The sequence below is a fragment of the Petaurus breviceps genome, unplaced genomic scaffold (genome assembly GCF_028583685.1).
Source record: "Petaurus breviceps papuanus isolate PSGF00001 unplaced genomic scaffold, PetGlider_PUasm1.0 90625, whole genome shotgun sequence".
Taxonomy (NCBI): domain Eukaryota; kingdom Metazoa; phylum Chordata; class Mammalia; order Diprotodontia; family Petauridae; genus Petaurus; species Petaurus breviceps.
In genome coordinates this window covers 6,836,869-6,908,957 of record NW_027187289.1, presented here as the reverse complement: position 1 = coordinate 6,908,957, position 72,089 = coordinate 6,836,869, and positions in this window count along the sequence as shown.

The window sequence follows — 72,089 nt, the reverse complement described above, 5'->3', positions numbered from 1 at the left end:
ATTTGATCATGAATTCTAACAATTCTCTCTCTGCCCACAATGCCCTGTTTTCCTGCCTCTTCTGCTCTCGTATGTCTGCTGATTTTGTTCTCTATCTTCATCATGACTTCTAGTACATTGTCTTATTTTGGCTTTTCTTACTTCACAATCTAGAATGTACCGCATGGTCAGCTTTTACAGTGACATTGTCACTACCTTAGAATTCCTTAACTTCTTGACCTTCTGCCATTCCTACATTGTCCCACTTCCAACAACCCCTACCTCCTGCTTCTCTGTTCTTTTGCTATCAGATTATTGAATCATTTGTTGTAGGGAAAGTCACAAAACTGTGCTGAGTTCATTCATTATACATTTATAATTTATAACTGCAGATGACCATTCACTGAGAACTTTTGTAATCCTTTGATTAATTCCTTATTTACTTCCTACTGCATTCCATGTTCCAAATTTTCTCCTGTCTCCTCAAGCTTATTTTTGCCTCCTACACTCTCCTTATATGACTTTGTTTTATAATTTATTGAAAACATTAAGCTATAGAATGTGGGTCTTATTAGTCTTCTGCTTTTTTACCTCAAAACTTTTATATATCTTCATCTGCTTCCCTCATATCTCTCTCACAGGCAAAGCTGCCTCTATTCTTTTTTCCTTATTGTATTTATTTTTAATATTTTAAGTTAAAATGCATTTTATTCATCTATCCTTTCCACTTGCTCCTTCTGTAAATTAATCTCTCTCACACACACATACCTTTTAATACATAGCTGTATAGAAAAGAAAACAAATTAAATTAAAACAAACAGCCATTTCAAAAAATGTAAATTACTGCAATTTAAGTTTACCATCTCTCTGTAAAGTGGGAAGTTTCATCTTCATTACTCATGGCTTATTTCACTGATCAGATTTCTAAAATTTTTCAAATTCGTTTTTATCTACAATTTTGTTATCATTGTATACATGTTCTCCTAGTTTTACTTACTTGACTCTATCTCAGTTCATTAAAGTCTAATAAGTTCCCTCTGAAATTATCCCATAATAATATTCATATACTAATTTTTAGCCATTCCCCATAGGAGAAAAACTCCTTAGTTCCTAATTTTTGACTACCACAGAAAGAGTTCCTATAATATTAAAAATATATATTGAGATCCTTTTATTCTCTTTTTGATTTCTTTTGGGGGCATGAGCCTTGTAATGATATAGCTGGATCAAAGAGTATGAGTTTGGTAACTTTCTGGGCATAGTTCCAAACTGCTTTCCAGAATGGCTGACTGGACTACCAATACTGTTCTAGTGTACCTGTTTTCCCCATTCCAATATTTGTCATTTTCCACTTTTGCCATCTTTTCAATCTGATGTGAGATGAAAGCTCAAAGGTGCATTAATTTCATTTCCCTATTTTTAGTGTTTTAAAGTAGTTTTTCATATGATTGTTAATAGCATAGATTTCTTCCTTTGAAAACTGCCTCATCCTTTAATTATTTAGTATTGAAAGTTCCTGCAGGAAGGTAGGTGAATCACAAATTTATTGCTGGTGTTTTTGTAGGTTAGTCTATAATATTGTAGTTTCTTAATTTGTTTCCTTTGACCATGTAGATCCACATGGAGGAGTGTGACTATAGGGGTCATTTTTTGTTGTGGGGAAATGACTCTTTATCATTATTGGGGAAGTGTGGGGAAAGGATATGCTGATATTTAGACTTTCCCAAGAACTCATGGAATATCCAAATAGAGCTAGTGATTTGTGATCTTGAAGTGAAGAATTATCTGGATTTTTAAATGAAGGCAAAGGTTATAGAATCATAGAATTTAGAGCTAGATACAGACTCTATCTGAGGCTCAGAAAGATTAAGGTGATTGCTCAAGGTCATAGGGCAAAAAAAGGAGATTCAGATCCTGACTCCCAATCTTGAAGAGTTCAACATCCTCATTTTATAGATGAGAAAATTGAGTTCTTGATAGGTCAAGTAACTTGCCCAGATTGCTCAGCTAAGTTGCAGAGCCTTAATTTGAACATAGAACTTACAAGTGCAAATTAAGAGTGCATTCTACTGTATGACACCATTTCTATTAGCCCTCATGTGTGCCTGTAAGCTACCTCAGATAATACTGAAGATCTACAGAGTCTACCTGAGAACTTAGGTTAAGGGTAGGGAACCAGCCATGAAGTAAAGGACATTAGAATCAGGAAAGTCTCATCTGGATAGGCAATATGAGTTGTGGCAGAGGCAGCTGGTACTAAAGTTGTGGCTTATAGAATCTTACAGGCAGCAATCTACCAGGGACCAGCCAGTCTAGAGAAACAAGTTAGGAAAGAAGGTGAGATGCTTCAAATTGAGTCAGATTAAAAAAGATAGCCTTCAGGACAGAATGAAAGTCCTAAGCTCATACATCTAGAGTTCATTTAGAGACTATTGTCTCTTAAAGACAAGTTTTCTGTGGCCTGTGCTACTGTGGCATTACTGACCATGTAGTCAAACAATACCGGTGGTCCCAGGATTTTAATAATAGACAGGAAACCTTAGGAAGGCAAGTGAGCCATAGACTGGTCTAGACATGGAGAACACAGTCTCCCAGAGTGCTGTCCTTTTAAGTGTCCATGCTTTTGGTGAGGTTACTTTGGTCACTTAAGCAACAGATAACAGGCCACAACTTACTAAGGAGAAGAGGTCTGCTAAAAGTAGGGGAAAAGGTTGTATCTTAGAGAAGAGCTTGAGGATATATTTGCCTGGGACCAGGATATACTGGTTAGACACAAGCCCTGAAGATTCTGGATCTTCAGATAATTACACCATTCAATTAAGTGATGAGATATGTACTATCCTATAGATAGATTTGAACAAGTTGTCAAAGCAGAAGACATCTCTAGGTTGGCAGTTAGTGTGGCAGGAATTCATTCCACTGAAACTGTAGGCCAGTGGTTACTCAGAGTAACTGATTTTGGGGGTGGTCAACAAAATCTTAATACAGGTTGTGTTTGGAATGCAACATCTCAGGAAGTATAATCCTTGCCTTTGAGTCCATAGACATATGGTTTCCCAGAGAAATGTTGAAATGCTAAGTCCTCAGTCCACTCCTGTTGGCAAGATCCTGAAGATATAAAAGGAGTAAAAATAGTCATGTGAGTGGCTTTTAGCATAAGCACAGCCCTTTGATAGGAGGACTAGAAGGAAAGTTTTCTGAAGTGCTGTAGCGAGGAAGCCCAAGAAATACCATATAGTGCTCTGAATAGCCAACTTTGAAGAAAGTGGCCAGCCAAATCTAGTTTATTATAGTTCATTGGAATGGGTCTTTGCAGGGACTCACATTTGAGCAACATGTAGCACTTTGAAGATCACTGAGAGATCATATAAGACCTTGAAGATTGGGATTAATTATTGCAGGTCTTTGTGGAATGGCTAGATTTGAACACCTCCTTCCCAAACTCCATCTCCAATGTGATGAAGAAGCATCTTAGAAAAAGATAATGTTACCATAATAAGAAAGCCATGTCAGTTGAACTGTGGAGATGGCCAGTCACAAGCTATGAAAAAGTCAGGTTTTTTTCATCCTGGGGCTAACTATCATCAGCAAATGGAAGTTAGTTTCTTTTCTGGTGTCTATAGGCTGGTCAATCATATTATTTTAGAAACTTTTGATTTGGGAAAATATAGGTCAGGTGGGACTCATTGTGGCAGAGAAGAGTTACTCTAGTATATTCTCTTGGTAGATTTGTCCTTATGTTGTATGTATGTCTGGGGAAGTCTTGAGTACTTGACCATGCTATGAAGCTGCCAGACTTCTTGGACACAAAGAACAGTGAAAGGTTTGGTGGGGATGACAGTCCTCTATCCTTTGGGGTATGTTAATGACAGAGGTGATCTGTCACAGGATCAGTAGAGAAAGGGACCTTAAAAGTCATATAGTTCAATCTCTTTATTTTACATATATAAATAGATCCTTACCTGCTTCATATTGGGATGGCCTATAATTAGTAAGAGTCAATTTCTTTCCATTTTGTTCTATTTCTTCCTTCACAAAATGACTAATATGGAAATATGTTTAACATGATTGCACATGTATAACATATACCAGATTGTTTGCTGTCTTGGGGAGGGGGAAGGGGAGAGAGAAAAATTTGGAACTAAACTCTTGTAAAAATGAATGTTGGACACTCTCTTTACATTTAATTGGAAAAGATAAAATACTATTTACCAAAAAACCCCCAAAAAACAAACAACCAAAAAAAGCAAACCCTGCAACTGAAAAAAAGCATCAATTCCTTTGCTGGTATTTTATAATCTGGTAAACCACATTGTTTTAGATTCTTGTTTCTGGAGAAGGAAAATCTTTACAGTGAGGTGAGACCTAATTGTAGCAGAGTAGTGTAGTCTTGGTGATCTGATATTCAGAGCTATAATTCAAATTCTAGTCCTCTCAGTACAAGACTCTTTTTCCATTGCATCATGTTACATCCTTCTTTGGAGGTGGAAAAGCAGCACCTGCAGACAATGTCCCTGAAGAGCCAGCTGAGTCTTTGGAGGTCAAAAGTCATAACATCCTGATGTCATGTTTCCCCTTCTCCTAAAAGTGACTTCTCTTGCTCCTAGTATTCCTATGAGCCACAATCTCATCTCTTTGTTCTCTTTCACTTTCAAACTTTTTTCTAGATCAGAGGTGTTAAATGGGGGTTATTGTTATTTATCCTTCATTCTTGGAGAGGACTATGACTCCAGGGAGAGGATGCCATGACATGCAAATTAACTGGATTTAAGTGAGGGAGGGATGGGCAAAGTCACCAGCCTCACTTTCTCCTCTGGAACCATCTGGGTCCAGTGGCAAGATATAGATCAGGATGACCGGATATGACCCTTGGGGGTTATTAAACCACATATAAAAGATCCCTACAGACTTAGAGAACCCCATATTAATGTCATTTATGGTTTTTTTTGTATTTTTATTTATTTTGGTGAATATTTTGGTGAATATTTCCCAATTACAATTTTAACCTGATTTTGGCCATACTCAGGAGTACTGTGGAACTCAAAATATTTGGCATCTTTGGTCAGTCTAGACTTCCTTAACACACCCACTCATTCCTTAGTATCTTGAAACCTGGTTTCTATTTTAACCACTCTACAGAACTGCTCTCTCAAAGGTCATTGGTGATCTCCTAAGTGACAAATGAATTTCTTTTCTTCTCCTTTTTGTAGTAGTGAAGCTGTTGATCATTTCTTCATTTTTGAAACTCTCTTTTCCTTTTACTTCTGTATGATACTCCACTCTCCCTCTCTGACTGCCTTTACTCTCTCTATACTTACTAGTTCTTTTTTCCATCACCTAAAATTTAGTATTATCCAAATGTCTGTTCTTATATCTCCTTCTCCTATCTTTCCTTCCTCAGAAATCTTATTCACTTCCATATTTTTCATTATCATCTTTCTATATTCTATTCCCAAATATAAGCTGTTCCTCTTTCCAATGCCATAGATTTACTTAATTGCTTAATTTGTTAGATGGACATGTCTCAAACTAAACTAATTATTTTCCCCCTCAAAACTGCCCTCTTAACTTTCTTATTTCCACTGATGGAACTGCCAATTGTTCCAATTAGTTTAGGGGGTCATTGCCTAAAAGGTAATAATTCAATCCATGGGAGTAACTTATCAGCAATAGAAAAAAAAGTTTGTAGAGAGAAAATGACCATGTATATAGATTTACTATCTGTGTGACCTTGGGGAAATCATTTAACTTCCAGGTTCCTCAATGATAAAATGAGGTGACTGGATTAGATGACCTCTGAGCTCCCCACAAATCTAGAGCTGTAATCCTATGATCCTATTATGCCCACGTTTGGAAGGTGAGAAGCACAACAGCATTTGATGAAGACAGAAGAATTGGTTAGTGAAGCAAAAGGACATTTTTAAGAACTTAGGGTTTCCAGACCCAAGGAAAGAAGGTATGTAGAGAAAGGATATAATAAATGCAACAGAGAAGTAAATAAATACTTATAAAAGTACTTTTAAAAATTAGAAACATTAAATTTGATAGCACGTCAAGTTATTTAGTAATTTCTAAAATTTCCAGTTTAATAGTGGGAATATAAGCTAGATTGCAAGGAGATGAAGTTTTTCAATGGTGGACATAAGTATAAATTATTTTTTAAAAGTAGTTTAGCAATAGAGATTAAGCAATTTGAAGGAAATTTTTGTTTGCTTTATAAAAGGAGAAGTATATTTGTTGGAAGAAGGAAGGATTTAGTAAAGAGGAAAAGATTTAAAATGAGAGAGAAGGCTGAAGGAGCATGATACTTGAGGTGATGGGAGAGGATAAGATTAAAATCAAAGGTAAGCTTTGGTATGTATGACCACCCCATCTTCTGATAAATGAGAGGAGAAAATGCTAGATGAAGTCATAGAATGATAGGAAAAAGAAGGGAATAGAAGTTCTTAGTTGTGATGAAGATGGAAGGAGAGAAAGGTATTGGACAGTTCTAGTTGTAGAGGTCAGGGGTATAAAGGGGACTAGGTAACAAATAGCCTGAAGGTCCCAGGTGCTTTTGTTAGTGGCAAGGACAGTTTTGGTAGCTACAGATAAAAGATGGGCTGTGGCCAGTACACCTACTTTGTATTGCATTGCACAAAGTGGTATTTGTATAGGAAATGTGTAAGTAAAGGACTGCCTATTCATTTTATATACCTCAGTCTTTAAAGATCTGCTATTTTGTCACTCAGTCAGTTAATAAGTATTTATTAAGTACTACCAATTACCAGGCACAGTGCTGAGCTCTGAGGATACGAAGAAAGGGAAAACATGTCTTGCCTTTAAGGAGCTCACAATCTAATGTTCTGTCAGATTGAAATCCTTCTAGGACATAGTAAAATGTTATTGAGAGTTGCTGTAGACCCAAAATTCATCACCCCAAAGCCAACCTGCTGATAAGATTTTTATTTTTGTGTGTTTATGTGTGTGTAAAATATGAAATATTTTACAGAATAATGTGATTACAGCCATCGTATTGAAAGTATCTTAGCCTTTGTTTCCTATAATGCTTTTTAAAAAATTATATTTCATTCTAGAAATCAAGCTAAATTGAAAAAAATTTGGTCTTATCTTTTGTCTTTCAAGAATACTAATAGGTTTCCATTGGAATAGAAGACAAACACAAATGCAAATGTCAAAATCTTCTAAAATATTTCAGTGAGGCAGAGAGAGGCTTCTGTATGAAAATTTGAAATATTCTTTTGTCCTTCACTGGCATTGTTTTACTATTTTTACAAGTTCTCCCCTAAAACTACTGCTTTTCCTATAAGAACTACTAAATTTTCACTACTCAGTATTCATGGTAATTATACATATCTGAAATTAAATCAAGTCAATTCAAGATCATTGTTAATATCCAGATAACTCGAGTCAAACTATTTTTAGCTACTTCCACTCATTCCTGAAATCTATGATACTTGCTTAGATTCTTCATTAATTGGTCTTTCCCTGGCATTGCGCTTTAGACCTCAAAGTGTTTATTATACAATATTTATTTTAATTTTAATAGTCCAATTTGTTGAATGCTTCATCTCCTTTGACCAATTAAAAATTAAAATAGCCAATTAAAATTACAGCTGCAACTACATTGTGATTTAAATTTCACCAAGAGCTTTATAGAAGTTATCTCATTTGATCCTCACAAGAGCCCTGCGAGGTAGATGCTATTTTATTTACAAAGAAACTGTGGTTGAGGGCGGCCAGGTAGCACAGCGAGTAAGAGTACCGGCTCCAGTGTCAGAACGACCTGGAGATCGAATCCCGGGCTCGGACACTCAGCACCACACCCAGAAATAACTGGCCATGTAACCTTGAGCAAGTTACTTAACACTGATTGCTTAATAAAAAAAAAAATAAGAAAGAAACTGTGGTTGAGAAAAGTTATATGACTTGCCCAAGGTCACACAACTAATAAGTGTGTGAAGTGTTTCTGACTCCAGGTGTAATATTTGATCATTAATATGCCCATACCTAATTAAATTTTAGTCCTCTATACCTAAGTAAATGTCATTGATCGTATTTGAAAGTCAGTACTGTTACATGTCCCTTTGTCTGAAATATCCTTTATTCTACATGTCTGCTTGTTGAAATTGAGTGGTGTAAAAATAGCTTGAATGGATAGTATATCTTAAATAGACATTTCTATACATATCTTTGTCTATATGTCAAAGCTGTACAAGTATATGTGTCTTTGCAAAAAAAAAAGTTCACTTTTTATTTCTAGGAAGTGATGAAGATTATGTAATCAACATCTTGGTGATCCAACAGAGCACTCTGTAATTCACTTTAATTTGGCTAATTTTCAATAGGCACTTGGAAGAGCCAACCTAGATTTTTAAACTGTGAATTCTTGGGGAATGTTGAGTAAGCTGTTGGACAGCTGATAGAAGGGATAGATTTTCCTATTGCCTGCTGTTTTCTGATAGACACATTCAACCCAATTCTCCACTTCAAGCTCAGGAGGACCAAGTATCTGTCTAGATGAAGAGGAGAAAGCTCTTATCACTGCAGGGGCATAAAGTCAAACTGGGGAACTGATAAGAGAGGGGAAGTATTGGCCTATTCTTCATAAATATATGTACTATATATATAGTATATTCACACATGATATATATACTTATAAATATACATCATTATATACATATATACAATAAATATACATGCCCATATACATACACTCATACATATATGCATATTTACATGTGCACATTTTATTTCATTAGAATAGAGGTTCTTAACAAGAGGTCTGAGAATTTAAATAAACTATTTTGATAACTGTACTTTAATCCAGTTGGTTTCCTTTGTAATCTTACATATTTTGTTTTATGCCTTTACAAACCATACTTTATTATATAGACTATATATAAACTTTGCTATATAGAATAGTACCAGACTGCCAAAAGGGTACATGATTCAAAAAAATTATTTAACAACCTCTGCATTAGAGGACAGGGACTATGTTTTTGTCTTTCTTTGTTCTTTCAGTGCTCAGCACAGTACACGGAACAGTGAGATCTTCATAAATACTTTTTGACCAAAAGATGCTTTGGCCAATGGCTTTGAGGCAGCAGAATTACTACAGAGGCATGGTTGATATCTTTGTTGGGTTAAATAGTAAATACATTGGATGACAGAACTGACAGCCATAAAGATATTAGGATTTTAAAACTGAAAGGTAAAGAAGATATCTTTTAGAGCAGAGGTTCTTAGTTTTTGTGTGTCATGGTTGTTGGTGTTCAGTAGTGACCAAACATTTGTCACCCCATTTGGAGTTTTCTTCACAAAGATACTGGAGTAGTTTGCCATTTCCTTCTCCAGCTCATTTACCAAGTGAGGAAACTGAGGTAAGCAAGGTTAAGTGACTTACCCAGGGTCACACAGCTAGTCTGAGACCAGATTTGAAATAAAAAAAGCTCTTCTAAAAAGGATGGAGTCAGAGAATGCTAAGAATTATACCAGTTTTAGACCATTTATAAGTATTAAATTAACTCTTCCTGATAAATGCAAAATTCTTATCCAATGACCAGTGAGTAGACATGATTTTGGCAGAACCAAATTATACCAGTCTTGAAAAGTTTCCTCATAAATAAAAGTAGAAGACAAAAAAAATAATCCAGCTAAATGAAAGAAGTACTCACAGATTCTCCTTGCAGAAGCAAATGCAGGAGTGATTGACCTTGGTTTTACTGGGCTTTCAAAGACAACAGGAAACATAATTTCATGGGAATATAGGGACAACTCATAGTGTACTACTAAAGAGAAGTATTTGCAACAAGATCACTAGGAAAATAAATGCAACTTCTATGACAAATCTGTTACACGGAATCAAAGGCAGAGAAATTCTTCGAAGAATTTAAAAAGAGTCTCCAAATTAAATCAACATCTACTTAATGCTTGGTGACTTCTTTGAAAGTGATGATGAAAAATATGTTGGATAATATGCTTCTGGAATAATTTATTAGAGAGATCAATAACTTTTAGACTGTATAGAAGCCTCATTCATGTAAGTCATGAACACTTTTTTCAAGGAAAAAATTGGAAGGCACTAGACATCATGAACACTGCATAATATTTAAAAAGATACCTCAATTATATTTTAACAATAAGAAAATTACCCTTTACTGATGTTGACATCATTCCTGAAACAACTTTTTGTATATAGTTAGACATTTGACTTATTATAGCATAGACAAAAAAACTAATACTAAGCTAGAATTTAAAAAAAATGAAAAACACGAGATGTATCACTACAACAATTCAACGTAACATAATAAAACAAATCATTGATGTTAGAAATGGAAAAGTGATAGAGAAAAAAGATATTAACCCTACTTAAAATAATTCCATAGAGAAGTTAAGCTGATATAAATTAATTGCCACAGTAAGATAAAAGGAGTCTTTAATCAGCAAAAATTTGACTTATTTACTAAGAAGGCAGAAGTGTTAACCATTAGCAATGCCAATAGAATATAAACTTATTTTTAAAATCTGAAGTAATTTTGACTATTATAAATACCCAAATTAACTACAAAGGACATATGAAGTAAGATGCTAGTATGTATAGAATGATATATGTGTATATATGTATATATATATGTGTGTGTGTGTGTGTGTGTGTATACACATATTTGTGTCTAACATTAGCCATCTCTGGAGTAGGGGGGAAGGGGGGAAAGGAAGAAAAAAGAAATTTAGGTGATAACTTTATTATATATTTAAAAGGAATAGCAAGTTCTACATATTAGATTTGCAGTTTCATATGTAATCATCTTTTTTAAAAATTATACTTTGTTGGGGCGGCCAGGTAGCACAGCGAGTAAGAGCACTGGCTCCAGTGTCAGGAAGACCTGGAGATGGAATCCTGGGCTCAGACACTTAGCATCCACCCAGAAACACCTGGCCATGTAACCTTGAGCAAGTTACTCAACCCCGATTGCTTAAAAAAAATTATACTTTGTTAAAGAAAAATCTTTAAAAAATATCTTATGGAGAAGGATTCAATGATACCTCATAAAAGAGTAGGAAGAAAAATAAGGAAAAAGCAGTTTTAAGAAAATATACTGGGGCAGAGCCAAAGTAGCAGCATAGAAGTAGGAAAATGCCATGAGTCCCCCCCCCCCATAACCACCTCAAATACCTATAAAATGTGACTCTAAACAAATTTTAGAGCTACAAAACCCACAAAGTGTCAGAGAGAAACAAATCTCCCACTGAAGGAAGCCTAGCAGGCCAGCAGAAATGGTCCATCACAGGGTGCTGGGAGCAGAGCTCAGCTCTGCTTGAGCCCATGGTTTTAGCCCCAGGGTGGCCCTGACCAGCAGTGACTGGGGCAGACTTCAGGAGAGTGGATCACCTGTAACTGGAATTTTCCAGAATTATCAACCCATAAATGCCAAAGACAAAGTAAAAGGTCAGTGTAGAACTCTGTTGGAACTGGGAGTGGGGGGGGGGGCAGAGGAGCATGCCATGGAGGAGGTCAAGAAGGATTTTGAAAATCAAGTAAGAGAAATGGAGGAAAAATTGGGAAGAGAAATGAGAATGATGCAAGAAAATAATGAAAAGCGAGTCAACAACCTGACTGAAGAAAATAACACCTTAAAAAATAGATGAACTCAAATGGCAAAAGAGGCCCAAAAAGCCAATGAGGAGAAGAATGCCTTAAAAAGCTGAATTTGCCAGATGGAAAAAGAATTTCAAAAGCTCTCTGAAGAGAATAATTCCTTCAGAATTAGATTGGAACAAAAGGAAGCTAATGGCTTAATGAGAAATCAATATACTATTAAACAGATCCAAACAAATGAAAAAATAGAAGGCAATGTGAAATATATCTTTGAAAAAACCACTAAGCTGGAAAATAGATACAGGAGAGATAATTTAAAAATTATTGGACTATCTGAAAGCCAAGACCAAAGTAAGAACCTAGAAATCATCCTCCAGGAAGTTCTCAAAGAAAACTGCCCTGTTGTTTTAGTATCAGAGGGCAAATAAGAAGTTGAAAGAATCCACTGATCACCTCCTGAAAAAGATCCCAAAAAGAAAACTCCTAGGAACATTATAGCCAGGTTCTGGAGTTCCCAGATCAAGAAGAAAATATTACAAGCAGCCAAGAAGAAATAATTTTAATATTGTGGAAACACAATCAGAACAAAACAAGATCTAACAGCTTCTACATTAAGGGATTGAAGGGCTTGGAATATAATATTCTGGAGGCCAAAGCAGATAAGATTAAAACCAAAAATCACATGCCCAGCAAAACTGAGTATAATGTTTCGGGGGAAAATATGGTTATTCATTGAAATAGAGGACTTTCAAGAATTCTTGATGAAAAAACTAGAGTTAAACAGAAAATTTGACATTCAAATACAAGAAGCATGAGCAATAGAAGCATGAGAAGGTAAACAGGGAAAAGAAATCATAAGGAGCTTATCAAAGTTGAGCTATTTACATTCCTACATGGAAAAATGATAATTGTAACTTATGAAACTTTTCTCAGTATGAGGATAGTTGAAGGCAATAGAAATGTGTGTATATATATGTGTGTGTGTATACATACATATATGTGTATATAGGAGGGTATATGTGCATATGAATACATATGTGAGTGTGTGTATATATGTGTACAGGTATACATAGACAGAGGGCAGAGGATCAATTGAATAGGAAGGGATGATATTTAAAAGGTGAAATTGAGAGGTGAGAGAGGAATATAATGAGAGGAGATGGGGAGAGACAGAATGGGATAAATTTTCTCATATAGAAGAGGCAAGGGAAAACTGTTACAATGGAGGGGAAGAACAGAAAGGCAGAAGGGAATGGGTCAACCTTACTCTCATTGAATTTGGCTTAGAGAGGGAATGGCATACACACTAAATTGGGTATCTTGCCCTGCAGGAGTAGGAGGGAAGGGGATGAGAGGGGGGATAATGGAGGGGAAGGCAGCTTGGGGAGAGGGTAGTTAGAAGCACACACTTTTGAAAAGGGACAGGGTCAAAGTAGAGAATAGAACAAGTGGGGGGCAGGATAGGATGGAGGGAAAATAATCAGTCTTTCATAATATATCCACTATGGAAATGTTTTGCTTAGCTACATATATACAACCTATATTAAATTGCTTATCTTCCCCGTAATGGTGGCTGACAAGGGAGAAAGGGAAAGAATCTGGAATTCAAAGTTTTAAAATCAAATGTTTAAAAATATTATTATTATTATTTTACATGCAACTGGGAAATAAGATACACAGGCACTGGGGTATCGAGATTGATCTTGCCCTACTGGAAAGTCAAAGGGGGAATGGGGGAGGATATAGGAGAGAGCAGATTGAGGGAGGGGGTATATAGTGGGATCACTCTTTTGGGGTAGGGGAAAGATGGGGGGAAAATTTGTAACTCAAAATCTTTTAAAAATGAATGATGTAAACTAAAAATAAACATAAAATTATATTTACAAAAAAAGAAAATTTACTGAGAGATTCAGCTAGGCAAAATCCCACCTGTGGAATTTATGTTTAAATGAGTAGAAGGATATAAATAGAAAAAGAATGGAAAAGATCTAGAAAGATTTTTATAGCAACCTCTTTTTACAAAAAAGGAGAATAAAACCACCACATCTGACAACTTAACATTGAAGTCCCAGATTTGCTTATAGAGGAAGTGAAAATGGTATGGATGAAGACAAAGATGGGAAAAATAGCCAAACTGATCCAAGTATTAAAACAGAAGGCCTGTGGTGGATGTGACAAAATTTTGAGGGCATCAAGGGATGGTTGCTCAAGGTATCTGAAGGAACAGAAGATACCAAAGGTATGGAAAAATATTGAATCTTATTATTACCCCCAAAGTGACCCAGAGAACTTTAATAATTATAAATTTACATGTCATTTTCCCATGTCTCTGAGTCTGAGCTACACATGAATCAAAGATTTTCTCAAGTAGGGAAGTAGAAGGGAAAAGGAAACCTTTTACAAGTGCTAATCCACAGTAGACAATATCTTTGCCATTGTACAATTGACTTAAAGACAGAGAAAAAAAAGATCCCATTGCATTTTGACTAAAAGAAAACACTGGCTTGGTAGAGTAAAATACCTCTCACAGGCTATTAAAAACTGTCTTTTCATAAGACAGTTTCCCATGCATATATGTTAAAAACTATACAAGATCCCTTGAAACATATAACAACAGAAATAATCTGTTTTGATGGTGCTCTCATCATTAATACAAAAGAAAGAATAAAAAAGAAAAATGTATTCTTAGTAAAGGTGTTTGTCACCTCCATGGAGCTGATACAGTATGGACTCCAAATCAAAATTTAATATCTTGTATATGGTAAAGTTCTCCAGGTATTCTTGTTTATATATGAAACTGAAAGGTGGTATACAAAATAGTTGTTACAAAATAAGATAATTAAATAAATCGATACACAATTAACCTTACAATTTTTCATACCTTTTGCGACTGAAAATTTCAATGCAAGACTAGTTTAAGTAGAAGCTCACATAAATATTCATCAGAATTCCAAGTAATTTACACACTACTTGACTAATTGCACCAAAGTTCTGAAGCTTTGCAAAATATTCTAAATGACATCGATAAATTTTCAAAAGAATTTAGCTAAACTATACTCACAGGAAAACCAAGTGGATGAAGAATAACTACTCTCTTGACAAATATATGCATTGAGTGGACAACTTATAGGCAATCTGTTCATGTCTATAGGTAGTTATTATCTAGAGTTATTTTCTCATTAATTGGTAGTTACCATAGACTTGTTTGGAGTAGCAAAGTTTTAATCCTTTACCTTATGTTGCATTTACTACAAGCCTAGAAGACAGCAAAGCTGTACAGGTTAAGGATCCTCCCCTGATTAACTTTCTTTTTAATTCAACTTCTTCCAAGAATTTTTGCTTTGTTTTAGTTCATTAATTCTCTTCCTAGCTATATTCTTTTTTATTCCTTTTTTACTCTCTCTGAGTTTATTATCATGGAATTAAGGCTTCTGAAGTTCTGGGTTTTATTTCCCTCTTTACAATGTAATGGAAAGATGAGGTTTTACATTGAGATTTGGTGATGTCTCCTTGGCATTCTTTTCAGGATTCAGTTGCTTTTTGCAATTGTGATAAAATTACTCTATAATGAGAAAAGATGATTTAATTATGTTGAAGAAATGTAATGATTTCAACTTTTTTCTTTCCTGCAAAAGATACCAATCACTATGTTTCTTTGTCTATATCCACATAGTCCTCAAAAGCTTCAATCAAAAAAAAATTCCGTCGAGTAAAAAAATCAGTCAAACCAGCTGTGAGGGAGAAGTAGTGATATAGATAAACTAGCCAGATGATAAGCTGAGATTTTCAGCATTCAGTTGGTTCATTCTATTTGTATCAGGGTCATTCAATTGAACAAACTCTTTATTTTGATCTTTGACCACATTGGTGTGTTTGATGGCACTGTCCCAATTGGGTCCAGCTGGAAGACACACCTCTCCCAGTTTCTTAAAAGTTTAAGTACTTCATAACTTTCTGAGACTCCATTAGTATGAAATACCTGCACACAACTTCATTTCATGGTGACAAAGCCCAAGGCTCTGGAAGGCTCAGAAACAGATTTTTTATACTCCTAAGAGGCTGGCCAAATTTCTGATGAATTGGCAGACTAAATGCCAGAGATAAAATCTGCAGGCATACATGGTGTGGATTTGCAAATATTTTTAGATAAATAGAACTATTAATCCTTAAACACATTAGTTACAGACCACTGGCCTTACTCTGCCTTTGGTTGAAAGCCATTCAATACTGATATTCTTATGTTTTAGATGAGAAATGGTCTTCATGTGCAAGAGATGGTATATATTAGCCTGGGCATCAAGCGGCCTGGGTTTTGTTCTCAGCTCCGTTTCTGATTCACTGTGACCAACACCCAGCAAATCGTGGGTGTTTAAGAAATGTTAAAAAAATAATTAGCCAGAGCACTGTTCAGTCAAGTTACCACTGAGGATAGAAGCAATTCTCTTAGGCTGATGCATTTTATTCTGTACATTATGGCTTATCCCAGAAAATTTTGTTTACAAGTTGATAACACCTCTTTACTCAAGTACTTGCCTTTCTGACATCTCAGCTCCCTCTTTTTGACTTGGAGGTTAAAGACCCTTTAAAAAAACTGAACACTTAACTTCTGTCTTCTGCTATTAGAAACCTTTGAAAGAAAATGGTATATTCTCCCTACAGTGTGAGTTTAAGAGAATAACTGAGAAAGGTTCTAGGATAAAGCAACTTTATAGCTTATAAACTTTTTTAGAGACATATATTTGAAGGGCTGTTATTTAGAAAAGGAGATGAGACATTCTATTTTGATTCAGAGAGTAGAACCAGAACAAATCAGTAGAAGTTGCAGGAAAGTAAATTTAAACTGCAATAAATTATATAGCCTATATGAGCTCTGGGGGTCTTTATTTCAATTTCCATTTCCACTGATGAGCCAGATCCTCAGAGGGCTGGCTAGCTGCATCTACCCCTTGCAGTTCTAGAGGGGACAACTGAAGGTTTGAGGATGTCTTTCTAATGTTTTATTTGAGGAACATGAGTTACTTTTAAAATGCTGTATCTTTGAAATAAATACCTACATTGGTTTTATTATAAAATTTTTAGTAAATGTTAATAAATGCACAAAATTAAGCACATATTTTATTTAAAAAAATTTTTTTAAAGCAATTGGGGTTAAGTAACTTGCCCAAGGTTACAAGGCCAGTTTTTTTTTTGTGGGTGTTAAGTATCTGAGGCTGGATCCAGGTCCTCCCAACTCTTACTCACTGTGCCACCTACTCACCCCTAAGTTATATTTTAGCCTACTCTCTCCAGTATCACATGTCAGATGTTGTTATTATCTCCTTTATACCACTGATCTGGTTATTAGCACCCAAAGTCATTTAAAGCAATTATTGTCAACTAATTTTTACCAAGGGATATTTATTGACAAGATATAACAATATAACAAGGTTACAAAGCATTTCCTTCAATACCAGGAGCACATTTTCCCCTCTGCTGCTTCAGCCCTTGAGGAGACCTGGCTCAAAATTGAAGCATTTGCCTCACAAAGTTCACTTCTGAATGTCTCATTGTCGGTGGAGGAGTTGTTCCCTTGCTTCAGCAGGCCATAATGTCTCAGAGTCATCTGCTGCAGAGGTCATGTTGATTGCTCCCTAGGTCAGTCCTGCCACCTCACCTGGGATGCAATTACTACAGATATCACTATTTTACAGGTTAGGGAAATGAGACTCAGAAAGATTAAGTGATTTGTTTGGTGTCATAAATCTAGTAAGTATTGGAGTTTGCATTCAAATCAAAGTCTCTCTATCACAAATAGAGGGCTCATTATAACATTATTTCTTTTATCAATAGCTGCTTCCTTCTTGCCCCACAGAAAAACTCTCTTTTATCCTGATTGTGGTTACAGCAGCAAATGGGACTATTTATTATTCCTAGGACTCATGTTGAGCTTTCCTCTTTTTTCTTTTTCTCACAAATAGTCCTATGCCTGGAATGCAAGCATTTATTTCCCTAAGAATCATGTGCTTTAAAATACTTGTACTATATATCTTTGTAATACAAACCTTCTAGATTTACTATCAGTTCCCCTATTGACTTGTGACCTCAGTATTAGAACAAATTTCCCATTTATAGAACTGGCATTCCATTAGCTCCATATGCAGTTGTAACATTCATTTGGATACAATGATTGGTGAAGACACATTTCCACCAGATATTTGAATAATCTGGGCTCTGAACTAGTTGCCTGGTTTTATAGAGACACAAGACATTCTCAAGTCCCCTACCCAATCAGAGCAAACTTCTTGTCAGACCTAGGTGAAATGTCTTGATTAATTTAGGAGGTTTCCAGACTTTGTTCACACCTAGTTATGATTGATTGGTTCAATTAGAAATGTTCTCACCTAACAAAGGTAATCAGAGCATAGCACCTTATCACATATTTTAAGAGAGCAGGATAACTGTAGACTGATTTAATGACAATTACTCTTACACATTTAATGTCAGAATTTTGTTGTTTGTACACAATGTTAATTCATGGTAATATAAGAATTGGATTGGATTTTTACAAGAGTTCTTATGAAGGCAACATGAACTTTAAGCTCAATACTGTGATCTTCACTCAGGAAAAATATAATAAAATTCAAATTTTGTTGATTTAATATGATTCTATCCCTAACATAAGTAGGACAATCCTGGCAGAAATATATACCAATACAAAGTAAAATAGAGGAAATAATATGTCCTACAGATAGCTTTGAATAGAAAACATACTTGGACTATAGAGTGACTTATTCCACATCTAGAGATTATATAGCTATGGCTAATGTGACATATGTCTGTGCTATGTAATTCAAATCAAAGTGGATATAACTTTTCTCCTCTCAGCAGCTGTGCAGCTCATGTTATTCTTGTACAGTGAATCCTTTTATTAGCAACAATGCTGCCATATTTATAATGAGAGCTATTTTCTAAGAAAATACATTTCCAACTTTGGAGAATATAAATCTATTCTAAAATTGAAAAAGATCTGCAGACAAATTTCTTCTATAAATTTTAATGACACCTCTGTCTCATTAAAAGGAGTAGAAATGAGAGTGTTTAAAGATAGAATAACTTTGACCATGTCACCATAAAATCATTGCAGTGCTTAGGTTATAAACCATTTTCTCTGAGTCCTTATCCACTGGAGCCTATACCATAGAAATGCACCCTCACATTTCCATAGATTCTATCGCATACAAATTTTGTGGAGCATGACCCAGACCTGTCTCTCCTTAAACTATCTAGAGTTGATTCCACTTGGACAAGGTTTACTTGTCATCATCTCAGTAGGGGAAAAGGAGACCCTGAGCAAGCTCTTCTGGGACAGAGCAGAGGTAGGGCAAAGCAAAGAATTAGGGATTGTCCTCAGGAACCCTTATTCTAGAGTGCTCACTATGGTGAGTATAACCCCAGTAGTATTTTTCTAGACAACCTGGTTTTCTTAAGGGCTCAGGGGAATTTACCTATCTGCATCTCTTAGCAGACTCACTTAGTTATGATAATATATAGCCTCATATCAAACTAAGAGAGAACTATTTCTCTGAGAAGTTTTTGACAGCAGAATTATAATGAGAAACCAGAAGGTACAGCAGTTCTACAATACTAAAAAGTGAATTGCTTTTAAGAAGCCCAAACAAATAGTGATATGGTTGAAACAATGCTTAGTCAATCATATACAGGGTAGCATTGACTGGTTCTACTTGCAAGTGGTATGGAGAATTTTCCTTTGAAAATTTGTGACTAATTGGGAAATTAAAATCTTATTTTGAATTCTAAGTTGAAGAAATTATATATATATATATATATATATATATATATATATATATATATTTAAAGATCCTCTTGGTTATACCTATACGTCTATATATTATGCTGTTGAAAAACTGTTAGGAAAGATTTGTTACTTTGCAAACCTATTGATAATAATGCCATAGAGAACATTCTTAATATAATTGTATATGCAATAAATTGTATAAAGGAAAAAAAAGATATTCTATGGGAGAATTACATCAAAATCTACCCTGATCAGCTTATTCCATGTCAGAATGAAACAAAGGTCTTAAAATATTGTAAATTTCACAGAAAACCACTTGTATTGAGAACAATGAGTAAGGAAATACAATTTGTCAAGACAGATCAATGAAAGGAAGATTCTTTGAAAAAAATATGTAAGGATACAGGACAAAACACAGAGCACTTCTATATTACTGTGAAACATTCTGACTTTCTCATTCCAAATTACTTTTTTAGAGTGTTTGAGCCAAAAGAAGAAATTGAGATTTTTCTTAGTGACAAGAAAAATGGAATAAATTGTTTTTACACCAAAAATTTCCTTCTGAAATATGTATTGGTGAATATTTTTTGAAAAACTTAGTACTCCAAATGAATTGATGCAAGGTCCTCAAATTTATGCTCTGATCCAGAAAGATAAAGTAACTACATTTATACAAAAATAGAGCTACCGATTACAAAATAATATTTTGACATATTTCTCAATTTTAAAAATGTCTTGCAAATGGAAAAGAACATGTAGACCTACTTTTTATTTGACTGCTATAATTTTTTTTCTTTTAAAAATTTAGATATTTCTAAAGTTGAATAGTCAAGAAACCTCTTTACAATTATCAAACATGATAAAATTTGTTTAAACTCTCTTTATTTTAACATGGATGGTTAATAGACTTGTCCTGTGATAGTATGTTGAAGTAAGTGTGAAGATTTGAAAATCTTATGTTTTAGCAACAGATGAATAAAGAATTCTCTGCTTCATCAAAGTAATTTAAATTTGACTACCAGTTTATACTCCTGGTAATGAAAGCATATTGTGACAGTGTCCTGGAGTCAGGAAGACCTAAATTCAAATCTAGTCTCAGATACTTATTAGTTTATATAGTGGGATCTTTTTTTTTTAAACCTGTGTTTAATTCAGTTTCCTCAACTGTAAAATGGAAATAATCATAGCATCTAATTCTCAGAGATGTTGTGAGGATCAAATGGGACATAGTAGGTGCTTAATACTATTTGTTTCCTTATTTCCTCCATTATAATATCTTATTAAGCAGTAAGGGTTTTCTGCTGTAGCACAACAGGTCCTAGCCCAAGCCTCACTTGGTCCTTCTTTGGGTTTTGATGGCTCAGAGTGAGTGTAAATATTTCCGTTTTGGCCAGAAACCCTGCGGGTCTTCCCCTTCCAGTTTTATTTATTTATTTTTTAAATAGGCAGACTAAGCCATCTTTTGCCTCATTTCTTAGCTAGCCTTAAATCATTGAATGGGTGTTGCCTCAGACAAACTGAGAACTAGGAAAGACCTTAGCTTAAAAAAGTCAAGGTCTCCCATTGTCTCTGGGGTCATCTCCAATCATCCTGATCTATATCTTGCCACTGGACATAGATGATCCTAGAGGGGGGGAGACTTTGCATAGCTGTCTTGCTTATATCCAATTCACTTGGAAGTCAATACCTCACCCTCCTGATGTCATTGGTTCTCTTTGAGAATGAAGGATAAACAACAAAAATAATTCTTTCATTTTACAGATGAGGAAACTGAGGAGAAAGTGTTTAAATGATTTGCCCAAGGCCACATATGACTCCAACATTCCATGACTGCAACACTGTTTTCAAAGTTATTGAGACTGGTAAAGGCAGATTCAGATTCACGACTTGGGTAGCAGTTGGACTACTTGACCTCTTGTGCCTCTTCCAACTCCAAGCCATTTGCCAGAGGAACACCACCACCAAGCTCTAGTGAAGTGATTTATAATATTTAAGTAGTGATGCTCTCACTTTTAAAAATAAAAATCATCATGTCATCCAACTTCTTATAAGATCATCTACACAAATTGTTGTTGTCGTTTGTCCTTTGTTCCCAAAAAGGACCAATGACATCAGGAACATGATGTCTTGACTTACAAGTGAATTGGATTTAAGTGAGGCAGAGCTGTGCAAAGTCATCAGCCTCCAGAGTCATCTGAGTTCAGTGGCAAGGTAGAGACCAGGATGACTGGGGATGACCCCAGCTGCAGGGGGAGACCTTGGCCTTTTTACACAAATAATTAGCTTACAATTAAGTACAATAAAATTAAGATTTTATTATGGTTTTATAACAATCTCAAATATACAATAAATGGAACAAAATTTACAGATATTTATTTATTGACAACTCTCCAAATACTCGAAGACTCCTACCGTCCACCTCTCTCATCCCTCTCAAGTCTTTTGTTAGTGAGCTTCAATATCCTTGAGCCACTCCTAGTTAGTAACTTCAAATGATCCTTGTAAGGGACCATTTCCAATCCCCTTGCAATTCCATTCACTCTAAAGAAGCCTGTTAACATCCCTTCTAAGACGGTACTCAAAACTGTACACAGTATGTAAGGTGAGCTCTGACAACAGCACATTACACCAAAACTATCACTACTCATGCTTTGGAAACTATACTTCTGTTAAAGCAGCCTAAAGTCACAGTATGTTTTTTGGCTGTCTCATCCCACTGCTGGTATATAATTAGCCATTTGTCTACCAGAAAAGCATTAGTTTTTTTTCCTTCTCAAGAACTGCTTTTGAACTATGTTTCTCTTCCAACCTGTACTTGTCCAGATGATTTCTTAAAATCCCAGGTGAAAGACTTTATATTAGGCCTTAATTTTGTCTGCCTCAATGAAGACTTCCTCCAATGATTCATTGTGGTTTGAAGATGACCTTGGGTAGTCAAAGGTTATTTCAGTGTAGTATAAACTCTAACAAATCCTATTACGTTGACAAAGCTTCAAATATGGCTCTAACAACAGATTATATTTGGTTTCCAAGGATTAGCCTACTCAAGTATGGAGATTATCACAAATAAGTTGATATCTTAGAAATGAATAATTTGGTAATGGAAACTCATGAAACAAAGAAAATATTAAATGAGTCTCATACTTGTATGTCCTCCTTTCCCTTTTGCAGTGACGGGCAAAGTGACAAAACAGGCAAAAGGTACTAAGACATACAATCCTTAGTCTCCAAAAAGTAAGATGATTATAACATTCTAAAAGTGAGATTTTTATACAAAGAACAACAATCTCCAGAGAAACTGAATTGTATCCGTTCATATCAGTATCACAATATTTTTTACTACACATGAAAGAAGACCAAGAGAAACTGTCATGAAAAGAGGCTTATAGGTTTTCCTTGAAGAAGAAAACAAAGGAATTAGTTTGACTATGTGTCCAAGTAATAAGAATATAATTTCTTGGGATATTTGGTTATTTTATATGTCAATGTTCATGGGCAGCTAGGTGGCACAGTGGATAGAGTGCAAAGTCTGGAGGGGGGGTGACTAATCTCCCTGAGTTCAAATCCAGTCTCAGAGAGTAACTATGAGAGCCTGAACAAGTCATTTAACCCTGTTTGCCTCAGTGTCTTCATCTGTAAAACGAGCTGGGGAAAGAAATAGCAAACCTTTTCAGTATCTTTGCTAAGAAAGCCAATGGGGTCATGAAGAGTCAGACAAGACAGAAATGACTGAACAACAACAATGAGCTCAGGATTAGTAATTCTCATAGGAGAACTTTTATAACAGAAGCCAGCCCTATGTAATACCCTATGAAGACAAGCCAACAGACTGTTTATAGCCTTTTTATTATTTTGCCTTCCAGCAGAGCTGGGATTAGGCCAGGTTCCAGGTCTCCCCTTCCCAATTCCACATCACAATGTTCCATTAATAACTACCTAAGGCAAGGTACATGGAAGTTACATGCTCTCAACTTCCTGGCAACTGTGGAGTGGGTTCCACCAGGTGTTTCAACTCCCCCAGAAATGGAAGCCACCCTGGCATTGTAGAATATCTCGAGTTCCTCAAATAAACCTTGGGGGGGGAATGACAGAGACATACATGTTCTTAAACACATGTAGCCAAGGAATGAGAACTCCTAAACCCCTTCATAAGCAAGAATGTTCAGAGTTTCTCCTTGAGGTCTGTGATACAAAATTCTAATTATTAAGTCTAGTAATAACAAATTGAAGAAGCTCAGATCCTACCCTCTCAAAGAAGGAGTTCCTGGGCAGAAGTTAATTCTGTAATCTAGCCTTCCATCTAGTAATGGGAGTTCAAGATCAGAACTAGCCTCTTGGAGAAAGTTGAGAACGATGCACTTGGCCCCTTGAAATGGAAGCGTATCCAGTAACTGAAATGCAGAATATAAGAGAACTAATGACCTGGATTTTGTATTTTTCTATTACTGAGTTATTCTGATAATGTAGGAAAGTGGCAAAGCACCAAGATTATCTTCCATCTGAGGAGAGTCCAATTCATAAAGTGCAATATGAGTCTACAGAATTATATGTGTAGCTGGGTAAAGTTGGACTTGAGAGAGGTCTGCACTGCTAGTAAATACCAAGTTTATTTGCCTCTAGGGGTCATAATGTCATAATGTGGTCAATTGAGAGAGAGAGAGAGAGAGAGAGAGAGAGAGAGAGAGAGAGAGAGAGAGAGAGAGAGAGAGAGAGAATTATATTGTTTATAGTTTGCTAAAATTACTGTTTTTGAATTTTCTGTACCCCAACAAAACCATTGTAACCTTGAGTGCTGGTATTAGAACTGGTGAATCCTTTGCCCAATATAAGTGGGAACTTAAATATAATATCTATTCTGAGATTCTCCCAGAGTAAATTTTGGCATTCATCAAGCCAAAGATAGTGATTGGGGAGTAGGCAGCCTCTGATGTCCAACCTGGTTTGTGCAGCTCAGAGTTTGAAGTGTTGAGCCATGGGGCACGTAAATATTTTCAAAAAGACAAGTATAGTGGCAGACCTAGTACTTCTTTTATGTAGGTAGGGTTGGTATCTCTTTAAGAAAATAAGGAGTTTGCTCTCTAGATAAGTGGTGACAAACTCAAATAGAAATGAGGTCACTAAACTGAACTTATGGATGTTTGTGTCTACATATTGGCTTAGTTTTAAAATGTAATGCCATCAAGGTTTTATCACATTTTTTTTGTTAAGTGTTTCCCAATTACATTTTAATCTGGTTTAGACAACACTCTGGAGTGTGGCTTAGGTGGAGTTTGACACCTCTGCTAGATCATTGCTATGGGAATGGGAATCTGAAGATCTTGCTGTCCCTTGGCCCCTTGATAGGTTTAAGTGAATCTGAGAACTTTCCCTGATTTGAAAATATACTCTGCCCTCTAATAGGCTGACTGTGCTCACCTGGAACCTGTGGCTGGAGGCTTGTTCTTCAGGAATGCCCACACCTTGATACTTTGTGATTGGGCAGTGGGTCAAGAGGGATGTGACATTCTCTGACCCAGGAGAAGGCAATATATACCCTGATGTGAGGTTTTGCTTTGGGGCTCACTTTGAGAAGAGTTGTGTGATTTGACCAGATGAGAGTCTGGGCAGCTATTGAGCCTCCCCGCCCCTCCCGCCCCCCACTTTGAAAATCCAGATGTTGTTGCTTCCCTCTCTGGTAACTAACTAGGTATGGATGTAATGATCAGACAGCTGGAGTCCCTGTCTGCTGAATTGTGTTATTTTCTGTTGTAACTTTGTATTCTCTGAAGTTCAGGGTGCTGACTTTTCCCCCTGAACTAGGTAAATGATATATATTTGATTGATTAAAGTAAGATTGTTAACCTATTTTGAGTTGCTTTCCTTCAGCAAAGCGGATCTAAGAACTTGTGCTAGCAGCCATCTTGGGGATGCTAGGGCTCTTGCTGCTGCAATCATTGTTGGTTTACCTTCCTTGCTGTTTTTGGGAAGTTGGTATTAGAACTTTTAGTCTAATTTCACTGCCCAAAAGGAAAGCTTTAGTAAATGCAGAGGGAGAGAGTATAGTTTTATCTCAATTGTATTCTTTTAAATCTTAAGTAAAATTAATTTTATTCCACTTTTTTTGTGGCCCACAAGTGTCTCACTGAATCCTACTGTTCCCCTTTCCTTTTCAAAGTAAAGACTAGACTGTGTTAGGCCTGGTCTCAACTATTTAGCATTTGTCAACAAGGGTTGACTGATTACATTGACTTAGTATGTAAAGGAATTGCTAAAGTGAGGTAAGGAAAGTATGGAAAAAGACAACTTTGGTGATTTGGGTGATTGAATACAAGACCCTGATATTTTGGGGGCAGTTGTGTTTCTTGTGATATATGGGGAGTTATCTCAGTGGGATGACTGACCTTGTGGGGTTAGGACATTGAGTGTTTAAATAACTTGACAGAGATAGTAGAAGCATAGAAAGATTAAGCATTCCCTGCATCTTATTAAATGGTTTTAGAAAAGCTAGATTGCTAACACATGGAAGACAAAAATAAATTACCTTTATGTATTCAGTGATTAGAGGCAAAGTCGAATGAGCTTTTCATTTTTAAGGAGCATGCCTGGTAGAGAGAAGAGTAGCTTATGGATTTAGTAACTGTGCAGGTAAAAAATGGATAATCTAAATGGGGTAGGGACTGATGGGATAGATGCAAAGCATGATTTATGACCCAGAGGTTTTGTTGGAGAATGAGTTAAATCTTGCTAAAATTAGAGCTATAATGAAAGAGAATAAAGACAGGAGTGAAGATGAAGATTGTGTGGGAAGAAAGTTTTGGTCCTATCTCATTAGTTCTCTGCCTCCTTCCCCACCCCCCCCATTTCTCCTTTTTCCTCCAAAGCTTCCAGGGAATAACTTCTTTCCTAGTAGAGTCAGTGGGTGAGTAGGTTTTCATGACCAAGGACCTGGGAGGTTGAAAAAAATTTAAATGACAAAGTAATGAATAATTAGACAATGGCTAATGAATAGGTGGTCTAAAGAAGATGACGCAAAGTTTTTGTAAATGGTAGAGTTCTATGACTTGGAGAAGTTACAGAGTTCTTGCTTTTGCAAAATTATCTGAATTAACCTGAGGCTCCAGATCCTTTGTCTCTTTTTAGGTGGCTAACATGGGAGATTCTACATATTTGATTCCACAAAAATGAATTTCTTTTGTAACCTAATTCCCCAATAGGGGACAATATGGAAGGGGTGATATCTTAAAAGAACATTTTGATAGTTGAGTTGTGCCTCCCTTTCTCCTCCTTTCTCCTTGTGACAAGCTTCCTTTGATTGTATTGAGATCCTACCTTTTGGGCAGACACTCACCTGACTGACAGGCTTTGGCTGAAATCAAACCAGTTGTGGACCTTTTTGCAAATATCTATCTATCTCTATATGTATTTATATCTCTCTCTATATATATAGATATATTTGCAAAAAGATCCACAACTGTAAGAACATCTGTTTTTTCTAATCCTCTCTTCCAGATTACCAAGCAAACCTGGACATATCACCTAGCGAAGTCTGAGGGGGAGAATGGGACAGCCCTAGCAGCTGTCTGGGCAACAAGTGGAGATCTATGCAATGTGCACTCACTCTGGCGATGATTCCTGCCATCCCTTTAAGGAAGCAGAGGGTGATTATACTGTTCCCTGTGTAGGGAGCTTTGAGTATGGCTTTTGAAACATGAGATTAAAAAAATGTTAATTGATGGTAAACTTATAGTGGTGTTAATAAAACTGTTTTGGGACATCAAGGACTGGAGAAGTAAGAGTTTTGTCCAACTCAAATTGAGGATACCGTATTTCACTGCATAATTGTTGCAGACTTTATGCTACTTTTTTTTTTTTTGGCAAAAAAGCGGGATGCCACCATTAGGTGAAGCTTTTAAAAATTGTGCCGGTATTACTTAAAAATCATTTTTTACTAAATTGTCTTTGGTCTAAGATTAGGATGCACAGAATACTCATGAATATACATTAAAATTGGGAAGTTACAACTCCTACTGTTGTACCCAGAAAACGAGAGCAACACCCAAGTAACAATTTAGAACACGCCACATGGCGGACTGATGAGGTGCCACCCCACCATCCCAGGTCGTACAGCAGAGATCTTAGGTAAAGCGTCAGCTTTTAAAGGGACACCATGCGGCCAATGGTTAGGTATTATGTAAGCAGAAACTTGCAGAGGCCAAACACAGTGATTGGTCAGTACATACCTTGAAATTCCTGCTGGTGCCAAATCTTCCTGACCCAGAAGCCCGCCTACCTCCCTGAAGGTGAGCTGACTGGGTAAGGGTGGAGATCTGTTGGGAGAGGATGGAGCTGACCTGGCAGTCTGCTCATTTCCCTGAGGGAGAGCTGAGGTTGGGGGATGGGAAAGCCAGGTATAACATTACCATATCATGTAACTTACTCATGGCAGCTTCTTCTACCCACCTGCCAGCTCCCCTTGGAGCTTTTCATTGGGTTGAGTGATAGCACTCTAAACAAACCATGCAAGTCAGCTTTCAGAAATATACTGACAATGCCTATGCACTAAGAATTCTAGGCTTTTGGCTAATGATGAACAAGAGATAAATAGGTAGCCATAGGTCATTGCTGAATATTGCTGCTCTGTTTACCTTTTAAGTGGCATGACAAATAGAATTATACCATGCAACTATTACATGATGAAAGATTATAAATCAAAATTTGGACTGGGGATTAAAATAAAACACAGAGGGAAAAAAAAACAGGGTGTGATGATTTTGCAGTGAAACATATCCTGGAAAACTCCTACCTCACTCAGTTGTTCATCTACCTTACCTGGTTGTTCAGAGCCACTCAAGTCTTTGTTTCTATATTTGAGGATCAGGCTGTTTTAATGCAGGTGGTTGTTTATTGTTCAGTTATTTCAGTTGTGTCTGGCTCTTTGTGACACCATTTGGGGTTTTTCTTGGCAAAGATACTGGAGTGGTTTGCCATTTCCTTCGCCAGCTCTTTAAACAGATGAGGAAACTGAGGCAAACAGGGGTAAGTGATTTGCCTAGGGTCACATAGCTAGTAAGTGTCTGAGTTTGGATTTGAACTCAGAAAACTCAAGTTTTCCTGACTCCAGGTTTGGAGCTCTTTCTACTGTGCCATGTAGCTCCCTAGACAAGTCATGGTGGGGGGGGGGGTAATCAAAAGTATAAAAAGCTGAAGAAGAATTAGAAAAGTTGTCTTCAAAGAAATCTATATCTTGGAGGTGGGGAGCTGGGTCCATCATTTAGTAAGAGTGAATGGACATCCCAAGACTCTACTGTGATTCTTTGAATATTATTAAGAACTTGAAGAAGACTATTAGCACACTGAGTGGAAACTCTATAGTAAATTTATGAGAAGATGTTGACAAGAGTCACACAGGAGGGGCAGCCATGCTTGGGCTTTCATCTGTATTGTTAGAAAAGGTAACTACCAAAAAAAAAATCAACCAAAACCAAAGAAAAGGTACTTACAGCGATAGTATCAGAGATCCATTAGATTAAATTTCATCTTGTTAGGTCCAACCCACTATTACAAGAAATTGAATCCTTTTAGGATCCAAATTCTATAATACAATATATTGGCTTTCTATTCCAGCGTTGTGTGATCTACAGATATGATAACCATGCCATCCATGACTTCATTCAAGTCGTTAATAAACATGTTGAACAGAATAAGGTAAAGGAGAGATTCCTAGGGTAGTCCAGTAAAGATCTACTTCTAGATTTATATCCATTCATAAATCACCATTAGGACTATAAAACTAAAGGATTATATATGTAGACCTGGAAGGGATTAGAGACCAGTTAGTCCAATCCCCTCATTTTATAGGTGAGGAAACAGATGCTAAATGCCTTTCCCAGGGTCACGTGAGTACTAACTGGCAGAGACAGGACTTGAACCCAGAACCTCTCACCTCAGTGACAGCACTTCTTCCACTGAAACTATGCACAGTCTGCCAGACCCCTTTCCTTGGATATTTTGGAAATGTCTATTTGGGTATCTCAGAGTCAACATATCTAAAATGAGCCTCATTATCTTGCCCACAAAACCCTCCTCTTTTCCTAATTTTCTGGGATAGCAGCATCCTTCCAGTCATACAGCTTTGCAACCTCAGAGTCATTGTCTCTCACTCTTACTCATCTCTCCTGGATTCAATCCTATGTCAGAATTGGCTGATTTTGCCAACACATCACATCCCTCACTTCTCTCCGCTCCACTCACACACCCACCACACTAGTTCAAGTCTTTATCCCCGTTCACTGGGACTATTTCGATAGCCTTTCAATTGATCTCCCTCCTTCAGTTCTTTCATTCTTCAACCGCTCTGCAGACACATTGACATTCATAAAACTTATGTTCATCCCTGTTCAAGAAGTTCTTTGTCAGGGGGCAGTTGGTGGATAGAGAGCTGGGTCTAGAATCACAAAGATCCAAGTACAACTCTGCCCTGTCACTTAACATCTCTGTGCCTCAGGTTTCTCCTCCTTAAAATGGGCATAATAACAGCATCTCCCTCAGGATCGTTGTGAAGATTGAATGAGATATTTTTAAGAAGTGCTTAGCACAACATCTGTCACATAGTAGGCACTAAATACATACTTATTTCCTTCCCACCCTGTTTGGTGCTTAAAGCCCATCACACACAATCTGACTGCAGCACATTTCTCCAGACTAATGTTAGCACCCTTCTATACCCCTTTTTACCTATTCCCTCACCCTCCCCTCTAAAATTCAGCCATAAAATCATAGAAATGGGAGAACTAATTTCCTCTAGTGTCTTATGTTTTGCCTCATTTAAAAATGAAACACCTATACTTTGGGTATAAATTCTTCCTTTCCCAAACCTGCTGCTTTATTCCAAATGCAATTAATCTTTTAATTACTCTGTACTCCAAAAGCCAGGTAGAAGGCAGAGCTGCCCCTTGAAAGTACAGAAGTATAGTTCATTCTGAAACTCTTTAGGTTGATATTCTTTTAGCTTTCTGGCTCTTTCCCTGCAAAATTGTTTGCTAGTTGTTAATTCATTCTCATTTTACCCCATACCTTCTAACATTTATAATTTTTTTTCCAAAATTTCATTTTAGACTCAAACACCAGAACACAAAGAATAGAAAAAAAGAAACAAAAACATATAATAAACTTAAATATTGGAACTTAAATACAAAGTTAGAAAGAAATAAAAGCATGCCATGTGCATAGCGGAACATAAGAGAGGATTCAAAATAGGTAACAATAAATTTTCATTTCAAGAAAGCCTATAAAATAAATAATACTAATTGTGTTGAGAACTATCCATCTTTTCTCTGCTTCTTTGTGAGTTTTCTTTTGTTCTCTGCTGTGCACTTTTTTACTTTGTTCTTTTATTTCCCTCCTCTCCATCCCTCCACCACAATAAAGTTTTGATGTTTCTACATAGCTGTAGATATACACATATATACATACATATATATATATATAGACATATTCATTCCCAAACCTATTCTACTCCTGATTTTTGTTTTTATGTACATGCATATCTCGTTTCCTGTTCCTCCTGCCTCTTCTACTTTATTTTTACCCACTACCTTGCCCTCCTATGATTTGCCTACCTCCCCTCCAAGGTTTCCTCCCCTATCCTCCCATTCCCATAAATCTAAACACCCTCCTATACCCCTTTTTTCCTATTCCCTCACCCTCCCCTCTAAAGATCCCTCCCTTGTCTTCTCCCCCTCCCATGCCCCTACTATTTTATTTCTTCTGAATTTAGAAGACTTCTATACTTTTTTTTTTGGATGGCAATTGGGGTTAAGTGACTTGCCCAAAGTCACATGGCTAGTAAATGTGTCAAGTGTCTGAGGCCAGATTTGAACTCAGGTCCTCCTGACTCCAGGGCCGGTGTTCTATTCACTGCACCACTTAGCTGCCCCAATATACTCTTTTAAATATATATGTATTGTTCCCTCTTACACCCATTCCTAATGAAAGTAGGTTACCAGAGCTACCAGTCCTCTTACCCCATCCAATTCTTCCTCTTGTACCTCATTTATATGAAATAATTACTCGTTTTAGCTGTTCCTAAATGGGTTTACTTTTAAAATTCATATCATGGCCAGGTTTTTCCCAATCTTTCTTATGAACTACCCAATTATTAATAAGAATCTTAGACATAAATTTTGCATTTTGCATATATGAAAAGTAAAGTTTGTCTTTATAGATCCCTTATAATCAGTCTTTGTTATAAATCTTATATTTATATTGGTTCTTGTATGTCGAATTGTCTATTAAATTTAGGATTTTTTTTAACAAAGTCTTGAAAATCTGAGTTTCTCAAATGTCCATTTTTAAAATTTAAGATAATAGTTAACAGGGGAGGCTAAGTAGTGCAGTGAATAGGGCACCGACCATGGAGTCAGGAATACCTGAGTCAAATCCGGCCTCAGACACTTAACAGAAAAACTAGCCATGTGACCTTGGGCAAGTCACTTGACTCCAATTGCCCTCCAAAAAGCCAAAAAAATAAAAGATAATAGTTAACTTTGCAGAGTATGATATTTTTTACCAGAGTCTCAGTTCTTTTCCTCTTCAATTTACTGTGTTCCAAGAACTGTGATCCTTCAATATTTCTGCTGCTAGGTCTTGTGTAATTCTGATTGAGGTACCATCATATTTAAATTGTTTTAATCTTGATACTTTTAATATTTTTTCCTTGAGCTGGGGATTTTGGAATTTGACTATGATATTCCTATAAGTTTCCTCATAGGATCTCTTTTAAGTGGTGATTGATTAATTTTTTCTATTTCTACTTTCCTGCCTTTTTCTAATGCTTCAGGACAATCTTCTTTAATTATTTCTTGTATTATTGTATAAAATTTTTTTTATCATAACTTTAAGTTAATCCAATTACTTTTATATTTTCTCTTCTTTGTCTATTCTCCAAATCTGTTGTTTTTCTTATATTTCACTTTCTCTCCTATTTTTTCATTATTCATATTTTGCTTAATTATTTCTCGATCTCTTGTAATTTCACTGGCTTCGCGTTGCCCAATTCTAAATTTCAAGGTGTCATTTTGTTCCTTAAGATTATGAATCTCCTTTTCTTTTCTCTTGTTTTTCTTAGATTATTCTTATTTTCTTTTTAATTTTTTCTCTGTCTCTGTCATTTGATTTTTAAGATCTTCAATAAATTCTTTTTGGGCAGGTGACCATTTGGCATTACTCTTTGGGGGTTTCTTTACTTCAATTTCCTCCTCTGAAGATGAACCCTGGTCATCTGTATTACCACAATAGATTTCTAGAGTTGGGTTCTTTCTCTTTTGCTTGTGGTTTGTGTGTGTGTGTGTTTGTGTGTGTGTGTGTGTGGTTATAGCTTAGTTATTTGTAGTCACCACTAGTCCGGGGGTATGGGAAATGATGCCTCTTGCCCCAAATCTACAGTTCTCCCCTCTGAACCCAAAGTCAAACCTACAGCCTCCTCTAAGTCCCACAGCCAGGGGCTTTCTGTCCCACTGCTTCTGCCCTCACTGGGCATGTGTTGGTTCCTTCTTTCCCCCACAGCTTTGCAGCGCACCTGGGTAGGGCATTCCTGGTCAGCAGAAGTTCCCTTGATCTTCCTGGGCTCAAACACACAACTCCCCTCACTATGGGGGGATGGGGTAAAAGTTCTGGTGGCTGGTGCCTAGGCAGCCTCTCCAACGAACTAACACCAGGGTTTGCACTTACTGTTAAAAGGGAACCTACCCCAGAGGCGTTTACTTTTCACAGGGACCAAACCTCATCTTGGGATTTTTCTCCTGATCTTCTCAAATTGTCCAGGAGGACCCAGATTTTGCCCCAGTTCTTACTTATCTCTACCCACACTTTGTTAGCCCTAAGGTGCTATTTTAACTCTTTTGTGGGAGAAGATCTTGAGGGCTTGGAATTTTCTGACCTACTCTGCCATCTTCCCAGAATCCTCTCCCCTTCTAACATTTTCTAATGGGGTACTAGGTAGTGAGTACAAATTCAAGACCTCACTGCTATAATACTAAGAAGATGGTAGGAAACTGGTTTTTCACATTTCTATTATCCAACTGTTATCTATTACAGCGTCCAATGATACTTAATTTTCTTTCAAATAAATCATAGGATCATAGATCTGGGGCTGGAAGAGATCCTCAAAGGACATTTAATCAAATTCCTCATTTTATAGATAAGAAAAGTGAGACCTAGCTTGGCCCTGGGACCTGTCCAACATCACGTATGTTGCACATGGCAGAGCCAGGATTTGAAGACTATCTCCTGATTCAATTAGTATTCTTTGTAGTGCACCATGTTACTGTTTTGTCAAACTTCGATATTTCAATCAGAAATTGAGATAATTTGAGATCAAATATAAAAGAGATAATGTTTTAATTTTGAATTAGTTAGATAGTATAGTGTATTGAACACTGGACTTGGAATCAAGGAGACCCTAGTTCAAATTCTGTCTCAGACACTTATTAGCTTTGAGATATTGGGCACGCCATTTAACATCTCTATGCCTCAGCTTCCTTATCCTTATCCTATCCTATACTAAATTGTACCCACCTCAGGATTATTGTGAGGCTCAAATGACCTGATATATGTAAAGTACTTTCCAAATCTAAAATCTCTATTTAAATGCTAGCCATTATTAATTTTTTGTCATAAGATTGACCTCTCAGAATTATGTATGTTTTTTTTGTGTTTGTTTTTTTAAAGTTAGATTTCTTTTTCTTTTCTGTAGGCAGGGGACAGTTGTTAATTATCAGTTTCATTATCAATTTTTCTGATGCATATGCATTTGTTTCAAGAGGAAGGAAATTAACATAACTTAATAGGGAAGCAGCTTGGTATAACAATATATTAATAAGTATTTGTTAAGTATCTACTATGTATAACATACTGGCTAAGTTTTTAGGATTTAAGAATGGAACAATCCCTACTCACAATGAGCTTTTATTCCAATGGGGGAGGGGAGGAGACAAGTACATATAAAAATATACAGCAAAAATATTATGTTAATAAATACAAAATATATACAAAGTAGTAAATATAGATAGTTTGGGAGGAAGGACATTAACTGTTGAGAGAATCAGGAAAAGTTTCATGGAGAAGATGGTGGTGTAGCTGTATCTCAAAGGAATTCTATGAAGTAGAAGTAAGGAGTGAGGAGGAAGTGAATTCCAGAAATGAAGGATAACTAATGCAAGGGCAGAAAGATGATAGATGAAGTGTCAGGTGTGAGGAACAGAGAGATGGCCTGTTTGGAAGGGTGGAAGAGAATGGCAGGAGGAATAATGCCAAATAATTCTTGAAAGCTAAGTTGGGACCATTGTGTATAGAGCTTTGAAATCTAAGCAGACCACTTTATATTTTAGCCTAGAGATAATGGGAAGCCAGAGTTGATTGAGTAGAATAGTCATTTGGTCAGATCTGTGCTTAAGGAAAATTACTTTGAAAATAGTGTGTAAGATGGAGAAATTTTATGGTGGGAGACCAATGAGGAAGCTGTTGCAATAATTTAGGGAAGAGGTCATTATGAGGGCCTAACTTAAGATTGTCACTGTGTAAGTGGAGAGAAGGGATTAAATGGGAGAAATTTTGTGAAGGTAGAAATGATAAGATTTGGCAACTGGTTGTATATGTGAAGTTAGGGAGAGTGAGGAATAATGCCCAGATCATGAACCTGGGAGACTGGAAGGATGGAGATGTCATGGACAGAAAGGAAAATCTGAAAGAGGGAATGAGAGACAGAAAGACAATGAGTTCAGTTTTCAATGTATTAAGTTTCAGTTGCTTCTGGAAAGTGCAGCTTGAAATGTCCAATTGACACTAAATAATACAGAATTGAAGCTTGGGGGAGAAATGGCCTGGATTTATTGATCTGGGAATCATGTGCATAAAGATGATAGTTAAATCCATGAAATTGGATGAGGTTACTAAGAGAGCATTATATAAAGAAAAGAGAAGTGACAGAATCTTTGGGGAACACTCATAATTTTAAAGCTTGTGATATGATGATGGTAAACCAGTAAAGGCAACTGAGAAGTGATTAAACAGGTAGCAGATGAACCAAGAGAAATTGGTGTTTCTAGAGGGGAGATGGTGGTTAGTGATCAACAGCTTTAAGTGTAGCTGATTGGTCAGGAATGAGTAGGATAGATTTAAAAAAAAATACCCACATCAGCGTGGGCAATTAAGAGATCTTTGGTAAATTTGGAGATTGTTTCAGTTGAGTGAGGTTGGAAGCCAGATTGCAAAAGAGGAGTAGAGGCAGTAAGTATAGACAAAACTTTCAAGGAGTTTGGTTGAGAAAGAGATATGATAGAGAGATTTGAGATCAGAATACTTCTACTTAAGTCCTAGTTTTGCCATCTATTACTTTGAACAAGTCTCAGAAATTTTCTGAGTCTCAGTTTTCTTATCCGTAAAATAGGGTAACAGTACTTGCATTGTCTCTTACACAGGGTCCTTTTGAGAATTAAATGAGACAATGCATGTATAGCACCTGGGAAGTATAAAACTTTATATAGATCTGTGAACTACATTTTAAAATTAGCATAGGAGTTAGTTTCATTGTTGAAAAAAAGTTACTACTTTACCCTTTAGGTGGTTAATTGGAGTTAGAAATGGGTCCTGAAGGAAATTTTGTCCCTAGTTTATTTGGAAGGAATTCAGTATGGGGTAATTAGGTTGCATATTAAGCAAGGAGAAGAATCAAGAAGATGAGAGGGACAGTTTATGATGATTCAACTAATGGGTAGAAATTTAGTTCAATAAGAGCTAAATTAGAATTGTTTAACATATGTCTCTGTATAAAATATTATTTAAGGAAAATATAATGCCGGAGGGAAATGCAATTCTGCTCTGTACTTTTGTCTAGGACAAAATATTTTACTAGACAGATTTTGGCAGGTACCAAAATGGGGCCATTTCTGGAAAACATATACATAAATAAATAGAGAAAGGGTGATATATGTATGTGTATATATGTGTATATACAATATGTACATATATAACATATATAGCCAGACTTAAAAAAAACTCCATTCTGATGTAGTATTTTCTGTAATGAAAAATTAGAGCTCATCACAAAAGACATTTGAAAGATATTTCTTGGATGTTTAGGGAACTAAAAATAACAAGAAAAAATAAAAGTAAAATTTCAACAACATAGAAAGATGAAAGGTTTCCTTTTGCCTTTCTTTAGTGTGTGATTTCTTTGCCATGACTTACTTATTTTCAGTGTTACTATTATTATTTTCTTTTCTTTAAGCCACTTTAAAAAGTATAAAATATCTTTAATGTCTTATTGCAGTGAAGAGCAAGCTAGCAGCAGCTCAGATTTAGGGTTGATGTGACGGCGAAGGAGCAGAGGTTAGAATGTTGGGACTGGGGTTGGCTAGCCGTGTGAGGAGGGGGAGAGAGAGAGGTGCTGGGAAAGAGACCGCAGTGACACTGCCCTCCCCGGGCTGGTTGAAGCATCTCACTGGTGACGGGTCTGAAAGCACGTGGCTACGTCATGGAAAGCCAGTCTTTTCAATGCAAACTTCAACTCCTCCTCCTCCTCCCTCTAATGCCTGTAACTCACATCCAAGGCTGGGAGAGAAATCCAGAGGGGAGATTTTCCTCATGCACACCGTTGCTGGAAGCAGGGAGAGTGAGAAGAAGGAGGAAGGGGGTCTGCCTTTCTCTCCACCTACTACAAGATTGCTAAGGGGAGGGGGACCTAGATTTGCATCTTTTCTACGAGGTGATTGAAAACTGCAGGTTCAGTCAGATTATACAGATCACTGGGAATTTATTGTAAAAAAAATCGACACTTTCAGAGGGAAATCTATATCTTCATCTGTCAGACTTGATTCCGGAGGTGGTATTGGTGTGTGAGTGTGTGTGGTGTTTTTTCTTTTTTTTTTCCTTTTCTTTTTTTTTTTTTTCTTTTTCCTTTTTCCTAGGGGCTACACAATGGCAGTCTTCTTTCAGTAAGATGATTCCTGCTTTGGCTTCTGCAGATCCTCCCATCCTCATAGCGATCAAGTAAAAGGCTATGGTTTTCTCTTTGGGGATCTTTTGTGCATTACTGTTCTCCCTGATTAGTTTTTGGCCTCAGTTGGGATTTCTTTGCCTTTTTGTTTGGCTTCATGCTGAAAAGGATTTTCCCCCCCACCCTTTTGGTAATAATCCAGTGTTGATCTAGGGGGATAAATCATTCATCCTGGACGAAAAAACATTCATTGAGAAGTCTCAAAGAAATATACCACGTGAGGGGAAAAAACTGGGAGAAGATCGGAATATAATCGTTTTTCCTATGGTAAAACTGGTGCCCCTCTTCAGGAGAACTGATCTCAAATTATTATTATGCAACCACAAGGATCTCTTCTTTCTCAGGGTGTCTAAGCTGCTGGATTGCTTTTCGCCCAAATCAATGTGGTTTCTTTGGAACATTTTCAGCAAAGGAACGCATATGCTGCAGTGTCTTTGTGGCAAGAGTCTTAAGAAAAACAAGAACCCAACTGGTAAGCAAAACATGCATAATGTTATGTTTTCCCTCATAATAACCTGTCTGTTGCTCATAGAGATAGCTCTGCAATTCTACTGAGAGGGAAGGAAGGGAAAAGATAAAGAAGCCAGGACCGGTCGTTGCATGTAGAGGTGTTATATGAATAAACAGCTGGATTAGCTTCAGCGAATATGAAAACCATTATCAGCATCTCTTGGCTGTGACACATCTCATCAACCAAGGGGAGAAAACTTTAAGCATTTTTTAAAAAATATAATTCGTGTTTCGATGGAATATTGAAGTGATGTGCCCTAGCGGTTTTCCCTTAGGTAGCTGCAGCTTCGGATCTGGGGGTGAAGGGGGGGTTCTCTTTACTTATCAGACTGCCCTCCCTGTGGGTTCAGTGACATGGGGCTCAGGAGCTAAGATCCTGTACAATACTTTCTGATTAGCTTGCAGAATATTCGTCACACGGATCACCTTTACCAAAGTAAAATCAGGCCCTATCCCTCCCTCTCTCACATCCCACCTCCCACCACCATCAGCCCCCGCCTCCCTCTCCCCCACTAGCTCACAGTGCCGGTGGATTAACTCATTCCCCCGTCTGCCAGTGACACATCATGCCACAAGGATACTTTCCCAGTGCTGATGCCTGGAGGGAAACCAAGTCCAAGTAGACACATTGTGCCCAGCAGCATTTTGTTGCTGCACCCTGGGGGGCTGGGGAGGAGAGGGTTGTTATTGTTTTGTTTTAAACCTTCCTGGATGCTTTGCTGCCTGGATGGGCTGGTATGTGGGTCTGGGCTGTAGCGTGATGGTTGGTGATCATGCGCCTCAGTTCAAATGGGCTCCAACGAGGAAACTTGCAGTACATTACATAAGAAATGCAAATGCAGGTGTTTCGGGGAGTCAGATCCCACGGGTTCACTTTCTCCCTAGATCAGTTTGGGGCGTTCTGGGGCGGCCGCGTAGTTGTGGGCAAGCAACAAGGGGGAGGGAGGGACGGAGGGACGGAGGAGGAGGAGGAGGAAGACGAGGAGGAGAAGGACTGGGTGGCGGCGGTGGCGGCGGCAGCAGCAGGAGCCAGGAGTCTGGGCACTGTACCTCACAGCTGCCTTTCAGGGAAATAGCAACACACACATCCCCAAACAGCTCTGTGCCCCATAGTTCCCACGGCTTGGTTTGCCGCAAGCATCGCTGCGTTGAGAGGAAACCTTGGAGAGTGTGCGTGTGAGTCTGTTTGCGTGTACGGAGGGGAGCGTGGGGCTGTGTGTGTGTGTGTGTGTGTGTGTGTGTGTGTGTGTGTGTGTGTGTATACGAGTGTGAGTGTGGGCTCTCTGTCCTGCAGTGGCAGCTCCGGAGCTGGAGGCTCCTGACGCTGGCACTGCAGTGTAGTAGATCATAGGCTCTCCGCTGCCTTTCTGACACCCCAACATCAACAAGAGGCAGCACCAGCAGCCAGAACCCCCATCTGCTCTGGCAGCAAGTGGCTGCTGTTTCCCAGCCCCCAGAGAATTGGTAATGGAATGAAGCTGGACTGGGCTCCAAGGGGGATGCTACTGCTTTCTGGTAGAAGGGGGAGGGAAGGAGGTGGAGGAGTGGGTGGGCGGGGGGAATAACTCTCCACCTACCCTCTTGTTCCTTTGCGGCCACCACTTCTGCACCAAAAAGCGAGCAGAGTTTTTAGACTACTGGAGAGGGCAGATCATCCCGTGCTCGAGAAGGGAACGCATCATCATGGTCTGGAAAGAAAGGGACTGTGGTTAAGATTAGTGCTGAGGCTTTGGGAAGGAGCTACTGATTACTCTTAATTTCTGTACTGCAGTGAAGAAGTCTTTCTTTCTCCTCCACTCTACACTGTTCCCTCTCCCCTCCTCCCTTTTTTTTCTATTGCTCCCTTTCCTTTCTCTCTACCCATCCTTCCCTTTTCTCAGTTTCCACTTTCCTGTTTCCTGCCCCCTCCCTTTCTTGTTGCCTCCCCTAGAATAGGGAACTTTGAAATTATGCACCATCCTGAGAGATTCAAGGTGGAAAGACAATTGTCAGCTCCCCCAACTGCATTTTTGAATCAGCTATAAGTACACCCCATCCCCAGCAGCAAGTGTAACAGTCAAATTTCATTGGACAAACCAAATACGAATCCACATAAACACCTCCCAAGTTAACTAAAAGATGTGTGTATGTGTGTCTGTCTGATTAAGACAAATCTAAAGTCTGCTGATAAAAAGAAGAATTTTGTTAAGCTAGGACCCTAGCTCCAGATAGAAACGTTTAGTTTTTAGGTAATTTAAGTCCCTGTTAAGAAGCAAGTGTTTTAAAGGTTGTTTTTCGACTGGTTAGTCTGTCTAGGGTCCTTGAAGCCAGGCTGGCTGATGCCAAAAGAGAGTAAACATTCACTTTAAAGTAAAACAGTAAGTTTCTTTGCTGACTTTTATTATTTTCATAAGCAAGTTTATTGGAAACACTTTCCCATAGACACAATTCAAAATCTTTTTTTCCTTCACACTTCTCCCCATCCCACCCAGCTCTATCTCTTGACGAAAGTAGGTAGTTAACCGTTGGCATTTTGGAAGGTATCAAACAAATGATAAATTACTTTTTCAGTAATTTATTTTTCATCTTATCAATATTAAAACAGTTATGTATGAAGTGAAGAACTGATTCAAAGTGTGATCAACATCACCAAGTATTCTAATATGATGAATGAGTAATGACTTGACTACAGTTTAAACTAGGGACTCAAAATGTTTTTTGTGTGGTCATTGCTGTGACATGCTATTTCACCTTCTAAAAGTTTTTTTTTATTCTTCTGAGTCTCAAGTTATATCATTCTTCAATTCTTTTCAATTACCACATTTTAAATTTCATTATCCATTTTCTATTAAGTCTAAAATAAGTTGCAGGTTTCTGACCCCAAGAAAGTACTCCAGCTAACAAGTTAATTGATTAAGTAAAATAAAACAGAGACCTAAATCCCCTTAGCAAGTAAATCCAAAAGAAACTGACTGACCACTATATATCATGCTATTTTATATTTAAAAGGAGGACAATTACATTAAAATTTTAATGAAGCTAAGCAGAATGCTGCCAAATAATATTACTGCATCAGGAAATTTGATATAAAGTTCTTCTTATGACTTTATGATGGAGAGATAACATTAAATAAAATCTTATTTCTCAGCCTTTGGGTTTGCTTATGTACTTATTGTTCAATTAAACTGCCTGATTCTTGACTTTGTTAAAACTTGCAATAAGTTTAGGGTTCTTAAAACCAATGCTAGAATATTATTGCCACACACTTAGAAAAAAAGGAGTTATTATCTGATAATAAAAACACTGAATTTAAGGTGAGAAATTTGTAGTCTTTGGGTTTTTTTTCTGGAATCAGTTTAAATGACAGTTTTAATTTAATATCTTTTTTATTTTCATATATAAATATCTTAGAATTTGAATACATTTCATAATAAATCTTTACCATAAGATTATGAATATTTAAATCTGATTTGCTTTCTGTAGTTGCTTAAAAGAAAACTACAGATGAAGAGATCATTTGGTATCTATATGATAAACATTGAACATATGCATATTAGATTTATTGTAACAAATTAAGTATATATTTTTAAATGTCCCCCTTTATCCTTAAATAATTCTTTATTTAAGGATAAACTTAGCTTTAGGTTTCACAAGATAAGTCATATATAGTCACTTTGTTTTAAGCAAATCCTCTAAAGGACTACTGAGTCTAAACCCCTTTTTGTCCAATGAGTCTAAGTTCCTTTAAAGCTAGTAATCATGTTTGCACTAACATGGTAGATTGATTAAGTTAGTTATGTATGTCACAACTCTGAGTAAAGAACTCTGAGGAAATTAATAAATGGTTGAAAAAAGGGAGATAAGACCAAGAAAGTAAGTATTTAAGTAATATCATTGACATTCATATTGACATTGAATGTAAAAAACCAAAACCAAAGCCCCAAATCAGGGGCCAGTAAGGAGGTCTGATAGGTTTCTGAAACAATAAAACTAGTATTTGAAGTCTCTTTTGAGTGAAAAAGATAAACAAAAACATTATTTTCACAATACTCAGCAAAGATTTCTCTTGGGAGAGAAGTAGGAAGTACTTGTCCTGGTTGGAGCTCAGAAAAATACAGGTGGACCTTCGGTATTTCTCTTGCGCTGTCTGCCTTTTCTCTCAGTCACATTAAATCAAATAGTTAAAGTGGGCATGTGCAAACATCACTTCCTGTTTCCTTGGCTATCAATAAAAAGTAATAATACCCTGACTTCAGCACCGTACCTCACTCTTCAATCCAAACTGCCTTGGGTAAAAGAAACACCTGTTCTTCAGCTCATTTTAAAATTCTTTGTAAAATCTACTGGTGTTTCATCATTTTGAATGAATTTACCAAATATGCAAATAAGAAGGGGGTAGAAGGTAAGGTTTAGGGCTTTTCAGTACGTTATTCCTTTATCATTCCCATAAACCATGGCTTCTTATAGAATTAGATTAAGATAAAAAACCCAAACTTCTCTAACTATAGAGAAATTAGATTGATCATACACAGATTGTCTGTGTGAAAATCTTCATGTTGAAGATTTGACAGCGGGCCCAAAACTGCATCCTGGGGATTGAGTTACAGAAATAATGATTGTCACAGAGGAGTTCCAACTTGGGTCCCAAAGGAACCCTTAAATATATAACTGAGGGTTAAATTATAATCACTCCACTTCCCAGGAGAATGAATTTCTTATACCTAATATTCAAATGAGCAAGTGTGGGATTCAAGGAATGATAATAAAGGTTTAGTTTTAGCAATGAAGATGGTTTTGACCATATCAATATGTTGCCTGATTCATCTTAGAACATATTTATAGCTGAGAAAGTTTGTTCAAATAATGCATTGCTTTCACAACATGCTGAAGCTAACTCTGCCGTGTTTCACGTTTTCGCTGTGAATCATTCTCTTACAAATTTTCAAATAAAGTCTTCCATGTTTTAGCAACTTATTTAAAAAGTCAACATTTTCAGGAAGCTTCTCTGTACATTCAGTAACAAGAACAATGCTGTTTTATGATCCTCTATTGGTACCATACTTCACTTGAACAGAATCATTCACTTTCTACCTATATAGATACCTCAAAACTGGTAAAAAGCAGAACTCTTGCTTTTTAAAGACAACAACAAAGTTCTGATGTTTGTGGCTGTATGATGGTAGCAATTCACAATCATTTCCTATAGTAAAAGGGTACAACATTCTGGTGTTTGAACAGTTATATATGAAAGGCAGTGGGTTATTATGGAAAGAACGCTGGATTTAGAAATTGGAGAGAAAGGTTCAAGTCCCTCGTGACATGTGTTATCTCTGTGGCTAGTGGTAGAGGCCACTCTCTAAGTTTCAACTTCCTCATCTGTAAATGGGTATGATCGTACCTATACTACCTACCTCATAGGATTGTTGTGAGGAATATGTTCTTTCTGTAAACATTAAAGTTTGGCATATGTGTGAATAACAGGAATTCCATTATTAAATCTTCCAAGTTGTTCCATTGTGTTTGCTTCTTTAGCAAACACACCAAACCAAAGTTAACCCCTACATTCAGGACAGAGTAGGGGTTACATTATTCTGACACATCTTCTTACTCACTAAAGAGATTTTGTGATGTTGGCCAAGAGTTCAGTTTTTATTTGAAATCTTGAGTTTGGTTGTACAAAAGGTTGGAGCCAAGACGTGTGTGTCTTGGTAAAGTCCATAGTAAATAATATCTTTCTATGGGATTTCCAGGTTCTTTTATATATGACATTGTAGCAACATGCTCTTGCTTTTTAAAGAGAACAACAAAGTTCTGATGTTTGTGGCTGTATGATGCTAGTAACAGGACAGTGATCCTCTGCTTTGGCAAAGGAAGATCTTTACCCCAGTCTTCTATATCTGGGATGTTGTATTTCTAAGACCCTCCCAGATATAAGAAAATGTTCATCTATTTTGTAATAATAATAGCTACCATTTAGATAGTGCTATAAGGTTTACAAAGAATTAGATAAATATCTCATTTGATCCTCATAACAACCCTGGAAGGTTAAATACTATTATTATTCCCATTTCACAGTTGAGTAAACTGAGGCAGGCAGGTTATGTGACTTGTGGTTAACATAGCTAGTAAGTGTCTGAAGTTGGATTTGAACTCAGGTCTTCCTGACCCTAGGAAGGAAGGACACTCTACAAAACCACCTTGCTGGCAGGTGTATCGAACTGTGTGTTCTTTTGGTATCTACTAATACTATTCGTCCATTTGACAAAAATTTATGCTAAGTGCCCACGTTTTTTCATTAGATAGCTAAAAGTTTTGTGTTTTTCTCAGATCCGTGAATTTTAGGACTATAATTAGTATAACCTTCATGTTTATGTCAGGTCATCATGAAAGTAGCATGTATTTTACTTTTATTAGTTTTTTCAATACTTGGCTATTTGTAGGCACAAGCAGTTTTTAGCTATCCAATAGAACATAGTTTGAAAAATCATTCTGATTACTGAAAGTTCTAATTCTAATATTTTTTTCAACTATAGAACTTATTGTTGATCTTTCATTGTATCTTTCATTTTATATGATTGAATTCAATTCAAGGAATATTTATTAAGGACCTGTTATAAACAACTATCTCTGCTGGGCTCTGGAGACAAAAAGATGAAACAAGACCTTTCTCCTCACCTCTCTCTTCTGGTTTGCCTGGCTTCCTTCAAGATTTAGTTCAAATCTCATCTTTTGCAAAAAGCCTTTCTCAATTGGTCCACACTGACTGTACCTTCCCTGGGAGATTACCTGCTATTTGCTCTGTATATATTTTCTATGTACATAGTTGTTTGCATCTTGCCTCCCTCATTAGACTGTGTTTTTTGGGATAGGGACTGTGTTTTTGCCTTTGTATCTTTGTGTCCTCACGCTTAACCTGGCATATAGAAAGTACTGAATAAATGCTTCCTGGTGATAGTACAGTCTTTGTTCTCAAGTAGTTCAAAATGTACTATGGAGGACAAGACTGAGAAATAACACTAATAACAAAAATGTAACTTAGAATATGGTAAGTGTATAGTATTAAGTATTCATGATGTGCCAGGCACTGGCACTGGATATAAATAAAGGCAAAAGACATCCCCTGCTCTCAGGGAGCTCACAGTCTAAGAGGTGGGAAGGGATGCCATGCAGACACATAGGTACAAATGTGAGCAGGGCAAAGAGAGTAGTATGAGAGATTTTAGAAGGGAGAGACCACATGGAGCTCAGAGATTAGGGAAACCTTCATGGATGAGACGGTATTTGAACTGGGTTTTCAAAGAAGTCAAAGATTTAAACAGGAAAATTGTTAGAGGAGACTGTTTTAGGTATGTAGGATATTATGAACAAAGGAGTAATGATGAGGAAGGACAGGAACAGACTGGGGAAGAGCAAATGGCTTTGTTTGGTCTATAGGGTGGCTGGTAATATGTGAGGAGCAGAAGTGTGTCACAGTGCTGGGTAAGTGGAGGCAGATTGTTGAGAGCCCTGGAGGTCAGACTAAAGAATCATCTGGTAGGTAATAAGAAAACAGTGGCAGCTTTTGAGAAGGCAGAATAGTGTGATCATAGTGGTCTGTTAGAAAAATGACTTAGGGTGCCACCAAAGTGAGGGCTAGTTTGGAGAGGGTTTAGTTTGTACGCAAGAAGCCATTCCATAGTTTAGGTGAGAGGTAATGAGACAGTGGCAATGGGAAAGTAAGGAAGATCCTAAAGAGTCAGAATCAAAAGTATTTGACAATTATTCGCATATGAATATATATTTTTTCCTTTCTATGCCCTAATAGAATAGGTATAGGGACTATATCAGTGACTTCAGTGATATAGGGGTTCACCTGATGAGAAAGTTCCCTCTACCAATACAGGTACAGTACCTTTTCTGCAATTTATAGTCAAACAGTTATACAGATCACTGAGATATTAAAGAAATTGCTTAAGGTCACATAGAAAATATATGTGGAACTTGAACTCAAGTTTTCCTTGGTCTTGAGTCAGCTTTCTATCGACTCCAACATACTCTCTCCTCACTCTTCCTGGCTACATTAAAAGATATAGATCCATAATATATATACACCAGATTATCTTTTTCTCTCTCTTATTTTATTGTATTACAGCACTAAGAGAAACTTATGAACTTTATAAAATAACCAGGTCACCATTTAGTGTACTTGTAGGCACTGGAGAAAATTGAGCCACCTGCTCTATTCTTTAATTTTCTTTCCTTAAGTATTTCTGAGATATTGGAATAACTATCTTCTCTCTTCTTTATAGAATTCCTCTCACTAAGGATTATTTTAAACTTCTATTACTTGTTCTTGAGGGCCCACTGTGACTTGAAATTAACTTTTTTTTGTCTTTGTTTTGTAGGCAGAACTTTAACTTATGTCTTTCTGCACTTTAGTTGACAGTGCTATGTCTTTCTTTCATTTTTCTTTTTGCTTTATCTTTTTCTAGAGCGACTTTAAAGGGAGAGGCAGTCTAATCAGAGAATCTTAAGTCCATTACCAGTTTTCTTGTTAGAATCCAATTCATTTAAGAAACAGTTATTAATATGGATCCTGCTTTCAAGGAGCTTATGATCTAATAGAAAAGGAAAGATATGGAGAGAATTTCTCTCCCCCACATATACAGGAGAGAGTATGGTTAAAAAAAAAATAAAGTGTCAAGAAAAGTATTTGGAGGGGAATCATTGCTCAGGGAAGATTCATAGAAGAACTGGCACTTAAGTTGAACCGTGGAGGGAGGAGGGACTTTCACAAGTTGGTGATGGAAAAGGGACTAGTTTATTACAAGCAATGGGGAAGGTACTCAAAGATACCCATGACTGGAGCACACTCCCTTTTCATATTTGCTGCTTGGAATTCATAGCTTCCTTCTAGGCGAAGATCATGTACCACCTTTTATGTAAAGGCTTGTTAATGTTATGTTCCTGAAACGATGAATTTGCATAGAAGGTTACTTTTATTCCTCAATAGAATGTGAGTTCCTTCAGGCACCGGATTTTTTTCCTTTTGCCTATTTTCATTTTGACAATTATGTGCACTGTGCCCAAAATAGGCATTTGAGGGATTCTTCTTGGACTGGATAAAAAGGTGGTGTGCATGAAGAGGAATAGCATGAAGTAAAAGTTGGAAAAAGCATGTTGGGATCAGATTTTAGAGAGGAGCAGTTTATACTTCACAAGTAAATGGGAGGTGGGGTAGAGGAGGAGGAGAGGAAGAGGAAAGAGAAGAGAGAGGAGAGGAAAGAGAAAAGTGGAAGAGGAGAGGAACGGAGGGAAGAGTGGAAGAGAGGAGGAGGAGGAGAGGAAGAAAAAGGAAAGGAGTGAAAGAGAAGAGGGGAGAAGGCTAGGAATGGGAATAACAGGACCAGTTTAGTTTATTAAGGATATTTCTTGGGCATCACTGGGAAATATTAATGGGATATCCTAGGCAATGTGCTGGAGGCAGGGAGACCGTTCAGGAGGCTCTGACAACATTATAGAAGATTATAATACAGAAGACATAGAAGAAGAATATAGTACAGAAGACAATATAATAAGAAGAGGCGGGAGTCTGAATTAAAGTGGAAAAGGCTGGATTGGGGGGGGGGGAGTGGAGACTTGTTGGCAATGACTGCCTCACTGCCCTAGGTGAGGGAGTGGGGTGTGGATGGGGTAAGGGTGGGAGGTAGGGAAGAAGTTTACTGGTTTTGTCTCCCTGGTCTTTGTGCTAAAGTTTTCTCATTTGCAAAATGAGGACAATACCTCTCCCTCTCAGGGTTGCTGCTAGTACAAAAAAACAAAAACAAAAAAAGCCTTATTTCAAAGCGCTTTGTAAAATTTTAGAGTGCTCTATAAATGCAATTATTATTTATTTTGATCATTGTCCACAATAAGGCTGGTAGAATGGAACGCTTTCCAAAAACAGTGTCGACGGCTGAGGTGTCCGTCTTCGGAGGTGGAGGTGAGGATCGTGTTTTGTAAGTCACAAATCGCTTGGCAATGGGGGCTTAGGGCTGAAACCTCGAGTTCAAGTGAGCCCCTGACCCCCAGCCGCTCATGGAAGTCTCGTGTATCCCGGTACAAAGCATTGGATTTGGGGCTGGAAGAAGACCTGGGTGCAAATCCCACCTCTGTGACGCAAACCACCTGTGTGACCTTGGGCAAGTCACTGCCTCTCTCAGGGCCTTACTGTCCCCATGGGTGAAATGCGTGAGGTTGGGTGACACCCTCTTCCAGCTTGGGTCCCAAGACCCGAGCAGGCGGAGCCTCAACTAACTTCGCTCAGAGTAAAGCCTGGAGGCCCCAGGATAAGGAGCACCTAGCGGAAGGTTAAGTAGTAGACCCCCGCGCCCCTCCCTCTATATCAGAGAGGGGAAGGGGGCGGGGCACGAGTGACCTAAGAGAAACAAAACGCTCGGGACCTTCCATGAGGAAGGGGACTCCGCTACGCAATGCGGCGGAAACGGCCTGTTGGAGCCGCCGTAACACACCAAGTTTTCGTTGCTACAGAGATGACCTTTGACCCTATGGAGGAGCCGACCTGAAGCTGCGCTTCCCTCCCGGGACCCCGCGGGCTGGGGCGCTTCTGTTGCTATGGAAACGACGCCTGACGGAAGCTCCCGAGGAACCTCAGCCTCTTAGGGACCTGGCTCTTCAGCTGAGGATCCAGGCTGACTGGGAGGGCAGAGCTGGCAGCTCCGGCTGCGGGGAGTCGTTGGGGGTTGGGGGGCTCGTCGGGCCTTTGGGGCACCGAGGGGAGGGTAGGCAGAGGCGGCTGAGAACCCGGGACCGCCTCGCCCTTGCCCAGCACGCAAGCCCCTCTCTGCAGTCAGCCCGCCCTATTCTGGGACAGCGCTTAGAGCCGCAAGTTGTGTTTAACGGCCCTTCCACCCCTTGGGGGTCCGGTCCGGCTCCCTTGGGACTAGAAGGACTCATCTAATTTCATTCTCTACAGAACTGGACTTTAAAAGGAGGGGTAGGCGTTCTAGGGGCATGGAGAGGGAGGAGGAGGATTTTTCAGGCAGAGGGCAGAGTCAGAGAAACTGCAGAAGGACCCAGGGCACTAGGACGCCAGTGTGTCTGGGGTGGAAGGTAAGGCTTGGGCAGGGCAGGCCGTCAAGACGGCTTCAGGAACCAGAAACCTTTCTGCGTCCTCCTTGGTGCCGATGCCTCCCCCAGTGATTATCTGCACCTTACCCTGTGTATACATCTCGTCTGTGCGTAGTGGTGAGCACTCGTCCTCACCCTTCAGAGCGTGAGCTCCCTGAGCCTTGGGGATATTTTACTTTTCTTTGCACCCCCAGTACTCAGCCCACGGCCCGGCTCCTTGTAGTAGTTTAATAAGTGCTTGTTGACTTGGCTACCTTGGTTAGGTGCCCCGAAGTTCTGTAGAGCTCAGGAGTAGCTTAAGGGAAACCCATCAGCAACTGCATGTTTCTTTTTGTCATCACTTAAAGTGGCTGTTATAAATATTGGTTGGAATGAATGAAACGAAGGAAAAAAACAAACAAACAAACAAACTTGAGATTCAGTCAGTGCCCTAGTGTTGGGATTTGGGGTAAGGGACCCAGGGAACAAAATATCCCCTGTACTCAGTCATTGTTGTTCTAGAGTTGTAGATAGTTACATATATATAAAATAGAAGACAAAGGTTGGTTCCCATTCTCCTCCCTCTTCTCCTCACTTTCTTTCAGGAAAATCCTCACATAGACCCCTAATTTGATATCAGAACTATATTAAGCTTCATGAGAACCTTTGGGGCAGGGACTGGGCATGTGTTGTTCAGCGTTTTTTTTTCAGTCGTGTCCAACTCTTCCTCACCCCATTTGGAGTTTTCTTCGCAAATATACTGCAATAATTTGGTATTTTCTTCTTCAAGGCATGACGTGCCCACTGAATATTTCCATAACTTCCCACCTGTGACTGAATAAAATGGATTGTATGATGATGCACTGTTATACTCTTTACTTTCTCTGTATTGTATTTAACCAGGTCATTTAAAATTATTGTATAAATCTTCTAACAAAAAAATCAATTTTAAACCCTAGAAAACTGGGTCAATGTGCTGCCAATAGTGTGGTCATTTAGGGGTTGAGGGACTGGATTGCCAAAGCATCATGTTTAAGACTGAATTGTAATTTTTAAGATTACAGATTGTAGGACTCAGGGGTAGAGAGAGCCACTCAATGGATTGTATATTGCATCTTAACAAGAGTCTGTGATCCTAAGGAAGGAGTATGGAGTAGAAAGGCAAAGCATAGCTTTATGTTGGAAAATATGTTTGTGTTGGAGTGGGACAGCCAAAGAAGGAAAGCAGATGCTGAAAAAAAAATGCTGTCTGTTTATACTCATTCAGTTTTGAAAGCAGCTTAACTAGCTTTATTTTGGAGCAACTGAAATGAACCTTGGTACATCATTTTTATTTATTGGTGACAGATTTGCAAATTGAGGTTAGGGGAGGATGATTATTGATAATTTAAGGAAAAAAAATGTTTTACTGACATTACAATCAAGCACTGCCTTATAATGGTGTCTTTAGTGCTCTAACAGAGAGCTTAGTTTTCTGTGCCTTAGATGTTGGTTTCTACTCAGTATGTCTCCAGGCTATCTATAAGTAAATATTATCCATTTACTATGTCCTCATTGTCTTTTATCAGTTGATTAGCAAATAAAACTTCTCCTGAGAATCTTCTTTCTTTTCTCCACTGGCACTATCTTTCCCTTTTTAGATTTAATCATTACTTTGATCCTGATGTTCTAGGTCTGCAAAAACATTCCTGTTCCCCTCTGGTTCCCACCTTCCCCCACACAGTAAAAGTCTGTGCTATCTTTGCTGGTCCCGAATAGCTAAGGTAGTTATCATAGCAAGGGAGAACTTGCTTTAAATTTTAAAATTATATATATACTCTTTATGGCTTCATATTGTGAGCATTCCTTACAATGTCTGTATCAGGAAAAGTTCACTTTCTTTATTTCAAACCTTAAAATACTTAAGAGTGAATGAAAATGCTTTAAACCAAATATAGGTAAGTCAGAGAGACATTTTTTTATTACATATGGTTCCAAGTTAAAAACAGATACCTTTGTACTCAATACTTAATTCATTATTTTGAGGTGTCAAGGGGTGTAATTAAAAGGCAAGTTTTCAGATGAACTATTCAGGTCTGGTGAGAAAAGAGAAGTGTGAACTTTATTGAATTTACATTTCTAAGTATGTGTACCTGTTGTTTAGAGAGAAATCAATTTAGTAATAATTAAAATGTCTACCCCCGTAGCATTTTGTTGTCTCCACAATTACAGTGGATCATTGAGCTGTGTGGTAATGTATTCTATAATGTTGCCTCCCAGATAAAGTACAGTTTGGGAGAGATTGCAATCTCTATTCTTCTTACTTCCTGTGATTAGCACATGGTATGCCACTGTGCTATTTTAAAAAAATAAGAAAAGAAAGCAAAGTCCTAAAACAAAAATAATATCCTCTAATTGTAGGTGTTTAAACACAGCCATTTCATCTCAAAGCTTAAAACTTCTCTCCTTCAGCTATCTTCTATCTTCTTATGTGCACCAGGTGTTCGATTCTGAAGAAGAAAAAAGACACCATTTCGGGAGATATCTGAGTCATTTTTTTTCTCAAGCTCTCAAGATCTATTATTGATTCAGATTACGAACAATATCACAATATGCCTCCTTTTCAATGCCTAAATCGCACCTTCCTTGAAAATATGAGCCATAATGTTACAAGATGCAGTTTTAAGGGATTTTCCAATAGCATCCTTTCTTTGAGTAGGAAGTGGGGTTGTCAAACAATGCTACAAATGGCAGATGGAGTATAGTCTGATTTTTTTTTATTGCCTCTATCAATCAACAAGTATTTATTAACTGTCTTCTATGTGCCAAGGACTATACTGGGCTCTGGAGAAGCAAACAAAAAGGATAAAAAAAATCTGCTCTAGAGCTTGCATTTTAATAGGGGAGAAACAAATATAAACATTAATATATACAAAGGAAATGCAGGGTATATTTAAGCAAATAAAGAATAAAATTGCACCAAGACTTTTGGAATACCCTGTGGTATTTGAACTAAATTTTGAAGGAAAAAGGGATCCTATAAGGTGGAATTTGGAAGGGAATGCACTCTAGGGGTAGAGAATCTCTAACAAAGGCAGGGAGATGGGAAATGGAGTATTGTCAGTGAGAAGCAGAAAGCAAATTTGACTGGATCACAGAGTTTGAGAAGGGAACGATATACAATGAGGTAGGAAAGATACACAGGGGCTAAGTTCTGAAGGACTTTGGAAGCTAAATATAGAATTTTGTACTTAACCTTAGAGACAATAGGAAGCCACTGGAGTTTATTGAAATTACTCGATCAGATCTGTCCTTAAAAATAATTTTGATAGTGGTGTGGAGGATAGATTGGAATAGGGAGGCACTTGACACAGGGTATAAATTGGGATATCATTGAAGTCATTGGACTGAGAGATGGCAAGGGCCTAAACTAGAGTGATTGGTCGTATGGGTAGAAGGGGTCAGAGGCAGGAGATGCGGTGCAGGTAAATATCACTAGATTTGGTAATTGATTGGGTGTATGGGGTTAAGGAGAGTGAGGAGTTGAGGTTAATGTTGGTAAAGATTACCAACCTGGGTCACTAGTGGGTTTGTTTGTTTTTTTTGAGCAGACATAGAAAAGTTTGGGAATAAAGATAATGAGTCTGTCAGATGTTAAGTTTGAGATATTTCTGTGACTTCCAGAGTAAAATATCCAACAGACAGTTGGTCATGTAGTTCAGGGGAAGCACTTGGCATAGATATATAGATCTGAGAGTCAGCTATATTGAGGTGGTAATTAAACCAATGGGAGCTGATGAGGTCACTAAGAGAGAAAAGAAGAGGGACCGGTGCAGAGTTTAGGTTGACATCCACAGTGGGCATCTTATGCTTGATGATCCAGGAAAAAGGAGTAGAAACCAAGAGAGCAGTATCATGAAAACCCAGAGAGAAGCAAGTAGCTAGACGTGCCCAAGGAAGCAGAGAGGTCAAGAAGGTTACAGATTAAAAAGCACCAGATGTGAAAATTAAAAATCATTAGTAAGTTTGGAGAGAACAGTTTTAATAGATGGATGAGGCCAAAAGCCATATTGCAAATGTTTGAGAAAGGAGTAAGGAATGAGGAAGTGGAAGCAAAAAGTACAGTGATTCTCTACTTTTTCCAATGTTGTCTATTGTTTTCTGAATTCTACCACAACCCTTAATCAGAGTTTACTTTTACACCCCCTTTGGCCCATTAATACATTTCAAAGATCTTAGAATTTCGTGCTAAGAAGGATATGAGAAATTATCTTGTCCGACCCCCTCATGTTAAAAATGAAGAAATTTAGGCCTAGTAATTTGGTCAGGTAATTTGCCCAAGGTCATGCAGACCTGGAATCTGAACCTTGGTTCTCTAGTTTTAAATCAAATGTCCTTTCTACCATACTATTCTGCCTTCTTCTTGGGGATTTATTTAGATATTCTATTTTCTCACACACACAAGAGTCAAAACATTGTGATTACTGATCACCACTTAAAAAGTTATTTATACAAAATCACCATTGGAGTTAGAAGTTCTCACCACTTTGAAAATTTTTAATGTATAAGTTGAAGATAGTGGACAAAGAAGAAGCCTGAAAGTATTTATGATTAGGAAATACTCAGCAAAATTTAGGGTTAGAAATGGGTGTAACTTTCATCTTGGGAGGAAGCTGGGACATATCTAAAATGTCATTTATTTTCGTTTAGGACCTCCACTTTGTTTTCTGTCTTAGATTATGTTATTTAAAATAAGTTCAACCAAGGAAATTAGTCCACAAACATTAATTATTTACTATATGATAACTTTGTGCTGAGCACTGGGAATACAAAGGTGAATAAAAAAGGTCCCTGTCCCCAAGGAGCTTACATTTTAAAGGGGGGAAGGACAACACATAAAAGGAAGCTGAAAAGGGGTGGGGTGGGGGAGGAGGGAAGATATGCATGGGGCATAAGGGAAGAGTACAGATTTTAGCCTGGTGAGAAATGAAGAAATATTTGGCCTGGGTTCTCTCCTTAAAAGAAAGGAGGAGCCATATAATCAGAGAGAGGAGCCTGGGGCAGAATATACTTCCAAGGTTTGAATTCCAGGTTTTAAACTATGTTCCCAGTTGAAGAGTTTTCTGAGACATTAGGGAGGAATTTGGACTGCAACCTGGTGAGGAATGAAGGAAGTTTAAATGATATGATGATATTCACTTCTAGGAAGGGGTTGGATGACGCTTTATTATACTATATAATTGCATACGATGATGAGCATAATTTTGTATAAACACTGAATTAATTTAATTTAACAAAGTGTTCTGTGAATTTTGTGACACAACATGCCCTTAGAAATATTTTAATTCTTCAAAGAAGAAACAAGAATGGTGTAGTTAACAGGGGTGGAGAACCTGGAGCCTCAAGGATACATGTGACCTCCTAGGTCCTCAAGTACAGCTCTTTGGCTGAATCCAAGCTTCACAGGACAAATCCCCTTAATAAAAAGATTTGTTCTGTAAAACTTGGACTCAGTTAAAAGGCTGCACTTGTGGATCTAGAAGGCCACATGTGGCGTTGAGGCTGCAGGTTCTCCACCTCTGGTGTAGTGGAAAGAGAATTGGATTCAAAGTTAGAAGATCTGAGTTCAAATCTTAACTACTTGTCTGACCTTGAGTAAGAGACTTAATGTCAACTTCCTCATCTGTGAAACAGGTTGGATTAAATGACCTCTAAGGTCCCTTCCAATTCTAAATCTATGCTTTTATGATTCTACATTATTACAGAGGGAACACTCCAAACGAATATACCAGAAGTGAAGGTATATTTGTATTAGTGCTTTCTTTAGTTATTATGTCCAGCAAAAATACATTTAGTAACTAGATATGCAGAAATGGAAGTGGGAGCTTATTTTCCCCCATTTTGTAAAATGGAGCTTTGTAGATATTAAAAGTATGGTATAGTAGAAAAACACCACAAAATCTGAAGACCAGGCTTTTCTGCTTATGACATACTATCTAAGGCAAGTTGCTTAGTTACCCTAGATAAAAAGTGAAAGGGTTAAATTGTATGGTTCAGACCTGGTATGTCTAGACTCAGAAAAAAAAAATAATGGTTCAATCTTAATCTGTCAAAAAGTCTCTAGTGGAGTAGCCAAGCCATCTCTGTTATGGCCTTCTACTGCTTAAAAATTTTTCCTGTTTTTTTTTTCTTTTTGGAGGGCAATTGGGGTTAAGTGACTTGCCCAAGGTCACATGGTTAGTTTTTGTATTAAATGTCTGAGGCCACATTTGAACTCAGGTCCTCCTGACTCCAGGGCCAGTGCTCTATTCACTGCGCCACCTAACCACCCATACTGCTTAATATTTTTATCAGTGATTTGGATGGATGCTTATACAATTTGCAAATGACACAAAACTGGAAGGAATATCTGATCCACTGGATGACTGTAAGGATCCAGAATGGTCTTAATGTATTGGTGAGCATTGAGTGAATTGGATAAAATAAAATTTGAGAATGAAAATGTAAAGTCTTACACTTGGGTACAAAAAATCAACTTCACAAGTACAACAAAGGGGGGAACATGGTTGGACAGCATTTTTCCTGAAAAAAGATTGGGTGTTTTAGTAAACTACAGGCTCAGTTTGAGTCAGCTATATGATTGGCAGACTACAAAGCTAATGTAATCTCTGAATGCACTGAAAGAGGCCTAGCTTCTAGGAATAAGGAGGTTCTAGTGCCACTGGATTCTGCCCTTGTTGGACCTCGTCTGGAGTATCATGTTTATTTCTGGGTGCCAAAATTTAAGAAGGACATTGAGAAGCTTAGAGACTGTCCAGAAAAGGACAACCAGGATGACAAAGGACCTTGAGACCATGTCATATGTGAGAGGATCAACTGAAGGAAGCATGCATGTTTAGCTTGGAGAACGAAGTCTCAGGGAACATGATTTCTGTTTTCCAGTATCTGAAAGAGTTATGTGGAGGAGAGATTAGAACATACCTCAACTGCCTTCTCCTTCTACTCTATGAGATCCTTTGTTTCATGGATGATTTCCTTCTAGAACTTCCATTTTGAGCAAGAGTCTAAAGTAGGCACTTTGCCACTATACTTCAATTGCCTTCTCCCCCTCCCCCACACTCTGCTTTTGTCTCTTTGTTTGTAATTCTATCCCCAGTGCTTAGCACAATGCCTGGTACATAGTAAGTGGTCAATAAATACTTGACTTCTGACTGACTAGGACCATGAGCAGTGGGTAGAAGTTGCCATTCCTGTTTAAATAGGCTATGACAGTTTGCAAAGCACATGATATACATTACCTTGTCATCTTTGTAAGTTAGGTAATACAAATATCTCCATTTTAAAGTTGGGGAAATTGAGGCTCAAGGAGTTTATAAATGATTTCCCCAGTGTTACACAGTAACCAGGGCTTAAACTCAGGTCTTTCAACTTCAAATCCTGTGCTGTTTCTCCTATGCCACAGCTAGCAAGGTGTAACAGCGATCCTTTGCTTTCTGCCTCCCCTGGGTGTGTTACATTTTTACCTCTCCTCCAAGATTCTTCACTTACCAAGGAGAGAGAGAGAGAGAGACAGAGAGACAGAGAGACAGAGAGACAGAGACAGAGAGAGACAGAGACAGAGACAGAGAGAGAGAGAGAGAGAGAGAGAGAGAGAGAGAGAGAGAGAGAGAGTATCTTTTATATCTACCCTTGCCTCAAGGCTGTACTCATTGTGTTCTCTAAATTTTAGGGGGTCTGAGTACCCCTGCTCCATTTAACTATTAAACAATCAGATTAGTTTTTACAAAGAAATATCATTTTCAAAGGTATAGCAAGAATGTACAAATATTTCCTCCCAACTCCTGAAAGAGGTGGGGTGGTGGTATACATAATTCCCTTTACACAACCTCATTCTCTGGGGAGGGGGGAAAGGGCTTAAATTCAAGTTTAATTTAGCTCCTACAATAGCATTAGTCCCACCAAGTTCCAACTCCAAAGCTCCCCTGATCTTGCCTCCCCAGAGCAGCACTCTGGTTTCTCAGGGCTTCCATGTTGGACTGGTTGTAACATCTGGCCTAGAAACCTGAATTTCAAATCCCTATAACTTGAGCTCCTACATCCTGGACTCCAGTCCCCGAACCTAGAACTGAAAAGGGCAAATGAAACAGATCAAAACCGCAGGTCTCTTTCACAGTGCCACAGGACTGAAGGGCAAGGTATCTGTTCCCTGTCTAACTTCATGATACTCCCTGCTATGAGTGAATGAATCCTTCACCTCTGTTCATCACTGGAAAGATAGTGTGACTGTACCTTAGGTGGATTTAGAGATGTGAACAGTTCAAAGTATTCAGCCAGTGGAAAGAGCCTGCTTCTACTCATGTGGTATGCCAATCCAGAAAATCTATCTATACATATGTTAGGCTTGTCTCCCAGGAGCAAGTGCCTGATGTCTCCCAGTGGAGTACCTCCATGTTAGGGTGAACTGGTTCTGTGCCAAAGCCTTGTTACAAATATATGCAAGGTTCAGAAAGTTTTTTTCTTGATAAGATCTGTGAAATGCACTGAGTTTAAAAGAAATCCATGTTATAAATTTCTATCAATAAATCAGTCAGCTATTTATGGAGTACCCATGTGTTCAACACATTGCTAGGTGTTAGGGAAGATACAGAAGAAGTATGGCTTAATACATGGTTTCTGGAGGTCTCTCAAATATGTAGTTGGGGAGGTAAGACAACATAGGAAATAATATTAGACTTTGGAAAATTTTACAAATAAGTGCTAAATGATGTGGTATAGATTGTAAGTCCATAGAATTTCAGAAAATGAGACTGAGTTTCTTAGAAAGCTCTATGGAAGAGGTGAGACTCAAGCTTTACTTTTAATCATACATAACATTAGGTCAGGTGGTGGAGAGAAGTATGTTGGGCAAGATAAATGCAGCAAATGGTAGGTCCAGAGCTGTATGTTAATTGTTTTTCTGGGACAGTAATGAGGGGGATGTATAATACTACATAAATTGGAGATAGACTAGTTTCCTCATCTCAAAAATGGGTGTAATAATACTTGTAGGACTATTTCTCAGTTTTGCTAGGATGACCAAATGATATTTGTAACCAGAAAGCATGCTACAGGATATCCCAAAAGTCTTAGTGCAGTTTTAAGCTTTTCAGTAATTTAAATCAGCACTAAAACTTTTGGCACACCCTATATAAATATAAATTCCTTTTAATGATAACAATATTTATACTTGGATAGAGTGAGGCTATTTGTGAGAAGGCTTTGAAAGAAAGACTTTATCTGTTTATGTTGATCTTCCTTCGTTCCTTCCTTCCTTCCTCCCTTCCTTCCAAAAAAGATGGAGGAGTGAGATAAAATAAGGAATTTTCTCCTGTAGGATAGTCTGTGTCTACCTCATTTCTACTCATTCTCAATTTAAGTATCATTAACATAGGCTTCATTACTTTGTTGTATTTTTAAATAGTTGGAGAATTACTTCAAACAAGATGTGATGTTGCACAGAATTCAAATAGCCTTTATAAATGGAAAAGATGTTTTCCTGAAAATTTGTCTATTTTAAAAATAATAATTCCTATTTTTCTACTGGCTTCTGATATAATTAGAGAGACATTATATTGGAAAAAAAATTGGATCTCAAAGATAGAATATAGTTACACTTAGACTGCAGCGAATAGATCACAAAATTTAAAAAAATACTGAAACTGAAAATAACAGTGTCTTGTGATGTGGAGGTGCAGCAAGCTGTAGAAAGGAGAGGGTGGGGAATCGGGATCATCTGCTTCATTCTGTGAATTATTATCTTACTGCTTAAGTCTCTGTTACCAAAAGAGGAATAGGGTTATTGGAGAAGGACTTTATCTTCAGGCATCTCAGGAAAACTTTTTTCTCCCTCCTTTTCTTTTTGGTCACTAATGTAGACCTATAAAATATTAAGGATGCCTGTTATTATTAATGTAATGCCAAGCAAAGGCAACTTCCCGAGGTTCAAAATACCAGCATAGGTGGTCTCCATTTTATTCAGTGAAAAATTAAGAACAGAGAAGATCAAAATATGACATCATTCAAAATACAGCATTTACTAAGTGTGATTCAATAATCTCTAAGTAGTACCTGAATTAATCAAGTACTACCCTACCCCAGGACATTACATTCGCTTAATCAATTACAAAGTCCCTCTTTTAAATACTACTCCACCCCTAGGCTGTACCTTCATTTAGTCCATCACAAAGCCCCTGTTCTCAAATGGAGATTAGTTTCCAATCATAAGTAAAGTACATTCATTTGTTCAATCACAGAGCACAAAAAGGTCAAAAGTTCCCCACCCTTGGATCACAATTGAATCTACCCCAGAGTTACAACAAGGTTAAGCACAGCACTTAATACCCAAATGGAGGTCTTTTCTTCATCTTGACAGGAGGCAAGTTCTCAGCAATCTTTGTTCCTGGGGAGACAAAGCTTAGCAAGGCCATAAGACACATTGCCAGTCTCTTCATTAATTCATTCTCTGTCTGCAGAACAGTCCTAGGACCCCTGAAAACATTAGCAAAACCTTCTTCCAGGATTTCTGTAAACATACAACAAGAAAATCCTTCTTCAGGGCTTCTGAACCAACAGCAAGGTTCCCAGACTTCTGCAACAGGACCATCTTTCACCAGTGGACAAATCTGGCAAAACAACATCAAAATAGACAGACAAAGTACCAGCATAACACCATGTCTCCTCAGTCCTTGGCAGCTCTGGGTGGCAGCTCTCAAAAGTCCTGGGCAATTCAAAGTGGCCCTCAGCAATCCTCTCAGTCTCTCTCTGCCTCCAAGATGCTGCTTCCAAACAATTCTTCTGCCTCTCTGTTTTCCTGTGTTTCTCCAAATCTAAGTCACCAGCTCCTCCCAGTCCAGCCCTCTCTTTTCAACAAGTCCATCCCACAAGTGGGATTAACAAGCTCTGGGTTTTAACACCAAAAACCAAGCCAATACAGGGGGATCTTGATATTCTATTACTATTGCAATGCCTTTTGATGATTCTTTTTGATATGTATTCATTTATAACCCAGGAAGGCTTTTATTACTCTAAAATTCCTTCAATGCTATTATAAATATTGTTAATAAGCTTTAATCAATGTCAATGCTGGAGTTCCAAGAAGTTGAACTAGACTTTCTTACAGATTTGGTGCTGCAGGAAAAGACCCTAAAACACATACAAAAATGGCTATGCAGTATGTTTCATTCAAAGAGTATTAAAATATAGCTTTTGTGTTTGGAAACCAATGTTTCTGAAATAAGAAATCCTATAATGTCTTTACCAGTCAGTTTTATGACTTTACAGTGAGTTTTAGATTATTTTTTCAATCCAACTATGGGTCTGAAGAGCTGCAGAGTAAAATTTTAAAACTAAATAAAATCATATTTTTTAAATAGGTAGATTCCCCTTGTGAAGTTTACTAGTCAGTCTTCAGTGTTTTGTGTTAGGTTCATCCAAAGCATGTTGGTATTCTCAACAGCCCTCACTTTAAACTTCTGACAAATAAACAAGCCTCACAGATAACCTAGAAAGCAGTTATGGAATTGCAAAATGCATTAAATCTTAAAGTCTAGCTATTCATCTATTGGTTTCAGTGTTGTCTGTCACCATGGTATCTATTGAACTTGGCAGACATATTAGATTAAAACCAGAAAATAACAGAAGAAAGAGGGGTTCATATAGTTAAAATTTCTTCCCTGATTCTTTCCCTCCCCCCACCCTCTGTTCTATAACTTTCCCCTCAGATTTCACATAACACTTATTATAACTAATGCACTATATAATAATGTGTGTTATACTCTCTGAGTTTTCTCAGGTAGCTTGCTATGTGGTTGGGGAGATAATACTAATATGTGAAATAATTTTCTCTTAAAATTGCATCTTAGGGGAGGCTAGGTGGCGCAGTGAGTAAAGTGCCAGCCCCGGAGTTAGGAGGACCTGAGTTTGGTTCCCGCCTCAGACACAACACCCACACACACCCACACACCCACACACCCACCCACCCACACCCACACCCACACACACAAAAAACTAGTCATGTGACCTTGGGCAAGTTAAACAACCCCAATTGCCCTCCAAAAAAGGCAAAAAAATAAAATAAAATTGTGTCTTATCCCCCTGCTAGAGTATAAGTTCTTTGAGAGGAGGAATTATGTTATCAAAATTAAGTACTTAATAAAAGCTTATTTATTGACTTTGAATGTCCCCTGCAACCTACCACAGTGTTCTGTATATTCTGTTATATTGTATTTTTTTTCTCATATAACAGTACAATATACAACTCTCTTTACCTCACAAAGGTTAAAGTCTTTTCTTGTTTTTTATTCCACCATTTGTTGATTGAGAAGGGTTGGAAAATGTTCTGTAGAGCAGTGACTTGAAAACACAAGAAAACAAAACACCTTTCTATCCCTGAGGAATTATTGCTAGGCCCAGTGAGATAGGGCACTTGCCCCTTCTTGAATCTAGACATGCTGTTTTTCCTGGGTTCAGTCCTATGGAACTCTAATGAGAATGGGATGGTCTCCCTGTTCTCATTCTCTTTGGCTCCTTAAATGCTCCATCCCGGCAACCCAGTGACAATTTTCCGTATTTTCCCCTAAGAAGGGGAAGTATAAGATACTCAGTGTACAATATGAATCATGTATGGGACAGGTAATTTATTCCTATACATACAAACACACATATATACAATGCTACATCTGAAAGACTCAGAAATATCCAAGAACAAAACAGCATTCAATGAATTAAGTCATAACTAGTGTTACAAACCTGTTGGGGAGACTGATATTTAAAATTTATCAGAACATAAGACAGTTTGGAAGACTGCTAATGTGGCATGTTACATTTTGCCTTAGCTCTGTATGTCTAAACAACTCCCAATACACATCTGCTGGTAAACCAGCCAGGCTTGGGCCAACCTTCCTGCCGATGGCTAGCTTTTCTAAGACCAGAAGAGTAGTTATCATGGTTTGTCTGCATCACTGGGTGGTATTGGCTCCAGTCAAGTGAGCACCTCCAGACCTCTTGAAAGTCATATTCCAATCCTGGACATGTCTGTCTCAGGCTAGGTGGTTGGTCGATGGTTCTTTGTTCTTGAAGAGTACCAAAATAACATCACTATGTTAGAGTCAAGTTACAGTGTGCCCAATTGTGGTTGATCAGACCAATATAGGCTCAGAATACTCTGCCACAGGTATATATATATATATATATATATATATATGTCTATCCATATATATATATATATATATATATGTCTATCCATATATAGTCTATGCAAACATCTTGAGTGGAGATGACTCTAAGTTTGTGCATCTCCTGATTCATTTGAGCTACTGCCATTATGTTTTGTTCATAGAGCACAGCACCTTCTTTGATGCAGGTATGCCATGCTGGGTGGTCTTTGGCAAGTGTCTCCCATGGCACCCAATCAGTTCCAAAGTTCTTCAGAGAGACTTTGAGAGTGTCCTTGTATTGCTTCTCAGGATAGGTACTTGATTTCTTAAGATACCAGAAAAAAACAACAAAAAACAAAAACAAAAGCCTAATCCCAGGCTCAGGTTTGCCTGGATTTATGGCTGAATGGAAGTCAAGGGGAAGGGAATGGAATAGAACCAGCCAACCCTCCCTGACCCAATTCTTGGGAATTAGATCAAAATAGTCCTATACAATTCACAGCCAGAAAGAAGAGAAGTGAGGGGGTGGGCAACTTTTTTTTTTTGTACCCATTGAATCATCAGCTTTTTCAGTTCCACAGCCAATAAGAAGATTCTTCTCAAAGTGCAAGTCCTTTAGCAACGAATCACAAGTGACCTGAAAGCTTCTATGTGGTCATTTGCAATCAGGAAGGATAACTTGAGTATGTCTGTTAGGACGACTCTTCAGTACTTCTTGCATTCTCCCAAGAACGTCCTCTCATTTTCATTTTTCCGCAGAAAAGCAGCACCATTTTTGCTTTACGTATACTTCTGCTATGAAAGAGCTATTCAGAACTTTTGTTGTTATTGTTACTCTTTCAGTATTTCAGCAGTTTGGGAGTGAGGAAGTTTAGAAAATGAAATGTTTAGGAGGTAGAGAGACACTTATCTAGGAATTTACTTCACTTTATTTCTTCTATTACTTTTCTGGACAGTTTTTTTTATCTGTTTTATTTTAAAATTATTACATATCACACATGTCTTAGTGATGCAATGATTTAAAAAAAATGGTGTCCACTTTAATGCTATGTACTTTGCACATTTTTTTCCAGAAAAGCACCCTCCCCATTCAGTAATTTCAGCAACAGAAATACACCATTAAGCAGGATATTGAAATACTTTAAGTTTTTGCTTATATTCCTGAATATTTAAAGTCTTATTGATCCCCACTTTAAAAGTACTGTTGACATATGATATCTCATGTTATTGTTGGTTATCCAGTGAATGGAGAGCTGGGGATGGAGTCAGGAAAACCTGAATTCAAATCCATTCTCAGATACTAGCTGTGTGGTCCTGGGCAACTAACCTAAACTCTCTGTTCCCTTCTGTTTCCTCCACTGTAAAATGTGGATAATAATAGCACCTACTTTGTAGGGTTGTTGTGAAGTTTAAATGAGAGTTTAAAAAAAGTGCTTAGCATAGTTCCTGGCACATAAGGAACTACTATATAAATTATTCCCTTTCCCTCCCTGCAGTGGAATAAAAATCTGTTATTTGTTAGTGTGGTTATACCCTGACCTTAACTTGGTAGATGAAGTTCACACAGCATCTTGATATTTGTCACGATAATATTGCAAGTAAGTGTCACAGATAGAATTTGAACTCTGGTCTTCCTCATACCAACTTTGGCACTTTATCACCTGTTCTAGATCATCTTAATGCATTTACACTTACCTTGTGCCTGTTTATTCATTGCCCACTGAATGATATTATTATTTTATTTCTTTAAAAACTTAATGTATAAACAGATATAGTATCTTGGCAAACACCTTAAAACAGGTATGACACTTTAAATCTGTGTATTAAACTACCTATGTAATTGATAGATTTCACACAACATAGTAATACAGATTATTTTTATTGGTATGTTAAAGTCTACCAGTCTTGTATGACAAGTCACAGAACATTTATCTTCAAAGAATTAAAACTGAGCATCACTCAAAAGGCAATGCAGAGAGAGGCATGGTGGGTGTAAGCTGGAAAAATAAGGCATCCATTTTAGGAAACTTGGAGCATTTTATTGTGAGTCTCTACAGAGTTAGTAGCATATAACAAATAAGGAATTATAGAAAAGAACTAGAGAAAAGAATGTCATTAAAGAAATATATGATAAAAAAGGAGGGTGGAATGTTCATGTGATGAGAGCAAGGGATAACTGATAGACTTTTTGCTTCACTGAGGTCCATATGATGTCATGATAAATTGAGGGGAGGCCCTAGAATATTGAAAAGACTCTCTGTGACACACTTATGAGAAGAGTTGGACAAAGAGTACCACACGATAGTCAGACATCATTGAAGGTAATAACCACATTGGTTAGATCACAGATTCATTTGGTAATTTAAATATATCACAGTTTCTAGCAATATATTCATTGCTTATTATGTAACTTGTTTTGTTTAGTTTTAATATTTAGTCCAATAGTCCTGTTTTATGAAAGCTTAAATTCTCTCCTAAGGTAGAAAGGTAGAAAGCAGCTACCTCAAACAATTTAGGATGATATAGTTCTCCTCCTTAGCTTTCATAAAGCCATCTCCATTACAAAAGTTGTGAACATACTAAAAACTTTTCTTGTTTTCCATTATAGCTTTTATTTTTTTTTGCTTGTTTGCAGTTCCACAGTGGAAAATTCTTCATTTTCTTCTGAATTGATGAGCAGTTTTTTATCACAAGGCTGGCCCTGTTTTATATAATTTTGATATGTTTGAGGTTTTTTTATCTAGGTTTTGAGAGCCTGGAGTCCCACAGAAAATAATCTTTTTTTTCCACTGGTAGAGCTTCACAGCCACATTTGTTTTTATCTTTATGTTAGCCAGTATCTGCAGTGGAATTCATTGGTCCTTCTAGATCAGGTTCTTAACATTTTTTGTATATGTGCTGTGGATCCTTTTGGTAGTCTGGTGGAGCTTCTGGACTCCTCAGAACAAAATTTTTAAACATAGAAAACAGGATTATAAAATAAACCAATTATATCAAAATACAGTAATAAAAATATTATTAAAATTTTCATGGATCCCTTTATTCTAGGTGAATATGTCCAGTATCACTAGAGTTTCTGGATTGTAAAAAAAATTTGCATGGAAGCATGGCATGTGGATAGAATTCAAGATTTGGAGTCAGGGAAGACCTAGTTCATCATATCATATCTCTGTCACTTAATAGTTGTACAACCATAGGCAAGCCATTTAATTTCTCTGAACTGTCTAAGATTATGTTATATAGATGAATTGTGATCTATTTTGGGGTGACAATTCTTTTCTCCAGTAAAGCTATGTGTTGGCTTTTATGTCAACAAACTGGTTAATATATGTGTGTATGTTTATATATATACACACACACATATACATATGTATATATGTATGTATGTGTATATATAGATATTTGAAAATTCATTAAATTGGTATCTTACAATTTTATAGCTGTTATATAATCGTTTGATCTCTGTGTGTGTGTGATATTCCAAGTAGGAAATTTGAATAAATATTAGAAAGGAGGAATAATGATAATGTGAGGTTAAGGTGTTTTCATCTTCTGAGAATGTCTTCTATACATCTGAGTTTAACACTTCAGAATTAAATATATATTTATTTTTCTTTAAAGGAAGAATTAAACTATCAAATATAAGACACCAAAAACTACTTGTGTGTATTTAGAATACATTGTAAATATCCCTTTGTTATACTCAGAAGTTGCGTCTTGATTCTAGCTTACAGGTGAATTATTTTACTTTTATTTAATGAATTGTAAGCTGGAAAAATAAGGCAGCCATTTTAGGAAGTTTGGAACATTTTACTGAGAGTCTCTATGGAGTTAATGGACTTAAATTGTTATATAGTAAATTTAGGTTAAAGATAAGAAAAAAGTCTATACTAAATGATTAGATATTATATTTCTTTAACAATGGGTAGATAGGTAGTTATTTTAAAATGGATAGAAGTATGTAATTTCCTGGATGAGTTGTAAATATATGATTAGAAAAGAAAATATCTTAGTGATGCAGTGAGAAAAGAAATGGCCATCTTAAGGCTGTACTTATATCACAAAATACTAAAAGTCCTAAAGGAAGGCTGCTGGGTAGGTCTTCCTTTTAGAATTAATGGAATAACAGACACAAATATACAGAATGATAGGGCATGAACTGATTGCTAACTATACTGATGGAGGGAATTGGTGAGATCTTGGATCTATTGTATTGAATATATTGAATTTATATTTTTATTCTATATATTGAACTATTGAAAATAATTCAAAAAATTGAAAAAGAAATGAAAAGTTGAAATATATTGAAATTAATTTGTCCCAGGTGGTTTAGATATAACCATTTTCAAATATGTGAACTAGATCAGGGGCTTTCATATAACTACAGATATTTAGATAATTTCTAGGGAGGGTTATTCTAAGACCTTTGTTGCTCTAATTCAGGATGAAAATATGTATTCTGTGGTGTAACATCAAAAATATAAGTATGGAAGTAATCAGAATTTTGTGTAGTTTGATGAATATAGGATGCTTCACCAATGTGGTCTGGAGAGCATCTAACTCCTCACAACTTTTTCCCAAGGACACATGGCTGAACTGATAAGAACAGAAAGAAAAAAGATCTGGATTCTATGTTGTTCTTCTCTAGTATTAAGATCATATTGTCCATTGATAAAGATGAGGTTATAGAAGCACAACTCTGGACTTCTTTTTGTCCACATCTTTTTTGGTTAGGCATAAAACTTATTCAAACCTCATTTAATTCTTTTTCCCTCTCTCTCTCTGACTCTGTTAAATGGAAATGATAGTATTAACTTCCACAGGGATGAGGGAGAAAGACTTCTTGAATTCATTTCAGTATTTCTTATATATATGTAACTCTCATTTCAACCAGGTTGCAGCAAAATAATACTATGAATAGAACAAAGGTAGAATTTTCCTCAAGTTTGGACAAATGACTTATTTTAATTTTAATGATTAAATTTATGGTTCTCAATTTCTTTCACAAAATGACTACCTTGATCTACTTGATTTCTGAAGTCCTATTTGTCCTAAACTTCTATGATTCTCTAGAATATTTGAGTAGAAGGTGTTTCATAGATATCATATTGTAGCATGAGAATTAATGGCATTTTTATAGTTAGTACATGTATTTGTTTTAGTTCTTATGTAGTAATGAAGATTTCATTGATTATAAGACTGAAAGACACCTTAGAGATCATGTAATTTAAACCCAGGGGTGTTGTATTACTGTCACTTCAAAGCCAAATATTAGAATTTGGTTTCGATAAAAGATGCATGCATGTAAGGACTATTCAACTACATTGAGTAAGTCTTCTTTTCACACTCTCTTGTTCTAGTATACTGAACATAAATTTTTGTAGTAACCATGAAAAGAAATTATGACCGGAAGCCATGTTTATTGCTTGGAAAGGAGAAACAATACCTTTGGGATTACTTTGCATCATTTTTGTGTTCCTTGAAATCTGGCTTTGTAAATAACAGTAATGTGTATTTCTATGTCTATTGATTCATATGAAAATTCAAGACATAGTTTTTAATGGAAGACATTCATTGCAGTTGGTAGTAATTACCATAAGATAGTTGTCTCTAGCTCTAGATTTTGAGTTATGGGTTTCATTTTGAGTGAAAATATACCCACTGGGGAAATTGTGCAAGCCTTTAATTTTGTTTTGCATCAGAGTAATTTATAATTATCATACCATTTTAAAGAATGAAATTACATTGTAGACATTTTGTTTCACATAGGATGAAATTATAGCATTAACATTATGTTTGAACATTATATTTCTAATTCCTACTAATATAACTTACCCTATAAACACTTTTGATTATAAGAAATTAATAGCCTTCTGAAAATAGCTGGAGGTGAGGGGCTGAAGAATCATGATAAATCTGCATTTTATTTTAAGTGAACCATTTTTATCCAGTTATCTTTGAGGGATTACTTTGATTTTTATCTTTTTATTTTCAAAGCAGAGATATTTTATTAGTATGTTGGAAGATAACATATTTACATTTCCTTTGAATTCTTATTTTTAAGATTAGGCAGTACTATAAAGGTCAGTATTTATTCTTAGGTACATAACTCCCCTAGTTTAAATTTTTATTCTAATCTACTTCTTAAATAATCTAATTCTCTATGTAAAAGACATTGAAGAAGACATTTAAAATATATGTTGCTTTCATCGCTTAAATGTAAATAGTATTGTGTTGTATTCTATTGCCAATCAAAATATATTATTAATCAGAACATATAAATATAGTCATATTCATATACATGAGGGAGTCTTCAGAACTCTCTCAGCTTTCTTGGCACCTCCTTACATCACAAGTGCAAATGCAAAGTTAGAACCCCAATTCAATTAGAACTCTAGGCCAGGGTGAGACTTTTTTAGGTTTTTGTATCGACTAAGTAGTATACTTTTGGAATAGCCCCTGTTTTAAGATTCTGTATGTACCTTATTTTAATCTATTGCTTATATTATTTGTAATAGTTATTTTCTATTTGATGTTTGAGGTAATTGGATGCCTTGTTTCATTGCTTGTTTTTTTCATCATTGGTGTTCATTTTCTTCTTAGACTTGCTTTTTCATATATGTGTTTACACACACACACACATATATATGTATACATCTGTGTGTATATGCATATACATACATATATACACCTGCGTATAGAGTAGACTATGGAGATGAGTAAAATATAAGACTGGAATAGCAGGAAGGGACTAGACTGAAGGGCCTCATCATAGAGGTAATAGGGAGTCACTGGAGATCGAGTAAAAGGAAAACAGGGATAGATCTATACTTTAGGAAAATTACTTTGCAAACTGAGTAGGAGATGAAATGGAATAGGAAGAGACGAGGTAGGGAGACCAAATAAAAAGCTATTGAAATAGTCTACGTGAGAGGTGAAGAGCATCTGTACTAGGATGGTGGGTGTGTGACTAAACAAATGAAATGGCAAAATTTGGCAACGAATTGGTGCAGTGAATGCAAGTGAAGGGTGACACTGAAGTTGTAAGTCTGATTTTAATGCTTTTAAAGAACATTCATGTGTCTATTGCTGAGTGTGAATGGATGCAAAAATGGAACTAGCCAGTGTTGAGTCATCAGGAATTGATTGAGATGGTAAAGCTGACACTATTGAGAAGGATTTATCAAAGTTTTGGGTCTTGTATGAGGGTAAAACCTTGTACAATTTGGACCACCTTCACTGTGTTCCTTTCCCATATAGAATTGATTTAGTCATAAAGTTTTATATAGCAACAGGAATCTTTAGTAGTATTACTAGTTAAAAATAAATCAAACTGTTTAAAAGTATTGCTAGGTTTATAACACCTACATTTTAAACTTGATTTTTATTATTATAATTAAGTACTAACAGTCCAATGTGAATACTTACCTTAATTTTGAGGGGGTAGATTTGGCACTATCTGATTTCAAATGATGCATTTAACTCAATGAAAGAAGTCCGTATCAAGTTGAATTGCTGTTTTCTTATGAAGTCTTTATTTGAAAGTGGTTCTTTTAAGAAAATTGGCCTATTATCAAATTCAAATATAGACCATTCCTTTCCAAGTTTCTTTTCCTGTGATCTTCCTTAATTTTTCTTTTTGCTCTTTTCCCTGATGCTTCTTTTTATTGCCCCTCCCCCCCACATCTTTTGTCTCATTGTCTATTTAAATCTTGGTTTTGCTATTGGAAATTCTGCTAACACCTGTATACTCTGAATAACTTGCCTTGTCAATTTTTATTATTCATGCAAATTGCAACCCTCTTTCTTCATTTATATGCTTTTGATTCTATCATTCATTTCTTTTTAAATAAGAAGTTAGAGATAATGTCTAGCTTTAGCTTGCAGATTCCACAAGCCTTGTAAGGAAAGTTCTGTCATACAGGAGGAATGTATAATTTGGTGAGAATTCCAAAGTAGATGATTTCTAAGTTCCATTTCTGCTCTAAGAGTCTATGGTTTGTGTTAGTTTCTATACATTCAAGGAATATTTTTGCTTTCAGCTGTTAATTAAGGTCATTTGACTTGAGTCATACTAATTACTTGTGAATTTTAGAGAATCATAAGATCAGTAACTTGTAGCACTATATATACCTCCCAAATTTGCTTAGAAATGTTATTGTAAGGAAAATGTGACAGGGAAAACCTGGTCTAGATAGTCAAACAAGGAAGGACCATGGAATGACACAGATGGTCAATTTTTGAAATATTAAAAAGCCAAATAAATAATGATTATCTACTTTGTGTCTAGCATTGTACTAATGTAGTAGTGTCACCCAGAATTACTGACTACTTTAAGGCCTTATATAATTGAGCTCCCTTTCTTCAAGTTCACTCCAAATCATTTTGCATCAGATAGCTGTAAGAATTGAACGACCATCCTAGGCAAGTCCTAGGAAAGACTAGGTAGAAAATGTTATCTTCAGCCACTACCAATTCAACATGACAGACAGGTAAGGTATGTAGGCACAAAATCTAATAAGACAAGTGATTTTTAGGTATATAACATATACCTTTTTTTTTTTAAGGCAATTGAGGTTAAGTAACTTGCCCAAGGTTACACAGCCAGTTTGTGTGTGTGTGTGTGTGTGTGTGTGTGTGTGTGTGTGTGTTTTAAGTATCTGAGGCCAGAACCAATCCCAGGTCCTCCCGACTCTGGGGCCGGAGTTCTTACTCACTGCAGCACCTAGCTGCCCCAACATATATCTTTTGATGACGTTCTCTCCTGTGCTTAGTCTTTCTACTTTCCATTTACAATGAAACTGGATATAAAGGACTGGGCAAACTTGTGATTTTCAAAATAGTGGTGTGGGCAACTTCAGAAAGTCACAGGCTATTTACCAATATCTTACCACTTTTCTAACTTCCTCCATGTCTTTATGACCTTTTTCTAGTCTTCTAGACCACTTCCTCATTTATAATTCTTAAGGATTTCAGTCTGCAGGTTGATAATTATACAACTTCAACACACAAGTCCTTAACTTCCTCAATTCCATGACATATCTCCACCTCACTTGTGCCAAATACCAGTCTGGTATTTCATGGAACTGCTCTAGTCTCAAGATCAGGAAATCCATTGCCTAGTTTAAATGTTTTTTTTTCTTTTTTTGGCCTACATCATGACCTCTGGCCCTTCCTCCTCCAGGCTATTTTTTCCATTCTTACAGCTGTAGATGTAGAGGTTGGTTGGTCCGAAGACCTAATTTAATAGATGAGGAAGGTAACCCAGATAAGTAAAGTGACTTGCCCAGAGTCACATAGGTGACAGAATTGGGATTTGAATCAAGATTCTTGGAATCTAAATTCATTGCTTCTTCCACTACACCAGGCTTTATCTGCCTCCATATACAAAACCAACCCACAGTTTTCTACTTTAAAAATAATTACTGGGTACCTCCATAGAATCCATAGCTATCTTTACTTGTTATTCTTAACCTGCTAATCTTCATTCTTGAGGAAACCATGCTGTGTCTTTTCTTTGGTCTTGATCCTGAATTTTACTGAATAAAATCCTGCTGATTTTATCCATTACTAGTTAATGCTAGCTTTCTTTGCTTCTGGCAGGTTTTCTGAACTATACTTGTTAATTCCTTAGAGTGACTATGACCCCAATTATATATACCCTCCTTCTTATACAAGATGATTTAGCTTTTCATTTAACCAGGAAGAATGAGACTGTCCTAAGGATATTTCCTTAAGTCTTCTCAACTTTTCTTTGTCATTGCCTATTCTCTCCTCCTCTTAGAGGAAAAGATATTCCTATTTCTTAACTAAAACAAGTCCATTTTCCATGTGTTCTGAATTATTTTTTTAATCCAATGTTATTTTTTTCCAATTAAAAATTGATTTTCTCTCCCTCCCTCCTCCTACCTCCAACCATTGAAGGGGAAAAAACAC